General features: G+C 40.7%; 9 protein-coding genes across 9 annotated transcripts; 1 reads left to right on the top strand and 8 right to left on the bottom strand.

The window, feature by feature from the left end:
- Positions 1–3,262: 3,262 nt before the first annotated feature.
- Positions 3,263–4,216, bottom strand: LOC310830496 (olfactory receptor 14A16-like; the record flags this gene model as incomplete). The annotated part of the gene is made up of 1 exon (XM_083710276.1): positions 3,263–4,216. One exon carries the CDS (start codon positions 4,214–4,216, stop codon positions 3,263–3,265), a length of 954 nt encoding a protein of 317 aa, XP_083566402.1.
- A 3,379-nt stretch (positions 4,217–7,595) lies between these two features.
- Positions 7,596–8,549, bottom strand: LOC310830495 (olfactory receptor 14A16-like; the record flags this gene model as incomplete). The annotated part of the gene is made up of 1 exon (XM_083710275.1): positions 7,596–8,549. One exon carries the CDS (start codon positions 8,547–8,549, stop codon positions 7,596–7,598), a length of 954 nt encoding a protein of 317 aa, XP_083566401.1.
- Positions 8,550–10,132: 1,583 nt separating this feature from the next.
- Positions 10,133–20,202, bottom strand: LOC310830494 (uncharacterized protein; the record flags this gene model as incomplete). Its single annotated transcript, XM_083710274.1, has 5 exons — positions 10,133–10,191; positions 12,478–12,619; positions 14,273–15,192; positions 16,389–16,420; positions 19,283–20,202. The coding sequence occupies 5 exons, from the start codon at positions 20,200–20,202 to the stop codon at positions 10,133–10,135; spliced, it is 2,073 nt and encodes a 690-aa protein (XP_083566400.1).
- Positions 20,203–23,866: 3,664 nt separating this feature from the next.
- LOC310829679 (olfactory receptor 14J1-like) lies at positions 23,867–24,784 on the bottom strand (the record flags this gene model as incomplete). Its single annotated transcript, XM_083708403.1, has 1 exon — positions 23,867–24,784. The coding sequence occupies one exon, from the start codon at positions 24,782–24,784 to the stop codon at positions 23,867–23,869; it is 918 nt and encodes a 305-aa protein (XP_083564529.1).
- Positions 24,785–32,031: 7,247 nt separating this feature from the next.
- Positions 32,032–32,964, top strand: LOC310830493 (olfactory receptor 14A16-like; the record flags this gene model as incomplete). The annotated part of the gene is made up of 1 exon (XM_083710273.1): positions 32,032–32,964. The coding sequence occupies one exon, from the start codon at positions 32,032–32,034 to the stop codon at positions 32,962–32,964; it is 933 nt and encodes a 310-aa protein (XP_083566399.1).
- Positions 32,965–36,578: 3,614 nt separating this feature from the next.
- Positions 36,579–37,388, bottom strand: LOC310830492 (olfactory receptor 14A16-like; the record flags this gene model as incomplete). The annotated part of the gene is made up of 1 exon (XM_083710272.1): positions 36,579–37,388. One exon carries the CDS (start codon positions 37,386–37,388, stop codon positions 36,579–36,581), a length of 810 nt encoding a protein of 269 aa, XP_083566398.1.
- A 4,165-nt stretch (positions 37,389–41,553) lies between these two features.
- On the bottom strand, positions 41,554–42,471 carry LOC310830491 (olfactory receptor 14I1-like; the record flags this gene model as incomplete). Its single annotated transcript, XM_083710271.1, has 1 exon — positions 41,554–42,471. The coding sequence occupies one exon, from the start codon at positions 42,469–42,471 to the stop codon at positions 41,554–41,556; it is 918 nt and encodes a 305-aa protein (XP_083566397.1).
- Positions 42,472–46,885: 4,414 nt separating this feature from the next.
- LOC310830490 (olfactory receptor 14A16-like) lies at positions 46,886–47,857 on the bottom strand (the record flags this gene model as incomplete). The annotated part of the gene is made up of 1 exon (XM_083710270.1): positions 46,886–47,857. The coding sequence occupies one exon, from the start codon at positions 47,855–47,857 to the stop codon at positions 46,886–46,888; it is 972 nt and encodes a 323-aa protein (XP_083566396.1).
- A 5,988-nt stretch (positions 47,858–53,845) lies between these two features.
- LOC310830489 (olfactory receptor 14A16-like) lies at positions 53,846–59,691 on the bottom strand (the record flags this gene model as incomplete). The annotated part of the gene is made up of 2 exons (XM_083710269.1): positions 53,846–54,471; positions 59,373–59,691. 2 exons carry the CDS (start codon positions 59,689–59,691, stop codon positions 53,846–53,848), a joined length of 945 nt encoding a protein of 314 aa, XP_083566395.1.
- Between the last annotated feature and the right edge of the window lie 1,091 nt (positions 59,692–60,782).

Below are 60,782 nucleotides of genomic sequence, written 5' to 3'. Positions count from 1 at the left end.
GGCAGGAAGGTAAAAGACATTTTTGATTGATCTGGCACTCATTATGGTGTTTTAGTCATGGTGGCCACATGAAAAGCTGTCCCAGAAAAGCTGTCTACAGACAAATGCCAGCTCCCTTGACCTGAAAGTGTAGATGAGCCCCTTAAGCCCCATAGTAGAATTCAACTGGACTTAACTGTCCAGTGGCCCTTTATCTTTACCTACCTTTACTATTGGTAGTTACAACTTCTAGATAAATTTAGATCGGCAGATTCAAATTCACCCTGTGTCACAAAGTTTTCTTGCATTCCACCACCTCAGTTGCTCCATTCACACTTTTGCATGTCAGATCACATGACCTATTGATCACATTAATTTACTTCAAAGTTCTATCAGTTGAATGATTCCCAAGGTGGTGTCAGGCACCAGAGGATCCAACCCCCCACAGCAGGTTGCCAGGAATGGATAAGACAAGGAAAGTTCTACCAATGCTTTTTATTCAATATTCACAGAAAGAGGCTTAGAAATGCAGCCTCTTGGAGTAATAGTATTGCTCCGAGTAAAACCCCATCCCCTCTGTCTCTCCCATTTCCTCATAAGTCATCGCTATGGGTGCAGGAAAGCGCCTTTTGCCTTTGAGCTCTTTGCTCTCCTACTTTCAAGGTCTGCTGTGTTCTGGTAGGGGATGGGTTTGGAATGCTTTCTAAAGACACTGAGTCCATCAGCTGTCTCTCCCATAGTCTCTTCCTCCTCCTCCTCCTCCTTTCCCATTATTTCCCAACTTTTTCCCTCATCTGCCTCTGATCTATAACCTCCCTCAAGCCCTTTAGTAATTCTGATCTGTCTCCTTCTTCTCTAGAAGGGACAGCCTGGGGAGGCAGTCTCCACCATTCCTCCTCTGCCCAGTCCCTGACATCTGGCCTACAAAAGGCTGAACCCAGTCACCAGACCTTTCTTTTGTTCTCACCAGTGGAAGTTAAATTTGGTTTGTTCAGCTATATTTACATCACAGTGAGAGCAGAAAAAAAGAACCTCTTTTCCAATGCTAGGTGCTGGAGTGGGAGTGCAGAGTGAAAGGACCTTGAATTTAAAAGGCAATGTTTCTTTTTTTACAACTTTTTGTTTTTGAACAAATACAAATATAATGCCCATTAAACATAGCATAGTAAACATTATCTTAAACATTTCAAAAGAAAACATTATTAAAAGGAGTCAAATATAAACTGCACATTTCAAACAGCATAATTAGCAAGAAAACAAAATATTGTCATAACCTGTCTTCACAAGATTGCTGAATTGCTCCTTTTGACAAGAAACTGAGCCTTTAATGGAAGACAGTGCCAATTAAGATACCGCAGACACATTGTGTTTCAACTTTTAAATTTCTGCTGGAAACTTTTCTATTCTATCAGGTTAATGCTGGCAATGAAGGATGTATCATTTCATAATAGCTGACTTCTGATTTTAACATCTCTATGTGGTTTTTTATTGTATGATTTTTATGCATATTTTTGTGAACCACTCTGTTATTTTGAATGAATAGCAATATATAAATATGCAAATAAATAAACAGCTGAGATGTTTATTCTTATTCTCCCCTTGCTATCTAAAGTTCAGCATATAGGGGCATGCTGCATGAGGGTCTGTTTGCTTGTCATACCTGAGTCCTATACAGAGAGAACACTCAAGCGTTCTGTAAATATGGATGTGGGGTCCCACTTAAGCCAGCCCCAAACATTGCACATATCAACTAACTTTCCTCCCTTATATCCACTTGTAAACATCAGCTGAGAGGGAGCTGTAGATATGAAGGTTTCTTCCCTACAATGTTCATATTTACATGTTGTTGACAGGAGGGGCAATCCAGCACATGTGATGTACCGTATTTTTCGCTCTATAACATGCACCCGACCATAACACGCACGTAGTTTTTAGAGGAGGAAAATCCGTAGGCATGCCACCCGTAGGCATTCCCTCCATACCACGCACAGACATTTCCCCTTCCTTTCTAGGAGGAAAAAAGTGAGTGTTATGGTGCAAAAAATACGGTAAGTGGTGAGGATTTTCAGTGCAACTCCACTTCCCAACTAAATGCTGATAGACTGGGAGCAATATGGCAAATGAAAAAAATAAAAATGGAATCTGTCACATCCAGTTCATGAGGATGTTTGGGCCTAAAGCAGGGATGAGGAACATTTTTCAGCCAAGCACCACATTAAATCAATGGCAAACTTCAAGGGTCACATGCCACTGCTGGATGGGGCCAGAGACAAAACTGGGTATGGCAGTGAATGTGAATTTTACCCCTGTAAAGTAGGTCTGTTTCTACACACTCTCACACCCCTCTGTATACCCCCCCCCCAAAAAAAAGAGACATTATCAGAGCTCAAGGGCACATTCCAGCCAGGGAAAACACTCAAAAAGGGTGTGAAACAGGGTTGGAGAGGGGATTTGGTTGGTGAGGATGTGTGGCCCATGGACAGTCTCAAAAGGCAAGTAGAGAGGCCTGAAGAGCTGCATTTGGCCCCCACAATTGAGGACCTAAAGGTTCCCAGTAAAAAATCCTCCCATCTTCATTAGGGGTATTACTGCAGGTTGCACTATCTCTTGATTTACTTAGACTGTGGCAGGTTTCATCCAGTCACATGCTCCCATTCCTTTATAAAGGGGAAGTTGTGGCTGTATCAAAGCCATCTTCCACCTTACCTGCCATATATGCAAGTTTATAGCATCTAGACACAAATGATTGATTAAAAACAAGTGAAAATCTATGGTACCTGCAAGAAATAGGTATATAGGTAAGGCTAGTTGAATAAAACTACGTTTTTATAAGCTTATATCTCCAAGAAGTAAAAATTAATTCACATTAACAAATAGAAGATTTGTTGGATATTAAGGTAGAAGGTTTTCACATGTTCTTACTAGGGAATTCAGTACGATCATAGGTGTTACATAGGTTTTAGGTCCTCCAGGTTTCCATAGGAAATTGCAGTGATATACAAAACAACCTTGAAGAATCTTCAACACCCCAATTACTGTCAGCTCCAGCATGTACTGCTAGGACATAGGGAGAATGGATGTTGCGGAAAGCCACAGATATTCACCCCTGGAATAAATATCTATTTAGATGAAGTAAACATGCAATGTAACCCTACAATCCAAGGTACACCTTTCTGATATTAATTCCCATTCAATGCAGTGAAGTCCACTTCTGAGTAAAAACAACAACAACATAGGACTAGACAAAACTTATGCAAGCCATCTAGACAATTGAAACAGTTACCTAAATTGGAGAATCTTTTTTGTCTAACAATTGGTGGGAAATATTGGTCAGAAACTTCCAGAATGCCACTTTGAGTTCCTTGTTTCTTATGCTATAAATGAGTGGGTTCATTACTGGTGGCACCATGCAATAGAAAGAAGAAACCAAGAGGTCAAATGCTGATGGGGAACTGGAGGTTGGTCTGAAATAGACAAAGTTACCACTTACCAAGAACAGGGAGATAACAATAAGGTGAGGTAAACAAGTTGAGAAGACTTTTTGCTTCCCGTGACTGGATGGGATTTTCAGGACTACTCTGAAGATCTGAACATAAGAAAAAGCAATAAGAGCAAAGGAGATGGAAGCTAAACAAGCTCCAAAAGTCAGAACCCAAATCACAGTCATATCCGAGTCAGAGCAAGAGATCTTCAGTAGCTGTGGGATTTCACAGAAAAACTGATTGATGACATTAGAACAGAACTCAACTCTGAATGTTGCTCCGGTGTACATTGTTGCATAGAAAAGTCCACCAATCCATGCACTGGTTGCCATCTGAATGCAAGCTTTCTTGTTCATGATAGTCTCATAATGCAGTGGATTGCAGATGGCAACATAACGATCATATGCCATAACAACAAGGAGGAGATAATGAGACAACATGAAGAAAACAAGGAAGAATACTTGACAGGCACATCCAGAGTAAGAGATGGTTTGGGTCTTCATCAAGGAATTTGCAATGGACTTGGGAACTGTAACCGATATGGAGCCAATGTCTTGCAATGACAGGTTGGCCAGAAAGAAGTACATGGGTGTATGAAGCTGATGACTGTAGAAGATGACTGTGATGATCATAATATTTTCTGTGAGGGCCACCAAATATATTATGACAAAAAGGTTGATGTGAAATACCTGCACCTCCCGAATATCAGGGAATCCGTGTAGAAGGAATGCACTTACTCTTGACTGGTTCATCATTGTGTCTCAGACTTTGGTGCCTAGGAAAAGGAAACTACCACACTACTTCTTTCTCTTTCAGTTGTATCAGGAAACCTTTCTCTTTGTACTGAATGTGGTAAAGGGTGGAATGTATAGCAATGAGCTTTAACGACGTCTCACTTTTAATTATACCCAGGAGATTTAATTCTCATGAGCCTCCTGTATACAGCTCAGCAGATATGGATCAAATGTGTATTTGAGGGTTGAGATGCACCTATAATGACTATGATTCAAAGCTCTGCTTTGGCGTATGTAAGGGGCTTGCACCAGAGTGGGGTGTTCCTTTTTAAAAAAATGTTCCTAAAGCAGTTTTCTCTATGGCATAACCCTGTGTGGGTTGTGGGTTATTGGCTGTTGCTATTTAAATTAACACATCTAGGACTGCAATCCTTTACACAACTATGTGGGATGAAGTCCTATCGAACTCCGTGTGACTTAATTCTAAGAAGACATGTATAGGATTATGCTGTAAAATCCTCTTCTGCTCATGAAATTGCACCATTCACGTGTTTGCATGACAGTCCTCATGGTCTGTTTATCGCATATATGTATTTATTTACTTTGAAATTCTGTCAGTTGAATGATTTCCAAGATGGCTTACAACAGGCTGAACACCTGTACAGCCCAGTCACCAGGGACGTCTTTACCATTGGGCATAGTGGCACAGCGAGCCAGGGTGCCAAGCAGTCGAGGGTGCCAGAAGGAGAGTCAGGGGAGCAGAGAGCGGGGAGGTAAGCGAGATGGAGTGGGGGCTTGGTGCCTGCGCACCCCCAGTGCCCGTCAGAGGCAGGAAGGATCCCGATGCTTTCCCGCAGTCCAGAGCTCTCTCTGCTGGCTCCATGACACACCACCTCCTTGGCTGTGTGGTGTGTGCTTTGCATCCCAAGCTCTGCACATCATAAACGTGACTCTACCACTGTTCCCCCGTCCACTCTACCTCGAAAGATCCCCGCGCTCGAGGCTACATGGTGCAACTGCTGCCCCCTCCCTCCTTCCTCTGCTTCTCCACTGCCTTGCCCAGAGCTTGCCTCCTCCCGGTGCCCCCACCATCTCTGTACTTCTTCATACAAACCGTGTTTCCTTCCCCTGCCTGATACCCTCCCAGTCACGCTCTCTCCTTCCTTCCCAAGCAAGGATGGCGAGACTGCAGCTGAGCAAGCACGCTTATCTGCTGCTGTGATGCGGATGGCCCAGCTCACTTCGCAGCAGCGCGAGGGCGGGAGCAGCCTTTCCAAATGGGGGGGGGGGGGGAGAGGGATCTTTGCACCATGGCTCCAGATATGCATAAGACGGCCCTGCCAGTCACCAGGCTTTTCTTTTGTTCTTATATCAACAATGGCAGCTAAATTGTGTTCAGGTAGGTTGCATTTACCTCACAGTGGGGCACGGGGGGGGGGACCTCTTTTCCAAGGCTTTCTTTGTGCATGCTTCTTTCCTGCTGAGAGCAAGCCTGCACACAGAAACTGAGCAGGATTTAACCCCTGCTAGCCACATAGGGGAAAGTGTGTCCATTCCAAGAAAGCCTTTTAAAATCTCACAATACCTCTTGTGCTATTAATTTTAAAAGAAAAGCAAAACATACCACCTCTAATCATGTGATGTCAAAAGCACATTGTTAATTGAAAGATGGGTATCTCAGCATTTCCCAGAGGCCTGAACACTGAAGTGGATTTTTTAAATATTTATTTTTTTATTGCATTTCAGAACAGACACAAAAATATACAGAACAAAATCATAGTGCATTCAAAACTTTAAAACAGCATCTATCCCAACCCTCCCAGCATCTACTGACCCTCACTGGTCCTTCCCCAGAGAGAGAAATTTCATCAGCACATAGAAACATATCCATAGTTCTTGGTTATAGCAGGAACTGACAGATTAAAGAAAAGGAATTAAATGCATAATCAGAACCAAACAGATTTGTATTGGGTTGGAACAGATCTATTACCACCTTGCATATCACTGAAATGTTTTTACCTAACTTTGAAAAGACAGCAATGTTGAAGCATGACACAGCTAAGAGAGTCATTACAGAAATGTGGAGCCACTGCAGAGAAGGCTCTTCCCATGTACACCCGCAGTAAGGGCTGGAACCATCAGATTCAAAGCTGAAACCATAATCCACCCAATCATAAAATGCCTTATAACCTAAAAACCTCTGGATCCAGGAGTTGTTTATTCCTCCTCCTCCCTTGCATTTCTGTACTGCTTAAGAAGAAGAAAAACCTCAAACCAGTTTACAGCACATTAAAACATCAAATAAAACAATCCAGAATAGAAAATTACAGAAGAAAGACAAATATAAAATATACATTCAAGCAACATAATTAACAGGAAAGTAATACATGATCTTAAAAATTTCCTAATAAAATAATGGAAAGGATATCAACTACAGGTGCACATTAAAGTTCACAAAAATATTTTTTTATTTATGAAATTTCTATACTGCCCTTGATCTGAGGATCACAGAACAGTTTACAATATAAAAACATAGAAACAGAAATCCATAGCATAGCAAACATTAATTTAAGCATTTCAAAAGAAAACATTACTAAAGAAGTCAAATACAAAATGCTGGGATCGAGGCACATTAGAAAGCACCTGTTTCCCCCGATGGCCCTTTTCTCTCCAGTCTCCACCTTCTTCTAGCTATGACTCAACTCACAGTTCTTCTAAATATAGACTTCCTGCTATGAGCTGTGCTGGGATGTGGAATCATAACAAATGGGAAATAGCAGCCACATCAAAGCCATCTTCCTCCCTACCTCTCTCATATATGCAGGTTTATAGCATCTGGACACAAATGATGGATTAAAAACAAGTGAAAATATATGGCACATGCAAGGACAGGTATATAGGTAAGGTCAGTTGAATACAATTATGTTTTTATCAGCCTGTATCTCCACTGCAAGAAGTAAAAATTAATTCAAATATTAATAAATATAAACTTTCATAGGGTTTAAGTCAAAGGATTTTCACATGTTCATATTGGGCATTCAGCACTAACATCAGTGTTAAATAAGTTTTAGATCATCTAGATTTCAATGGGAAATGGAAGTTCTATACACAATAATCTCCAGTAATCTCCAGGAACCCAATTACCATCAGCTCTAGCATGTATGGCTAGTAGATAGGGAGAATGAATGTTGTAGTCCAACAGCACCCAGAAAGCCACATATATTTACCCCGGTCTAAAAACATATACAGATGAAGTAAACGTGTGATATATGGCTACAATCCAATGTATACTTTGCTGAGATTAGAATTCCTATTCAATGTAGCGATATCTACTTCTAAGTAAACAAACATAGGATTGAACTAAACTTAAGCACACCATCTAGGCAACTGAAACTGTTTCCTATAATTGAGAATGTTTTTTGTCTAAGAATTGGGGGGAAATATTTACCAGCAACTTCCAGAATGCCATTTTAAGATCCTTGTTTCTTATGCTATAGATGATTGGATTCATTAGTGGTGGCACCATGCAGTAGAACATAGAAACCAAGAGGTCAAATGCTGATGGAGACCTAGATGTTGGTCTTAAATAGACAAAGGTGCCACTTACCAAAAACAGGGTGATAACAATAAGGTGAGGCAAACAAGTTGAGAAGACCTTTTGCTTCCCTTGTTTGGATGGGATTTTCAGGACTGCTCTGAAGATGTGAATGTAAGAAAAAGCAATAAGAGCAAAGTAGGTGAAGGCTAAACAAGCTCCAAAAGTCAGAACCCAAATCGCAGTGTTATCCGAGTCAGAGCAAGAGTTCTTCAGCAGTTGTGGTATTTCACAGAAAAACTGATTGATGACATTAGAACAGAACTCAACTCTGAATGTTGTTCCAGTGTACATTGTTGTATAGAAAAGTCCACCAATCCATGCACTGGTTGCCATCTGAATGCAAGCTTTCTTGTTCATGACAGTCTCATAGTGCAGTGGATTGCAGATGGCAACATAGCGATCATATGCCATGACACCAAGGAAGACGTAATGGGACATCATGAAGAAAACAAGGAAGAATATTTGGCCGACACATCCAGAGTAAGAGATCATTTGGGTCTTCATCAACGAATTTGCAATGGACTTGGGAACAGTAACGGATATGGAGCCAATGTCTTGCAATGACAGGTTGGCCAGAAAGAAGTACATGGGTGTATGAAGCTGATGACTGTAGAAGATGACAGTGATGATGATAAGGTTTTCTATGAGGGCCACCAAATATATTATGACAAAAAGGCTGATGTGAATTACCTGCACCTCCCGAATATCAGGGAATCCATGTAGAATGAATCCACTTACTCTTGACTGGTTCATCATTGTGCCTCAGATTTTGGTTCCTAGGAAAATGAACCTACCATACTACTTCTTTCTCTTTCAGTTGTATCAGGAAATCTTTCTCTCTGTACTGTATGTGGTGACGGCTGGTATGTACAGCAATAAGCTTTATAGATGTCTCACTTCTAATTATACCCCGAAGGTTTAATTCTCATGAGCCTCCTACATACAGCTCAGCAAATGTGGATCAAATGTGTATTTGAGGGTTGAGATGCAGCTATAATGACTATGATCCAAAGTTCTGCTTTGGCGTATGTAAAGGGCTTGCACTAGAGTGGGGGGGTTCTTTAAAAAAATGTTCCTAAAGCAGTTTTCTCTATGGCATAACCCTGTGTCGGTTGTTGGCTGATGCCATTTAACACATCTAGGACTGCAATCCTTTACCTATTATGTGGGATGAAGTCCTATGGAACCCTGTATGAGTTAATTCTAAGAAGACATGTATAGGATTATGCTATAAAATCCTCTTCTGCTCATGAAATTGGTTTTCTTTGTTGCCTACCCCCTGCCAGAAAGTTCTAAATCAAAGCAAGTAATAACAGATCAGTAATGGCAAATGAATTCCACAACACTTACATGTTGTATATGATTTAAGGCTAGCATCCACAGAACAATGTAGATTGCCTTATGCTCCGTATTGAGGGTTGTAGACCAATTGTTGGATTAAAACTGTGTCCATCTTTTTAATAAAGCACAGAACGACTTCTAAGAGAAGACTCCACATTCTACTTGTTATATTTGCATTTTTGTAACAATTCTTTTTTATTATGAAAAACTTTTAATTAAAAAATCTCATTACATGGGAGTAATCAATCAAATTTTCCTTGGATTACCACTGATTCAGTGGTAAAGAGCAAGCCTCCTCAGGGCAAACAGCACTGAAAACTGAAAACTGCTCAGAAGTGGCATAAACATGCACCATTAATTTACATTATTTCAGACCTTTCTCTCTTTCTCTGTTTCAAATGCAGCAGGAAGAACATTGTCCCAGATATAAATGTGCAGGCTGAAAGAAACCACAGTATGTTGGCAATCACAAGGAGTAGAAGAATTGTTAACAAATTTACTTTCTGGCATTCACATCAAGCAATTTATGATCCAGTCCTGGGCGAAATTATCATTTTATCATTTAGCATTCAGCCTCTCAGCCTCATTTGTTTGGTTGAATTTTCCACAGATATTATGCAATGTCTGCTGTTTATCAAGCATACTTTCTGATTTTCTGATGCAGAAATTATATGCCAGGCATGAAAAATTTCAGGCCTAGGGTCAAATTTTTCTACCTGTCAGCACACTCAGTCCATATTCCCAACAATGGTCACAATCACACACCAGCCCTTCTTTGCATGCTCCTTTCACATTTTGTTTGGCTAGAATGCATGCATGAAATCAATGCTTTTGGCTTGCCCAGAGGGATAATAGAGAAGAATGTCCAAGTGCATGCAGAAACGAGCCTGTTGTGGAAAGCTAAAGCTCCCATTTTTTACTCTGACCCCTTTTGCCACAGGTGAGGTACACCATTCACTAGTGACTCCAGGAAATTTGCCCAGAAGGGAGTGCAGCCCTCAGGCTGAAAAAGCTTCCTCATCCCTGTTATACAACATCCACTCCTCTTCATTTGTTTCTGCAAGGAGGGAAGAACATTGGAGTACAGACATGAGTATGGGAGTTAAATCCCGAAGCTTTTTTTAATCCCTATCTTTGAACCTTGTGGTCTGTGATGCTGCTTCTGCTTATAAGGAAGCTGCAGATTTTTATGAATTCAATCAAACCACCCATACCCCCTTTGCTGCATCCACAACCTCATCACTTCTCAGTGGGTGAGTGTATGATTCGTCATAGAAAGAATGGCCCTTTTGCAGAGACTGCAATAGCCCTAAGGCCTCTTCTCCCTCATGTGCAAACATTTTTTAAAAGAAGAAGAAGAAGAAGAAGAAGAAGAAGAAGAAGAAGAAGAAGAAGAACTTCCTACACCAGCCCTTTCTAGGAATCAGTTCTGTGATCATCTTTTCTCAGAGACCAAGACATACTTAGTCATTTATCATCTGGTGACTGCTCAATGTCCTCATCAGGTTGCATGGTGGAGGGACCCATGGTTGTATTATTTGCTACAGGCAGCAAAATTTCTTGGGTCTGCCCTGAGAGCTACCTGAAACCCATAGTTACAACTTCCAGGTAAATTCAACTATGCAGATTCAAAATCCCCCTGTGTCACAAGGTCTTCTTGAATTCCTCCAGTTCAGTTGCACCATTCACGCTTTTGCATGACAGTCCACATGCTCTGTTTATCGCATATATGTATTTATTTACTTTGAAATTCTGTCAGTTGAATGATTTCCAAGATGGCTTACAACAGGCTGAACACCTGTACAGCCCAGTCACCAGGGACGTCTTTACCATTGGGCATAGTGGCACAGCGAGCCAGGGTGCCAAGCAGTCGAGGGTGGCAGGCAGAGAGTCAGGGGAGCAGAGAGCAGGGAGGTAAGCGAGATGGAGTGGGGGCTTGGTGCCTGCGTGCCCCCAGTGCCCCTCGGAGGCGGGAAGGATTCCGATGCTTTCCCGCAGTCCAGAGCTCTCTCTGCTGGCTCCATGACACACCACCTCCTTGGCTGTGTGGTGTGTGCTTTGCATCCCAAGCTCTGCGCATCATAAACGTGACTCTACCACTGTTCCCCCGTCCACTCTACCTCGAAAGATCTCCGCACTCGAGGCTATATGGTGCAACTGCTGCCCCCTCCCTCCTTCCTTTGCTTCTCCACTGCCTTGCCCAGAGCTTGCCTCCTCCCGGTGCCCCCACCATCTCTGTACTTCTTCATACAAACCGTGTTTCCTTTCCCTGCCTGATCCCCTCCCAGTCACGCTCTCTCCTTCCTCCCCAAGCAAGGATGGCGAGACTGCAGCTGTGCCAGCATGCTTCTCTGCTGCAGTGACGTGGACGGCCTAGCTCACTTTGCCTGTCCCTGCCTGGACGAGATCCTCGCCTGCCTCCCATGACGCCCCATCGTGCCTGGCTGCCCAGCCCCACACCATGATGCCGCAGCAGGAGCCAACATCTGGCCGCGCACAAGAAGCATGGGGCAGCAGCGTGAGGGAGGGAGACCCTTTCCTAAAAAATGTCAACAACTTTGGGGTCCCCCCCTTAAAAAAGGTCGAGAACTCTGGAAAACGGGTGGGGGGCAGAGGGATCTTTGCACCATGGCTCCAGATATGCGTAAGACGGCCCTGCCAGTCACCAGGCTTTTCTTTTGTTCTTATATCAACAATGGCAGCTAAATTGTGTTCAGTTAGGTTGCATTTACCTCACAGTGGGGCACGGGGGGGGGGGGGACCTCTTTTCCAAGGCTTTCTTTGTGCATGCTTCTTTCCTGCTGAGACCAAGCCTGCACACAGAAACTGAGCAGGATTTAACCCCTGCTACCCACATAGGGAAAAGTGTGTCCATTCCAAGAAAGCCTTTTAAAATCTCACAATACCTCTTGTGCTATTAATTTTAAAAGACAAGCAGAACAAACCACCTCTAATCATGTAATGTCATAACGACATTGTTAATTGAAAGATGGGTATCTCAGCCTTTCCCAAAGGCCTGAGCATTGAATTGGATTTCTTAAATATCTATTTTTTATTGAGTTTCAGAACAGACAGAAAAATATACAGAACAAAATCATAGTGCATTCAAAATTTTAAAACAGCATCAATCCCAACCTTCCCAGCATCTACTGACCCTCACTGGTCCTTCCCTAGAGAGAGAAATTTCAGTAGCACATAGAAACATATCCATAGTTCTTGGTTGTAGCAGGAACTGACAGATTAAAGAAAAGGAATTAAATGCATAATCAGAACCAAACAGATTTGTATTGGATTGGAACAGATCTATATCTATATACCTTGCATATCACTGAAATGTTTTTACCTAACTTTGAAAAGACAGCAATGTTGAAGCATGACACAGCTAAGAGAGTCATTACAGAAATGTGGAGCCACTGCAGAGAAGGCTCTTCCCATGTACACCCGACGTAGGGGCTGGAACCATCAGATTCAAAGCTCATTAGAAGCTGGAACCATAATCCACCCAATCATAAAATGCCTTATGACCTAAAACCTTCTGGATCCAGTAGTTGTTTATTCCTCCTCCTCCATTGCATTTCTGTACTGCTTAAGAAGAAGAAAAACCTCAAACCAGTTTACAACACATTAAAACATCAAATAAAACAATCCAGAATAGAAAATTACAGAAGAAAGACAAATATAAAATATACATTCAAAGCAACATAATTAACAGGAAAGTAATACATGATCTTAAAAATTTCCTAATAAAATAATGGAAAGGATATCAACTACAGATGCACTTTAAAGTTCACAAAAATATTTTTTCTATTTATGAAATTTCTATACTGCCCTTGATCTGAGGATCACAGAACAGTTTACAATATAAAAACATAGAAACAGAAATCCATAGCATAGCAAACATTAATTTAAGCATTTCAAAAGAAAACATTACTAAAGAAGTCAAATACAAAATGCTGGGATCGAGGCACATTAGAAAGCACCTGTTTCCCCCGATGGCCCTTTTCTCTCCAGTCTCCACCTTCTTCTAGCTATGACTCAACTCACAGTTCTTCTAAATATAGACTTCCTGCTATGAGCTGTGCTGGGATGTGGAATCATAACAAATGGGAAATAGCAGCCACATCAAAGCCATCTTCCTCCCTACCTCTCTCATATATGCAGGTTTATAGCATCTGGACACAAATGATGGATTAAAAACAAGTGAAAATATATGGCACATGCAAGGACAGGCATATAGGTAAGGTTAGTTGAATACAATTATGTTTTTATCAGCCTGTATCTCCACTGCAAGAAGTAAAAATTAATTCAAATATTAATAAATATAAACTTTCATAGGGTTTAAGTCAAAGGATTTTCACATGTTCATATTGGGCATTCAGCACTAACATCAGTGTTAAATAAGTTTTAGATCATCTAGATTTCAATGGGAAATGGCAGTTCTATACACAATAATCTCCAGTAATCTCCAGGAACCCAATTACCATCAGCTCTGGCGCTGTGGGTTAAAGCCTCAGCGCCTAGGACTTGCCGATCGAAAGGTCGGTGGTTCGAATCCCTGCGGCGGGGTGCGCTCCCGCTGCTCGGTCCCAGCGCCTGCCAACCTAGCAGTTCGAAAGCACCTCCGGGTGCAAGTAGATAAATAGGGACCGCTTTCTAGCGGGAAGGTAAACGGCGTTTCCGTGTGCGGCTCTCGCTCGCCAGAGCAGCGATGTCACGCTGGCCACGTGACCCGGAAGTGTCTCCGGACAGCGCTGGCCCCTGGCCTCTTGAGTGAGATGGGCGCACAACCCCAGAGTGTGTCAAGACTAGCCCGTCCGGGCAGGGGTACCTTTACCTTTTACCTAGCATGTATGGCTAGTAGATAGGGAGAATGAATGTTGTAGTCCAACAGCACCCAGAAAGCCACATATATTTACCCCTGGTCTAAAGACATATATAGATGAAGTAAACGTGTGATATATGGCTACAATCCAATGTATACTTTGCTGAGACTAGAATTCCTATTCAGTGTAGTGATATCTACTTCTAAGTAAACAAACATAGGATTGAACTAAACTTAAGCACACCATCTAGGCAACTGAAACTGTTTCCTATAATTGAGAATGTTTTTTGTCTAAGAATTGGGGGGAAATATTTACCAGCAACTTCCAGAATGCCATTTTAAGATCCTTGTTTCTTATGCTATAGATGATTGGATTCATTAGTGGTGGCACCATGCAGTAGAACATAGAAGCCAAGAGGTCAAATGCCGATGGAGACCTGGGAGTTGGTCTTAAATAGACAATGGTGCCACTTACCAAAAACAGGGTGATAACAATAAGCTGAGGCAAACAAGTTGAGAAGACCTTTTGCTTCCCATGTCTGGATGGGATTTTCAGGACTGCTCTAAAGATCTGAACGTAAGAAAAAGCAATAAGAGCAAAGTAGATGAAGGCTAAACAAACTCCAAAAGTCACAACCCAAATTACAGTGTTATCCGAGTCAGAGCAAGAGTTCTTCAGCAGTTGTGGTATTTCACAGAAAAACTGATTGATGACATTAGAACAGAACTCAACTCTGAATGTTGTTCCGGTGTACACTGTTGTATAGAAAAGTCCACCAATCCATGCACTGGTTGCCATCTGAATGCAAGCTTTCTTGTTCATGACAGTCTCATAATGCAGTGGATTGCAGATGGCAACATAGCGATCATATGCCATGACACCAAGGAAGACGTAATGGGACATCATGAAGAAAACAAGGAAGAATATTTGGCCGACACATTCAGAGTAAGAGATCGTTTGGGTCTTCATCAAGGAATTTGCAATGGACTTGGGAACTGTAACTGATATGGAGCCAATGTCTTGCAATGACAGGTTGGCGAGAAAAAAGTACATGGGTGTATGAAGCTGGTGGCTGTAGAAGATGACAGTGATGATGATAAGGTTTTCTATGAGGGCCACCAAATATATTATGACAAAAAGGCTGATGTGAAATAGCTGCACCTCCCGAATATCAGGGAATCCATGTAGAAGGAATCCATTTGCTCTTGACTGGTTCATCATTGTGTGTCTCAGACCTTTGTTTGGTGCCCAGGAAAGAAAGCTGCCATACTACTTCTTTCTCATTCTTTCTTATTCAGTTGTACCAGGAAATCTTTCTTGGCAAACATGCTTTGATCACTTGTGACTACTTGTCCAAAAAGGCTTGTGCTACATCATCCGTTGCTACATCATCCACCTTGCCAAGAAGCCTACCCTGGTGATGTGTTCTACCTGCACTCCTGTCTTTTGGTAAGAGAAGCCAAAATGAAAGAACCCTTTGGTGGTGCCTCTCTGACTGCCCTCCCTGTTATTGAGACTCATTCCAACCAATGTAATCTCTTTCACTGAAGGGCAGATATTGGAAACTAAGCTATTCAACAAAGGGGTGAAATGGTTAGCAATGAGCTTTATCAATGTCTCGTTACTAATTATACCCAGAAGGTTTAATTCTCATGAGCCCTCTACAGCTCAGCAGCTGTGAATCAGATGTGTATTTTGAGGGTTGAGATTCAGTTATGTTTATAATGACTATGATCCAAAGTTCTTCTTAGGGGCTTGCACCAGAGGAGGGGGGTTTAAAGTTCCTAAATCACTTTTCTTTAAGTGTGTGTGGTGGGTTTCTGGCAGTGGCTGCTTAAATTAAGAGGAGGAGGAGGAGGAGGGGGAGGAGGAGGAGGAGTAGTAGTAGTTTGGATTTGATATCCCGCTTTATCACTACCCAAAGGAGTCTCAAAGCGCTAACATTCTCCTTTCCCTTCCTTCCCCACAACAAACACTCTGTGAGGCAAGTGAGGCTGAGAGATTTCAAAGAAGTGTGACACATCTAAAACTGAAATCTTTTACACCAGTGGTTTTCATCCAGTGTGCTGTGGCACCCTTAGGTGCCTTGAAGGATGGTTAGGAGTGCTGCCCTGACCATGGCCTCCATCCCTTTTTTCTTCCCTCCCTCCTCTGATTCCTGCTCACATCTCTGCCTCCCATAGGCTTGCATGGCTGTTTGTTGCAGCGGCTCTGGCTACAAGCTCCCCATGCAAATGGTCCTCTGGGGTTGGCCAAGGGGTGCTGGTTGCCAGAAACTGAAGTGGTCTTGGAGTAAGCAAGCAAGTGTTTGAGGTAGTCCAGCCAGCCAGTCTGCTAGTCCTTGCTCTTGGGAATGAATGGACAAATGAGAGGCCGGGCAGGCAGCAAGCACACTGGTCTTTCTTGTGGAGCTTTCCCTCAACCTCCTCACCTCTCCATTCTCCTTGAGAATCATCCAGGCAGCTGTTGCCATGAGAAGGCATCAGAGAAGGGAGAGAACAAAAGATGGTTGGAGGCCAGAGTTGCCTGCAGTACCCCTGACCATCATTCAAGGCACCCCAGGGTGCCATGGCACACTGGTTGAAAACCACTGAACTGAATAACTCATGAATGTCAGTTGAAATGGACTCACACTGTGTCCAAAGCTGCTTGTTTGGCTACTCTCTGTCTCTCTTTCTTTAACAAATTCACAAAACAGGTATTAAATGCTAAACAAAACATTTTTTAAAAAACAACAACACAAAAACCTTAAAGTAGAAAGCACTCATTTTTGCTTCTTTGGTTACCAAAAGTGCTCAGAGTTCTATGGAGGATTGGCCTTCAAGAAAGCAGTTCTGAGCATACTCAGAGAGCCAGTGTGGTGTAGTGGTTAAGAGCAGTAGTCTCCTAATCTGGGGAACCGGGTTCGTGTCTCCGCTCCTCCACATGCAGCTGCTGGGTGACCTTGGGCCAGTCACACTTCTTTGAAGTCTCTCAGCCCCACTCACCTCACAGAGTGTTTGTTGTGGGGGAGGAAGGGAAAGGAGAATGTTAGCCACTTTGAGATTCCTTAAAGGGAGCGAAAGGCGGGGTATCAAATCCAAACTCTTCTTCTTCTTCTTCTTCTTCTTCTTCTTCTTCTTCTTCTTCTTCTTCTTCTTCTTCATAATGCAGATCTATGTTTCAATTTTCTACCAGGCTGCTAGGTTTACCCTGAGGCAGACTTACTATTGCTTCACTATGAATATGCCATGGCTGTAAGCTAATATTGATTGGTTAGATTGCCCGCACCTTCCCTAGGAAATAGAAATATATAAATACCTTATATTTATTTGCTTAAAAAAAGGCCATACGTAAAATGCCAAAACCATATAAAAACAAAGATGCACAAGACCATTTTTTTTTAGTATAATATCCATAAACCAATTTCTTAAAAAAGAAATTTTGTATTTGCTACAGTAGTTTAGATAAACACAGTGTCAATCCTTACTTTATCATGATCATTTAAGCAGAAGTTGGATGGACATCTGTCATGAATGCATTGAAGGAGGTTGGAGCAGATAACCCTTAGGGTCCCTTCCAACTCTATGATTTACCTATCTGCACTGGCCAAAGGCAGGCTGTTGGGGTGTTGGGTGCATGCGATGTGGAAGCTCAGACAAGCAGTAAAACTCACAACAGAAAACAGCCATTTAGCAGAGTGGTCTTCACTAGGCAAACACCAACATGTACTACTATACATACACTATTTACAGATGCTACAAGTTGTCTTCGCTCTCTGAGCCCAAAGAGGGTTCTTTCTTTCAAAGTCTTTGCTGTGTTAAAGTCCACAGCCAAATCTTTAGTTCAGTTGCTCACAAAGTCCTGCAACTGATAAGAATTCTGAAGTCTGGCAATTTTCCAACTTCAATGTGTCTGGACTTCAGTGGGGGGGGGGGGGACTGAAACTTCCTTTAAAATCTGTCTCAACCTTGACAAAAGAGGTAGTACTTGAGAGGGATATCTCATGGTTATACATTTAGCCCATACTTTCCTTATTCAGCGAACTGCTGATCACCTTGTGGAATGTTTGCTCAAATCAGCATATGTGGTGGAGATGTGGGAAGTGGTTCAGTTCTGGAAAGATTTGTTGAAATAAAATCAGTCCCTGGACAAAACACCTCTAATGTCCAGACCTGGCACTGCTTCTTAATCTTTGACAGGAAATAACACTAGCTTCAGACCCCTCAAAGGTTGTCTAGGAGCCAGGCTCATAATAACAATATACGAGAAGGTAAAACAAATTAGGGCAAGTAGCACTTGAGGAAAAAAGAGAGCAATAAAATAAAATTGGCACAAAGACTGAAGCATAATGATTCAATTGCAACTGATTGGAAAGATTTTATTAAGTATATGGCTAAGAATTAAAACAGAGGGCTCCTTTGACACTATAAAAACTTTTGGTTAGAATAATCTGTATATTACCCTGTGTGCAAATGTTTTCATGGATGAGAACTTATATTGTATTTGGCTGTTATTTCTGATGTATTGCCCAAACTTTATCATCTTGGTTAGGGTGGGATATTGTATGTTTGTGTGATGTTGTAATAAGCTGTAAGGATTTAATTAAAAATGATTGTTTTAAAATGAGAGTGCTCTAAACCAGGTTACATGACCTAGCTGAATAGGCTTAGGATATAGCCTAAGCACTCCCCCCACCTGGTCCTGCTTCTGCCATTCCCCCTGACTACCCTCAATTTGGACTTACTTTTCAAACAGTTTTCTATGCCGGCTGCCAGGCCATGAGACTGAGCCAAATAGGCTTAAAACATAGCCTAGCCCACCTCCCCCAGTCCTACCCCAACCATGTGTCTGGAACAGCCCTTTTTTTGAAATTTATGCTACCCACAGTTCAACCAGCTTCCACTCAGTTGGCTGAGCATTTTATACTGGTGTGTCTTCAACAGAGCTGGGGTCAGGGACTAAATGCTGAAAAACAATTGACCAAACCAGAGATAAACTACCGGTAAATCCCAATGCTTATCACTGAAGATCTTGCTGTAGGATTGCCCTTCTTAAGTTATTTTCTTATTTAGATATTTATTTGTTTTAATGCACTTTGAAGGATATTCATTGGTGCTGAAAACACAATCAAAATGGAATTATTAAAAAAGAAAAAGGAAAATTTAACCTCCACGTGACATTAGGGTGATCAGAGTATGAATCTTGGGGAAGAACATGAGATCCACCTTAGATTTAAAGTCAAGTACAGCTTATCCCCTTTCCATATAAAATAATATGTAAAGAAAATACAAACCAAACCATTGCTTAAAGAAAACAACAGAGAAAACATTTTTAAAAGATTACCTCAGGCTCAGACCTAAAAGTTTTGCCAGGGCAGCCTTGAGGTCCTTATTTCTCATGCTGTAAATTACTGGATTCAGCATGGGAGGAACCATGGAATATATTATAGTAAATATCAAATCCATTTGTGGGGCAGTGTTAGAGGTGGGCCTGAGGTAAGCAAAGCATACTGTAAGTAAAAATGTGGAGAAGACAATGAGGTGGGGTAGACAAGTTGAGAAGGCCTTTCTTCTTCCCTGGGCTGAAGGGATTTTCAGAACAGCACTGAAGATGTGTACATAAGTAACAATGATGAAAATGAAACAGCCAACCCCAACTGTAAAACTAAACATAAGAATTCCAATTTCAATTAGGTACAAGTCAGAACACGCAAGCTTAAGTAACTGTGGGATTTCACAGAAGAACTGACTGACAACATTGGAGCAGAATAGTATTGAAAATGTTCCACTGGTGTTTAAAACTGCATGCAGAAGGCCGCCAACCCACACACCAGCAACCATTTGGGTACAAGCTCTCCTGTTCATTACCATTTCGTATTGCAGGGGATCACAAATGGCAACATACCGATCATATGCCATGACTGTAAGGAGGAAAACATCACATCCAACAAAGAAGAGAAATGAAAGGACTTGAACAACACATCCAAAATATGAAATGTGCCTTGTGTTCATGAGGGAATTGGCCATGGATTTGGGAATAATAACTGAAACAGAGCCAAGGTCCTGCACTGCCAAATTCACCAGAAAGAAGTACATTGGGGTGTGCAGGTGGTGGTCAAAAGCTACTGCGAAGATTATGAGAAGATTCCCTGTCACAGTTGCTAAGAACATTCCAAGGAAGATAAAGAAGTGTAGAATCTGCAGTTCCCGAACTTCTGAGAATTCCAAGAGAAGAAACTCAGACACTGATGTTTGATTATCCATTTTTTACTTAATGTTAAGTAGCATGGCGACCCTGGAAGAAAACAACAACTCTGTATTTAATTCAGTTTGAAGTGGTTTAAAGAATAAATATCAAATCCTCTATGAAGACACAATTAGAATCTGTCACACTAAATGTAGATGTAGTCAAAGAGTACCAAGAGGACAAGTAGCTCTTGGTATCAGAATGAGGATTCTGAGAGATTCAACTTTGTACTCAGTTAAATTTTGCTTATATAAATCTGGTTAATGGCCTATAAAAGGTCCCTCAGTTGGTCACAAACTTTCAGGATAACATAAAATAAACACATATGTAGTTCTTCTTCAGTCTGGATTGTAGTCACCAACAGTTATAGTAAAGTCTTTTTATTAATGCAATTAATGTGTTTCCACTTGAATGGATGACCCTCTGGAAATGATCTGAATACTGCATGTTGTATGAAATAGAATTAATCCATGTAAGAGCCAAAATCTCATATTTGGTTCTTAGATTATAGTACTATTTACATTGCCAAATGAAAGTATCCCATTAGCAGTTCCTCTATAGGCAGCTCACATGCTCTGATTTAAGTGGAACAATCATTTCAAGAGCAAAATGTAGGGATTTGATGATTAGTTAGTTAGTTAGTTAGTTAGTTAGTTAAAGAAAGACATACATGTCCAGTCACTCAAAATAAAATGATATAAATAACTTACTATTTTTCTTCATGCCGGTTTTTCTCTCCAAATGATGATGTGTCTTCCTCTCTGTTGTCTTTAGATAATAATCTATCCATACAGGCACAGCTGAAATTTTATGTATGTTCTCTTACCCTGTACCATTGCCTCCCACCCTCCAAGGCAATCAAAAGTCTGTTTTCATTGGCAATACAAGATTGCCACTATGTTATTAGGTTTGTTGTGTTCACTGGCACATGCTCTCAAGAGTTCAACACAACTGGGCAAAGAACTCCCCCAAGAAAAATAGATTTTCTGCTATTTCTGAAAATATAATTAAAAGATAATGAATGTCTTTGAAAGTACATTTATTTATTTATCAATTCATTACATTTTTTATCCACCCATAAGTTATAACGGGGGTTCTCTGAGCAATGAACAATTTAAATGATTTAAAAATCACATAATCCAGTAACAGAATATTAAGTCCTTCTCTGATTGTTTTTAAACGATGAAGATTTAGCAGGTTTTAGTTTTTGAATTTGTGCTTTTAGATTAATCGTTGCATGTTATTGACCAGGATGATGTTCAATACACATTTAGCCCACATTTGAACTATCCATTTAAAACAGTATCATACCACTAAACTATCATCACACAGCTACAATTCCCAGATTTCGCTGGAAATACGTATTGTTAAACCACTATCAGAGATTAAATTCTGTGGAGGTAAGAGGGGTATCATAACGACCCTTAGGACCCCTAACAAACTACAGCTCCCCAGATTTTTCGGGTGAATCTATAACTGTTAAAAGTTGTATAATACTGCTTTAATTGCATGGTGCAGATGGGATCTTGCTTGGAGTAAGACCAATTGAGTTCAACAGGTCTTCTGAGTAGACAGAAAAAGTTTTTAATGCTTTAAATTTTCAAAGGCATTATGATTCTGCAGTAGTTTGACTTCATCCCATTTTCTCTCCAGACAGATGGATGCCAACACCAGCAACAACAAATGTGCAAAAAAGAAGCACATTGAAATTGTATATATTTTCTAAAGTACACTACTCAAATAGACATTTTATATGCACTTTCCTGAAATGATGTATTTTGTTCTCATCTACCATATATGTTTGTATATGCAATTTACGCAAAATAATAACTAAAAAAACTTACTTAATTCTGTTGAACATGGCCTAACTTGGGATGTCTTTGGCCCATAATTTTTCTTTACACTTGGGAAGCACATTCTCTAGTCTTAAGATTTGTGGCCTAACTGATTATGCCTACTCAGACATAGCCAAAATAAAAAGTGGGAACTTAATAATTTGCTCTTCTGTGAGGGTCTTTTAAAAAAATAGGGAGAATTGATGACAGTGATTAACTGCCAAGCCTATATTGTGTAGACATGTGCAGATTGATCTTGGTAAAGTTGCATCCACTCCAGCCCTGGTTGCCCTTTGATTGTGCAGCCATCAAAAGAGTGAAGACTTTGCGAGTTGTGGAGGGTTAGGGTGGGGCTGTGGCCCCTCCTTCAGCTGTGTTTTAATGGGCAGAGACAAAAGGGTTTAAAGGGTGTAGAATTTCAGTTTAAATGATAAGGCTCAGAGATGTATATTTTTTCTCTGAGTTAGTAGCAAGAAGGAGGAAGCAGGGGCCCGAAGAGCATCATGTGGGTTGACTGTGAAAGGCTGTAATAAAAAGAAAGAGAACATGGCAGATGCAAGCCTGCTGTGCCTGTGGGAGAAGCAAGTAATCCGCTTGGATTGTAATGCATTGAACGTCTCCATCTAGGCTCAGGTTGTAGACATGTATAAATAAACCATATATATTAAAGACACCTGAGTCTCCACCATGCCTCATTGTCCAAAAAGAAACACAGACCCTGAGTAACTGCCCAGAACTCCTTGCATCCCACAATGTTTGGGGATATTGGGGTTGTGTGCATCAATGGTGAAAAATAGGGGGGAATGTGTCCAGACCTTTTGCAACATACATAACCATTTCACAGTATTTTTTCATACATACATATAGTTTGCTCAGAGATTGGCCACCGTGGTTTCAAACAGAATTGGACACAAAAGTAGTTACTATAAAAGATGTGAAACCATTTGCTGAAATCTCCAGACTGATGGGAAATATATATATAGAAGGGGTGCATTATTGTACTTAATGAAAATATGGAGAGTAAAGAGCTGAACCAAAATTTGGAATTTTATTAACATCAGCAAATGATACAGGTTGAATAGGTGATATTTATAATTATTGAATTTGATACCCAAAGAGAACCATTTATGAGGAAATGGGCTAGAGAGTTACAAGAGGATCTTAGTATGGAGGAATGGATTTTGGTAAATTGCTGCTACAGATTACATCAGTAGAGTTGAAATAAAAATCCTATCTTGATCACTGAATTGGAACAAACAGCAGTCAGGTTTTCCGTGGATTTCTGTTCATTCCAATTTAGCACAGAAGAGCGGGTTTTCTGGAGGAAAGAGGCAGAGCAAATACTGCTTGGACCCAGAACGCTGCTCAGACCTTTGATTTCTAAGCAGGGGACAAGTAGAAGTGTGGAGAAGCCCTTAAATTGGGTATTACTCTTTTTTACGTTTGCTCCAACTGCTAAATTCTCTCTGTGAAAGGATATACAAAGATAGCTATCCTATGCACATGAAGTTCATTTGAAGGAAGCTGGTGTATGTTAAGCCAGTGTAATGTTACACTAGAACCAAACACCATTCAGCAGCAAGGCTGGGCTGCTACTCTGCCTAAGCCTGACAGAAGGAAAGCAAACCTTTCAAATAGTCTTCTATGCAGGGGGCTATACCATGTAACTGAGCTGAATGAGTTTAGGATTCAATCTAGACCCACTCCCCCACTATAACCCTAAAGGTCCATTGTAGATTTAATCCCAAGCATCGCTTATTTCTTTTCTCTATAAAATAATAGGACAAAAAAGTAAAAACCAAACCATTGCTTAAAGAAAGCAACAGAGAAATCATTTTTTAAAAGATTACCTCAGACCTAAAAGTTTTGCCAGGGCAGCCTTGAGGTCCTTATTTCTGATGCTGTAAATTACTGGATTCAGCATGGGTGGAACCATGGAATATAGTATAGTAAACACCAAATCCAGTTGTGTGGCAGTGTTAGAGGTGGGTCTGAGGTAAGCAAAGCCTGCTGTAAGGAAAAATGTGGATAAGACAATGAGGTGGGGTAGACAAGTTGAGAAGGCCTTTCTTCGTCCCTCAGCTGAAGGGATTTTCAGAACAGCACTGAAGATGTGTACATAAGTAACAATGATGAAAATGAAGCAGCCAAACCCAATAGTAGTACTAAGCATAACAATTCCAATTTCAATTAGGTACAAGTCAGAACACACAAGCTTAAGTAACTGTGGGATTTCACAGAAGAACTGATTGACAACATTGGAACAGAAGGGCATTGAAAACGTTCCACCGGTGTTTAAAACTGCATTTAGAAGACCACCAAACCACACACCAGCAACCATTTGGGTGCAAGCTCTCCTGTTCATTACCATTTCATATTGCAGGGGATCACAAATGGCAACATACCGATCATATGCCATGACTGTAAGGAGGTAAACATCACATCCAACAAAGAGGAAGAACAAGAGGACCTGAAAAACACATCCAAAATATGAAATGTGCCTTGTGTTCATGAGGGAATTGGCCATGGATTTGGGAATAATAACTGAAACAGAGCCAAGGTCCTGCATTGCCAAATTCACCAGAAAGAAGTACATTGGGGTGTGCAAGCGGTGGTCGAAAGCTACTGCCAAGATTATGAGAAGATTCCCTGTCACAGTTGCTAAGAACATTCCAAGAAAGAGAAAGAAGTGTAGCATCTGCAGTTCCTGAACTTCTGAGAATTCCAAGAGAAGAAACTCAGACACTGATGTTTGATTATCCATTTTTTACTTAGTGTTAAGTAGCATGGCAACCCTGGAAGAAAACAACAACTCTGTATTTAATTCAGTTTGAAGTGGTTTAAAGATTAAATATCAAACCATTTATGAACACAGAATTAGAACATGTCACACTAAATTTATAACTATCATATGTTCAACACTCAATCATCTAGCTTTTCTTTGTGGCTTATGGATATTTTGAGGGCCCATGTGAAGTGAGCCTTGGCCACTGAGTGATGGGCTTCATGAAGGAGAAGTTTACTGATTAGAGATAGTAGTAGGCTTTCACAAAGGAATTGGTTGCACATCCTGAATCACCCAACCCACAGGAGATTATTCCTTCAGTGTTGATGTTGGGTGGCGTTTCTGTGCACTGCTCTGGTTTGCCAGAAGCAGCTTAGTCATGCTGGCCATATGACCCGGAAGCTGTACGCCGGCTCCCTCAGCCAATAAAGCGAGATGAACGCCACAACCCCAGAGTCGGTCATGACTAGACCTAATGGTCAAGGGTCCCTTTACCTTTATGAGGTGCATCATTTCTGCAAAATCCCTCCAGAGTGCCATCTTAGGGTGTTCTATGACTGGTTGACACCCATCCGGGAATTCAGAAAGAATACATTCCCCCTGAATCTCTTTAACAGGGTACCCTGAAAATTTGACCCATGTATTGGAAGTGGTATTTTAAGCCACCACTCTACCAGACTAAGGAGCCGGCATAATGCCCTTTTCTGCCACCCGAGTTGGCCCCACCATGTTCTGCCTTTCTGCTTTTCAGCAACAATGGGGCCTCTGTACATCCCATTGTATTATACTGTTAGTGTAGCTTCCCAACATGCACTGTAGCACTATGGTTCACTAAAATGTTCACTTTATTTGGGCTGTTTAGGAGATGCTGTTTCATTATCTAAAGGGTACGGATATTCTTAGCCCAAAATAGAGCTTGAAATAAAATATGTGTTTGCTGATGTATTTTGCTATGTATTCCCAAACAGTTTTTAATGATACTCAGTTCCCAGAGAAGCACTGTAGGTCTCAGGTTGTTCTTGTTTCCCTTTCACACAATAAAGGGAATATTGGCATTAATTAAAGACTATTGCTATGTCTCCCTTCCCAGTCTTACTAAAGATGTAGAGGAGGATGTATTCAAAGAGTACCAAGAGGACAAGTAGCTTCCCTCTCCATTCATGCAAAATGGAATGGAGAATTCTGAGAGCTTAGACTTTCTACTCAGTTAAATTTTGCTTGTATAATTCTAGTTAATGTTCTATAAAGAGTCCCTCAGTTGGTCACAAACTTTCAGGATAACACAAAATAAACACATATGTAGTTCCTTAAGGTTGGATTGTTGTCACCAAAGGCTATAATAAAGTCTTTTAAATATTGCAGATTAATATGTTTCCACTTGGATGACATGTGACTACCCCTCTGGAAATAATCTGAATACTGTGTGTTGTAAGAAATAGAATTAATCAGTGTAAGAGCCAGTATCTCATATTTGGTTTTCAGATTATAATACTGTTTACCTTACCAAATGAAAGTATCCCATTAGCAGTTCCTCTATAGGCAAATCATATGCTCTGATTTAAGTGGGACAATCATTTCGAGAGAAGAAATGTAGGGATTTGATGACTAGTTAGTTAGTTAGTTTGTTAAAGAAAGACATAAATGTCCAGTCATTCAAGGTAAAATGATATTAATAACTTACTATTTTTCTTCATGTCAACTTTCCCTCCCAAATTATGATGTGTCTTCCTCTCTGTTGTGTTTAGATGTCCATCTATCCATATGGGCATAGCTGCAATTTTATTTATGTTCTCTCACCCCGCTCCATTGCCTCCCACCCTCCAAGGCAGTGAAAAGTCTGTTTTCATTGGCAATACAAAATTGCCACTATATTGTTATGTTTGTTGTGTTCCCTGGCACATGCTCCCAAGAGTTCAACACAACTGGGCAAAGAACTCCCCCAAGGAAAATAGATTTTCCGCTATTTCTGAAAATATAATTAATAGATAATGAATGTATGCGAGAGTACACAAACATTATTTATTTATTTATTTATTTATTTATTTATTTATTTATTTATCAGTTCATTACGTTTATCTGAACTATACATTTAAAACAGTATCAGACCACTAAGCAATAGCTACAATTTCCACATTTCCCTGGAAATAGGGCTTGTTTAACCACTTTTAGAGTTCAAACTTTGTGAAGGGAATATGGCTCTCCCAACAACACTCATCAGCCCTAACAAACTACAGAATTCTTTGACTGTTTAATGTGGTATAATAACACAATGTAAATTTTAGCCCTTTAATCCACATATATTCCCACTGTTCCAGCTGAGATGTTCCATGAGGTCCAGAGGCTTGTCACTCTCAGGACCTCGTCCTACACTCAAGTATGATCCTGGCAGAGACACATGCCTGACTGGCATGTTCTCTCTCCTGGTCTTTCGTTCGGGAGGTTCAGAAGCTTTCTTCTGCCTGAACATCACAGTGACTGATGCCAATAGTCATCGGCACACTTAGGGATCCTCAGAGTGTTTGCAGTTTGCGTAACAGACCTCAGCAACTTAGCATTTTGGTTAGTCTACTTTATTTACATATAAACACACACAGAGCACTGCAACATGGCTCCCTCTGTCTCTAGCATCAGACAGCAAAGAGAAAAAGAACAAAGGACAATAGCCCCACTTTATGGAACACAGTAACACAAACATCCTGTCTCCATCACTTCCCACTCTGTGGAGTCAAAACATACACCGTCATGTGATAAACAAAAATCCCATGACTGAAATCATGGAGCAGGAATTGTAACAGTCACATCAGATATGAGGGATGGGGCTCTGGAGCATGTGGAGGCCAACTGTGAATGGTCTGCTTAATACTTTGAGAGTAATCTCACTCAACTTCATAGAGACTTGAATACCACAACTGTGGCAGTTCCATTTGAGGTGTCTAATATCTTATGTGTCTGAGGCAGAGATGGGAAGTGTAACCTGGCTGTCCTACTAGATCTCTCAACAGCTTTTGATATTATTGAACATGGTGTTCTGCTGAACCAGCTCTGTGGGATGCTATCATGGACACTGTCACAGTGGCAACATTTCTACTTGCAAGGTAATGTCCAGAGATGTTATGGTGACCTGCAGGGCATTTTTTCTTCTTCTGGTGGTTTATGAAGCTAGAAATTCCATTAACTTGCATTGCAAAACCAAAATGGCCACAACATTTTGTTTTTCCACAAGCTACCATTATCACCCATTACTGAAGCCTTTGGTCCTTTCTGTAACAGTAGTAGCCCCAGATCTTACAACAAATAGTTGCAAAGGCAAATGCTCGAGACCAGTAAAGCAATGATATGAATAGTTTATAATCAGATTTCCTATGCATGTCACCTTAAGCCATAGCTCAGTGGGCATAGCTCAGCAGGTCTCAGGTTCCTCAGCATCTAGAAGTTGACTAGAAAAGATCCCCATCTTAAACCCTGTATATTGTCTATGAGTCATTGTATGCAATATTGATTGTTTTGAATGCTATGCCATTGCGTGCTGAGGTCCCCCAAAACACCCTTACCCCAATAACTCACACCACACACATAATTTTTGTTTAAGGTTTTTTGGCATAAATTTTGGCCACAACTTTATTATCATACAATTGGTGAGTGGTTGCTTAGGCATTGGTTATGACTAGCTGTCCCCCCCCCCCCCCGCCTTGGGGACAGCACTGGCTTCCGGATTCCAGCGAAAGCCAGTGTGGAGGAACAAGACCAGGGATAACTGGAGCTGCGACACAGACCCTCAGCTTCTCCCCGCATGCTCCTAGGGGTCTTACACGGCCCAAACCCAATTCCAGGGGTTTGGACGAAATGATGGTAAGCCCCTGAATTCCTTTAACGGAATTCCCGTGCACGCCAGCATTGGAGGGGCAGGCACAGCCAATCCATACCCCTCCACCAACCAATTTAAACCAATGCCTAACCGCCAACCTTACAAGTTGTGATGATTTGCTAAGTAGTAGGCAAAACCCGAAAGGCACTCACTAATCAGCCAGTCGGTAAATTCCTACTAAGCCCCCGCACCAAGGCGAACGACCCCATGACAGGCAAAGCAAGGTCAAAGCGCAAGCCCAACAAGGGAGGGCGGGCGGGAGATCCGATGTCCACAGCAAAAGAGAAAGTAGCCTGCTGTGGACCCTGCTTAAATAGTCTCAAATCCCACCCCTAAATTGGCAACATCCATTTTTGCCCAGCAACACCAGCCTTCAACATCAGGCTCCTTAATCTCCACTTGGCCCATTCACAACAGAGTGCTTTGACCGTCCCCATCCACAACACGTGCTCTCCTTTAGTGAGAACACGCTTTTTCAGAAACTCCTACAGATAAAGTTTCTCTTAATTATGTTAGGAGAACATAGATTGTAAAATTAATTTTTCTACACACCTGCAGTCATGGCTTGAAGTGGCTTGCTAAGGCCATGTCCTGAGGGAAATTAAGATCATATTAATAAACCACTTCCTGATGGTTGTGTTAAACTCTTACTGCCAGTAAAGATATGATTTTCCTGCCTCAGCAAGAGCAGGGGAACACTAATAATGCATCTTAGCACACTGGGAAACACTTAGTTCTGGGAGCAGAAAGTGTATGAGAAGCGAATAGAAATCTATGGAATAAATGTAAGTCATTTATCTACTTAATACTTTAGAAAATGGCAGATATATACTGCACTTTTTTCAAATTCAATATATAAAAATTGTCATTCTCTGCATTGGGATACATTTTAGGTATTGCAGAAATACAGAGGACTTGTACAGCAGAAACAGATTAGATTTAGATTAGATTTATTAAATTTATACATTGTGTCTTTTGATGCTATTTACAGGTTACTACTGGACTGCTAGAGCAGCTAGCTTTTTAACATTCTGTCATTATAACCTTAATAATTCTGTTAATCATAAATCAAGGCAATTAGTGAATATCCTGTCTGACAAGGGATACAATGTAATGGAATTTCAGGATATTCTGGTGAAAAATGTCTGTGTAATAGATGTTTTTTATCCAATTGTAAACATCCTGCTTTTGGTGCCATGTTTGTGCTCAATCAAAACACACTGTACACTTCAACAATACTGCAGGGTTTGTTACACAAATGATGGGTGTTCATAAACTTTTGAGATCTCGAACTTCTTGCCTTAATGAAGCATTTAATGAAAGGTACATGTTATCCAGTATATGTCTCAAAGTTATTCAGGGATGTCTTCAGTCAAAAGAGGTAGGGAATTATGCTGGGATGATCAAAGGAAAAAGTAGGTGCACAGGGACTAAATTGTAAGGGAGCATAATATGCAAGACTGTAAAACAGAGCTGAGGAACCTGTGAAACTCTGGGTGTTTCTAGATTACGATGCTCATAATTCCTGACCACGCTGGTTGGCAATGATGGGAGTCCATCCAACAAGATCAGGAGGGTCACAAATTCCTCATCCCTGCTGTAGAACATGCTTACTGCTTACATAGTGCATAGGCTATGTAGGAAACTTAGTTTGCAGGTTTCTGCTTTGTAGCACATTGTAAATTTGTACGTGGCTTACCTCTATACTTAAACTGAAGTCTGTGTACCTATAATCTGCTCTCATTTACATTGCTTATTTTTACTTCACCATTCAGCCAATATGGCAGTGCAGCTAACAAGTGGTAAAGCCTGAATGGTTTGAATGGCCCAGCAACAGCCTTGTGAACAAAGTCTTGCCTTGCTGTTCTTACTATTTTGTTCTGTTACAATGTAGGAAATGCCTGTTTGTGAGGGGCAGAATACGTGTGTGTGTGTGTGTGTGTGTGTGTGTGTGTGTGAAGTGTATGCATAGAGTTGTTGAGTTTTTAATTAATAACTGTTGTGATGATAAACCAGAAAAGTAAAGCTTTCGGTTGACAATTTTAATCCAAGCACTCTCATGACTATCTTGTGATACTAAGGGTAGTAGGCTGGTGGGGTTTAAATTTATTGAAAGCCAATAATTAAATGTCCTACACCAAATCTGTAATTCAGCAGAGAGGAGATTAGCCTCTAAGCTCAATGGAGCATTTGGAACACAGAATGGAACAGGAAAAAATTGCTTTAGGAACTTAGACTGAACAGCTTGTGTAGATCCAAGGTGAGCGCCTGGGCAAATCTGAGCCCCATATAATAAATGTGCTATGGGTTTAGCTTTAAACACTTCAAATGCTAATGGTATGTGATTGCCAACTTTTGTACAGAAAACGTGTGTCAGAATTTTGGTGCTTTGATACTTTTTCCCCCTTTGCATATTTCTGATGTGCTCCCCATGACCCTGTTGACTGAAAAATAAGGCCAAGGTATTTAAAACTTTTAACTTGTTTGATCAACTGATTATCCATATACCATCTATGGGCCCTATAGTTTCTTGAAAACACCATGGCATTCCTTTTCTTGTAATTCACAGCCCACTGTTCTCTTTGGCAGTATCCTGTGAATGCCCTCATCAATCTTTTTAGACCCACTTTTGTTTGAGATAGAAAGACTGCATCATCTGCATATAATAATATAGAGATGGCTTTTGTGGCCAATTTAGGGACATGATACTTTGGGGATGTTAAACTCAGGACAATATTTATATATAAATTAAACAGTGTGGGAGCTAGGATGCAACCATGATTAACTTCCTTTGTGGCTGCTACAGATACTATGGACTGTCCATTTGTAGAGCAACACATTTTCAGCACAGTGTTTTTTAAGGAAACGCCCAAAATTGCTGAGGGTTTTTTTAGGAAGTTGCTTAACACAAAACGCCTTTGAAATACCAGTAATGGGACATATGGCAGCCTGTCTCATCAAATTTGAATGAAATGAGTGTTATGTGGGGCTGTTTTTACCCCAAATGAGGTTTGGGGACTGTTAAGGTGCCCATATTCAAATGCTGAAAGAAGTTTAACTTATAATAAAAGCTCAAGGTTCTGAGTGTTTAGAAAACCAAAGTAAACCCATATTAAATGAGTAGCAGAACACTGATGTTAAGGAAGCAGTGGTGAGTCACTATCTCTTACAATAACACATCATTAAAGTTTTCATGTATTGAAAGGTTCACTTCTAAAACGTGTGGCTTATTTCCCTTATCTTTTTTCCTTCCCCCAACTCTCTTCTGAATTAAGTAAATCTTGCTTAGTAAGTTATAACAGTTATCTTTCTATTTTGTTCCAGAGGTTGCAAGGATCTTAGTCATTTGTTTTTAGAAAAAATGGATAATCAATCTTCCATTTCTGGATTTCTCCTTCTTGAATTCTCAGCCGTCCGGGAGCAGCAGATTCTACACTTCTCTCTGTTCCTGATATTGTACCTAGCAATTGTCTCAGGGAATCTCCTCATCATCTCTGCAGTAGTCTTTGACCACCACCTGCACACCCCTATGTACTTCTTCCTAATGAATTTGGCCATCCAGGATCTTGGCTCCGTTTCTGCCATCATACCCAAATCAATGGCTAATTCTTTCCACAATACTACATACATTTCTTATTCTGGATGTGTGGCTCAAGTGTTCTGTTTTGTTTCCTTTGTGGGATCGGATTTCTTTCTCCTCACAGTCATGGCATATGATCGCTATGTTGCCATTTGCAACCCACTACAATACGAAATGGTGATGAACAAGGCAGCCTGCACACAAATGGTTGCTGGTGTTTGGATCACTGGTCTTTTCTATGGCACATTGCACACTGGGGGGACCTTTGCAGTACAGTTTTGCTCCGATATTGTCAATCAATTCTACTGCGAAATCCCAGAGTTACTAAAGGTTTCCTGCTCTGACTCATATCTAGCTGAAGTTGTCATTCTTGTGATCAGTGCAGTTATAGAGTTAGGCTGTTTTTTCTTCATTGTTGCAACGTATGCACTAATCTTCACTGCAGTGCTGAGAATCCCCTCCACCCAGGGAAGGCAAAAAGCCTTCTCCACCTGTCTTCCACACCTCACTGTATTTTCTGTATTTATATTTACTGGGTGGTTTGCCTACCTAAGAACACCTTCTGATACACCATCTGGTCTGGATTTGGCATTAACTGTGATATATACCTTTGTTCCACCCATGTTGAACCCAGTGATCTATAGCATGAGAAACAAAGATATCCAGATTGCCCTAGCAAAGCTGTCAGCTTCACTGTCCTCTTTCTGCATGTAACTGTGGATTTTGTGTTTGCTTAAATACCTTCATTTGTGTGGAAGGCAGTTTAAAAAATAATTAAGCTGGAGATATGGATGAAATAGATGCAAAACCTGGCTCTTTTGTTTGAGGAACTGGTGACTCTTTTTGCTTTTTAAATCTAATTCCAACATTGTACACACATAAATCATGAAACAGGGTATGACTAACAAAAATGGGTTATGACAGGAATACTAAACCTATTATTTTATGCTACAAAATAAGAATTCATTGTCATTAGCCAGTAAAATGAATTCTTCAACAAAGCAACTTGGAAAACATAGAATAATAGTAGTGCCTGCTTATCGACTGCATATTGCAATATATGTTGTACGTATTTCCCGTCCGTGTGTTGTTTCATTTGTATATTTATTAAAATGACACCGTACAGTGTAAAAATTATCTTTCGCCCCTCTTCCCTCACCACCTTCACTTTTGGCAAATCGGATCCTCCTATTCGAGGGTCTGCATTGCGCACAGGTTCAGGGCAATCGTCACCTCTTAGCAATCGTCACAACTTTATAAGGTTTGGTGGTTAGGCATTGGCTTAGTGAGATGTGGGGGAGGGGTGGTGCAGCCATCACCTGCCCCTCCAGGTACAAGGGTATTCCATTAGAGGAATCTGTGGGTCTGGATCTCGTCCAAAGTCAGCTTGAGGGGCTAGGGCCATGCCAGGACCCAACGGGAACCCCGGGGTGAGCTTCAGTTGGTCGCCATTGACGTAGCTCTCTTGGTTGGTGGTTTACCCTTTCAGACTTCCTGCAAGGTGGGCAGGAGTCAGTTATAGTTATTGCCAGTACCATTCACATTTTTGTAATCAATAAAGTTGTGGCCTAAATTTTGCCCATTAACCTTTAAACTAAAATTCTGTGTCATTGTGTTTTTATTATTCCTGGGGGGTGTGCCTGGGTCTTTACGCACAACAGATTTTCCATTATGTCTGTTTGTCACACTATATTATAGCAGTGATCAATATTCATTAATTGCAAGGTTTTCCAAGTTCTATTACTGCTCTAGCTGCTGTTAATAAATGCCTCTGCTATATCAGTCTCTACAGCCACAGTAGGCAATGTAACTCTACAACAGTTTCACTATGCCACCAAGGGAACACTCTTCCAAGACAGAGGGATGTCAACAACATCTGCAAATGAGATCAATCAAGCATGGTAGACACAGCCTTCTTAGTGGTGACCCCATGGTTTTTGAATTCTGTTCTAAGAGGAATTATGACCCTCTTTCCTCAGGGCATTACCACAACAGACTGATATCAGATCCTGATATTCTATTATTCTTTAATGAAGAAATTGTAGCTTTCTTTCATATATATATATATGGTGTGCTTTCAAACTGCTAGGTTGGCAGAACCTGGGACAGAGCAATGGGAGCTCACCCCGTCACATGGATTCAAAGCACCAACCTTCTGATCAGCAAGCCCAAGAGGCTCAGTGGTTTAGACCACAGTACTACCCGCGTAACTACTACCATAGCACTATGTTGACAGGGGCTCTCTGCCTTAATACAGGGATGGCCCTCCAGATGTTGGATTCCCAACTCCCATAAATCCTAACCAACATGGCCAATAGTTAGGGATGCTGGGAGTTGTAGTTCAGCAACATCAGGAGGGCTATGCCCAGTCATGCAGATACTAAAAGGTGCAGAGAAAAAGCTGGCCACCGTTGAAGCCCAATTTAAATATGTGTGTGTATATATGTGTTTGATTATGACTTACCTCCAAAGGTTTAGAAACGTAGCAGGTATCAGATTTAAATGAAATGCATGCAATAGGAGCACATCAGCAAAGCGTGCATCCCAGCACTCAGTAAGCCACTGTGACCAGATTGCAAATCTTTTCATAGGTAAAAATCACTTACATCTGTTCCAGTTTGGACACCACATTAGCAGTAGTTTCAGATGTACTTTACAATTTGTATGAGGATGTGGACAGGATCCTTAAAGTATTTAGGGCAATCACCTGCAAACTTAGTCCTCACCCATCAGAGGACAGCTAGCCAAGCGCATAAGAAAAGTGTGTGCCAAGGAGCTATGGTACCTTCAGTGGGTGAATAGTTCTACCAGAAAACTGTTGAAGAAGATTGTTGTTGAAAGGACCCTATCTGAACTCACCATACTGGATAATTTCTGGCTACTCAACAATTTATCTTAGGGGCAAGCATGCAATGGTGTCTCCCTGCCAAAGGTCTGTGGAGGATCAAGATAAATTTCAATCTGATTTCTGGCCTGACTTTGGTACTGAAATGTATTTGGTGGTTCCCAACTTTTTTTTGCCCTTGAACTATTTGAATATTGCTTGATAGGCTACTTAATGATTTTTCTGCCTGTTGTAGCAATTATAATGTGCTGTGCTAGATGCTGTATGATTTTTTAATTTTAATTTTACCAATGCTGCATAGACCACCTGAATGAAGCTCAAAGGCCACAGTTTGGTTACTGCTCTAGACAATCTACACTAGGAACTAGACCCAGGGAGTCCTGTCTCTGCTGAGCCTGTCAACAGCTTTCAGTACTACCCATCACAATATGGTTTTTATGGACCTGCCTGGGAAAGACTCTACTTGTTTGCAGCAGTTTCAGTCCTTCATGGAAACACACAGTTCTGAAAGATGGTACTGAGAATGATTGCTCATCTTGCCTCCCATGCTGTTCAACATCTAGATGAAACTTAGCAAGATCTGAAGATTATGAGTTCAGTAGAGGTGTAGGAAGGTGTGTGTGGTGGCAGCGGTCTGTCCCGGATGTCACCACTGAGGGGGGTGACATTCGGTGCACTGCCTCCCCGTAACTCCCAAGCCTACCCTGAGCCATCGAGGGAAGCGGGGATCTGTGCCACTTTGCCGGCAGCCTTCCCCCTTTGTTTTGACAGCTCGGGGGAGGCTTGGGAGTTGTGGGCGTGTGGCGTGTGGTGTGCCATTGCCCCACACTCCCGGGCTGCTGGAGGAGGCAGGCTCACAGGCAGGGAGAGGAGGGGAAGGAGGCAGGTGAGCAAACAAGCGGAGCAGGGAGGGAAGGAGAGAAGCAAAAGCTCCCTCAACTCAGGACCCAAACCCTGGAACACACAGGAGCAGAGGTGGCATGTGAGAACAAAGTTGGGGGGGAGTTTTAAGTGCTTATGCTCACAATGTTAAGTAAATAAACCAGAAAGTGGCACTTGGAACACTTGTATCTTATTTTTCCTTCTTTTAATAATATCAATGTGTGTGGGGGGGTGACAAAAAAATTCTGCAGCGGGTACCACCTGACCTCGCTACACCTCTGCTGCCTCCACCCCCACTGAGTTTTAGAAATACAACTTCAGGGAATTTACGTCATGGAGGCTTAGGGGAATGATGCTGGAAGGTGGAAGTAGAATACTCATCCCTGCTGTGCTCTTCTTTATTTACTTAGCATAAGTACATAATGTGTGAAGATGGGTATTTATGTCATACAGGAGGAAGATGGACTAACTAAACTTCCTAAATTCCCCATATAAAAGAGTCTCGATAGCCAAGTTCCACCTCCATATCAGCAATATCAATGGTTGAGATATTTTTAAACTGTTTTTTCACATAAATAAAGGTAACTAAATGAACACAAAATCAACAGCTACACAAAAAAAAGCACACTGAAGCTAACAGCTTTGCTAAGGCACCCTTTATATCTTTGTTTCTCATGCTATAGATCACTGGGTTCAGATAGGGTGGAACAAAGCTATATATCACAGTTAATATATAATTCAGAATAGATGGTTTGTCAGAAGGAGGTCTCAGGTAGGCAAACCACCCCGTGAACATAAACACAGAAAATACAGTGAGGTGTGGAAGGCAGGTGGAGAAGGCTTTTTTCCTTCCCTGAGCTGAGGGGATTCTTAGCACTGCAGTGAAGATTAGCACATATGTTACAATTATGAAGACAAAGCCACCTAACTCAGTAACTAAAGTAATTGCAAGAATGGCAACTTCAGTTAGGTATGAATTAGAGCATGAAATTTTTACTAACTGTGGGATATCACAGTAGAACTGACTGACAACATTTGAGCAAAAAGAGGCGGAAAATGTGCCTCCAGTGTGCAGGAGACCAAAGCAGAGACCAATGAACCAAACACCAGCAACCATTTGTGCACAGACTTGCCTGTTCATCACTATAACATATTGTAATGGATTGCATATGGCTACATACCGATCACATGCCATGACTGTTAGGAGAAAGACATCAGATATTTCAAAGAAGACAAAAGAGAAAAATTGAACCACACATCCAGAATAAGAAATGTGTCTGGTATTGTTGAGAAAATTGGCCATTGATTTGGGAATAATGGCAGAAACAGAGCACAGGTCCTGGATGGCCACCATTGCTACAGACAACAGGAGAGTATGGGGTGATATTGACAACACGTAGAAGGCACACATCTTGAATTCCCGACTTTGTGCTCTGCTTGCTCTAATATCAGGTATATCTCTCCCCTCCCTTATTTTTCTTTCCTTTAGTATGAGTATTGTGGTACATTGTTATGCTCATTTTCTCTAGCCTTTTAGGAAGCTTGGGACTTTCTCACTCTGTAAGACTAAGAGGTGTGTATGTACTGAATGATGGTTTTCTGCCATATTTGTAGCCTTCTGTCTAAACCATATACTCTGTCTCTTTCGTTTCTATGTAATAAACCAGTGTTTTTCTACTTCCTGGTGTGACAAATTGTTTACCGGTCAAATGTATGCATGCATTTTTACCAGATGGGGTTGTTGATTCCATGCAAAAGGATCCACTCTTCTCATGATTGTATGTTGGGTCTGTACACACAGTGGAACACTGTCACCTAAATTGTTGTCAAAATTGCTCAGTGGGCACAGGAGATTTAGAAGTATGCCACCATCACCCGCTGGCAGAGGAAGAGGAGTGCAGGGGGAGCGCAGTGCAATCCTGGCAGGGTGCCATCGTGTCTGTCCCCCCACCCGTGCTTGGTGCCAAGCCCCCGCAGGCGGCGTGCTCCACCCCCAGGATGCGCACCAGCCCTGCCCTACCTGCTTTCCACCCCCCAGTCCCAGAGCATGAAGCTCCGCCACTGCCATCACCCCTGCCCCAGTGTCCTCCTTTAAAATGTATTAAGAGGAATAGATACTACATACTTTGTATGTAGGTCACAATGGAGACTTGCTTCCACTTCCTCCTATGTGTGTTCACTATAGACATACATTACCTGCCTTATAGTAAATCAGACCATTGGTTCATCTAGCCCAATATGATTTGTTCCCATTGACAGTGTCCCCATATGGTGCCACCCCCCCCCCCAGTAATCACTGGAATACTGCTTGAATGGTGGCTTGAATATGTCTTATAAAATCACAAAAAAGACATTAAATAAATCATTACTTTGTAGAGCTTATTCTTCCGGTTTGTGTGTGAGAGAGATTTATTTTGCTATTTTTAAAAAATGAGCAAGCAACAATAATCAACATTTTGAAAGTATTTCTTTTTGAAATACTGATAACTGTCTATAAACTGTTTTAACTCATCTCCAGGGAAATTAGAAGAGGAACACATGAGGTTTTTTTCTGCTTCATTTATTTGTATGTTTTCTGAGATGGAATTATTTCACCATAGTTCAGTGAACCCCATTCTTAATTTACCTTCTCATCTGTTGATGAGGATTGTCATTAATTAACCAAAAGCACATTACCTTTAAAAAGAAGCTATAACCCTTTTTTATTTTTCCAAAAAGAAGACAAAGAGAAATATGCCCCATAAATTAGCGTTCTTGGGATTATTGTGCTTTCCAAATAATATAATGAAGCCTAATTAGCCCGACTTTTTTGAGGTGGTTGTAGGCTCAGTTTAAAAAAATAATGATCTCTCTAGAGATAATCTTGTATCTGTACAACTATTTAAACTAATTAAGCTATACTGTGAAATGTAAAATAATGAGAAGCATATTTTGTCTTTAAATTAGTTTAATTTACAATAAAGAGGAATAAATGTATCAAACAGTATTCCAGTTAAATTAATATGTTGTATCTCTTACAGCATTAATTGTGGCCTTTACAAACTGAAGGGAACAAGCAAAAATGTTTGGTAGATGCCACAGTAATTCTAAGTGAAGTGATTTTAGAATTATACAGTCAACACACTGTGCAAATCAAATTAATTCAGCATGCATGTTGGCACGAACACTTGAATTGTTCCTCTTCATTCCCTGACATGAGGTGCTTATTAAAAACAAACAATTATACAAACTAGACTAATAACACAGTGGAACATAAGATGGCACTCACATCCCACTATACAGTAAGGAAGAAACTAAACTTGCTTACTGTAAAGTTTGATTTTCCTCTCTGTACACTTTGCCAATTGGGAAATAAGGTATTGAACCCATCTTTACCATGTCTCCTTCCATTCACCATTTTAAAATCAAAGGCCAAACCAAACATATGCCATGTGGTCTGTGTAAAAAGTTACAATTATTGGAAATAATCATAATTGATGACTGGATGATTGCATAAATAGAAACTCAGTGTTCTGACCCTATGGTGTACCTTGTTGTGGAAGCAGAAAACTGAATCAAAGGGTCCAAGACCTGGGAGAAGGGAGAAGTGTAGGTTTGACCCAGATCTACACTCTGTGTTAGACTCTGTACAGCTCCTAATAGCTGTCAGCTGCTGGCCATTTCAGACAATATAATCACACTGAAAGACTGAATGGATATATTGGGGCAGGGATCATATCTAATGGTCCCACCCTGACTGAACGTGTTTTCCAGTCCTGCAGCACTTCACCCATATTAGAAGCTCATGGAATAAATAGCCTGCCTAGGTGTGAAAAACCTGAGACTACCTTAAATTTATGTGAACTTAGAGTCTTCTTGTAAGTTAACATATCATCAAAGTAGAACTCTGTGGAAAGAGTGGACTGTGTTGACTTCTCTGGCAGTTGAGGAACAGTTCTATAAATGCTGAGTCTTGTTTTCAGCCTTTTTGCGCTTAGAGGCCCCCAAGCCCTTCCTCCTTAAATAACTTCACACTGACACATAAATTTTAGTTTAAGCTATTGGGCAAAATTTTAGGCCACAGATTTATTAATTACAGCAAAGTGATTGGTATTGGCTTAGGCATCGGCAACAGACTATAACTGACTCCTGCCTCTCTGGCTGGTAGTCTGAAAGGGTAAACACCAAACGAGGGAGCCACATCAATGAAGATCAACCGAAGCTCACCTGGGGTTCCTGTGGTCCTGGCAATGCCCTAGCCCCTCAAGCGGACTTTGGATGAGATCCAGGACCCCCAGATACCTTTACCAGAATACCTATTTCTGGAGGGGCAGGTGATGGCCGCACCTGCCCTCCCACACACTTCAATAAGCCAATGCCTAACCACCAAACCTTACAAAGTTGTGACGATTGCTAAGGGGATAGGGGAAAACCAAGTGGCTACAGACAATCTGCCAAATGGAAAAAAATCCTACCCAGCCCATGTTCCAAAACAGGTGACCCAATCCAAAGCAAGGCCAGAGCAGCATGATGTAAAATTAGGGGGGGGAGGGTGTTCAGCAGCGCAAAGCAAGTGCCCCCAATCACATCGCGCTGCCGCTTTTATAGGCCCCGGGAATCACACTGCTCACCCTGATTGGCCAAAACAGCCTGGCGCGATCCCAGGGCCTAACGGTTAAGGCTTGGGACACACTTAGCTACAACCCACCCTGCGGGGGTGTCCTGGGGCCCAAGCGCAACCAGGACCTTCATTAAGGAGGATCCCATTTATTGCACAATTTCACATTGTGTAATCTTATATACAAGTAATTGTATGTGATACACACACATTTTAAAAAGCTGGACATGATGGCTTCCATTTTTAGTTTTAAAATATATTTTCCATAAGAAAGCTTCCCATAAAAATGAAAGTAGTAGGTTTTTAAAAATGAATAATCTGTTCAACATTCTAAAACCCACAATTCCTGCCAGAATTCAAATGATGTGGAAGCTAATGGATACTGAAACACTAAGGGCTCATACACAGTTCTGTTTGTGTTGCAATTTCTAGGCACAGGCTGGAGTGTTGTTGGGTTTTTTTGTCCTGCCACTTTCCCTGGGAAAACCTGCTGTTTACTGCTGAATCAGAACAGGCATCAATCAGGTTTCCCCCTTGATTGACATTTGCTCTGATTCAGCGGTAAAAGAAGCAAACTGCAACTCCTAGATTTCATAATAAAAAATATTACATTTTTAATTCTGTTTGTGAAGAGAGTCTTGAAATTGCAATGGCCATATCTGGTGAAATCTTGGGGATCCCAGATAATATGTCCAGCAGTAAAGTCTTTAGTGCCATGCATAACTTCTTGTCCAACCCATGACTAGAAAACCAAGACAAATTAATTCAATAATAAAAGACATATGTCACACACACTTTGCAAAATACACATCATGTATGCAGATCACTGGCCACTTCAAGATGACCTGTTTATTGAACATTCATCCTGAATTGTTTGCACAAAGTTTGTTGGGAGATCAGGTAATGTTGCCTACTGAGCATGCACCAAGCAAGTTGTATCCCATATTTTACAGAATATTTGTAAGCGAAACTGCATCATTTATTTTCTATTTATAAGCATCCAAAGTGCTCTCTTGATATCTTTATTCCTGATGCTATAAATAATGGGATTCATGAAAGGTGGAATGATTGAATATATCACTGCAAGCATCAGACCCATGTCTGAGGAGGACCTAGATGCTTGTCCCAAGTAAGCAATGCTTCCAGTGAAGAAAAATAAGAAAAGGACAATGAGATGGGGAAGGCAAGTGGAGATGGCTTTTTCTCTTCCTTGTACAGAGGGGATCCTCAGCACTGCTTTTAAAATCTGCAGATAGGAAATAATTATGAATCCAAAACATCCTATACCCAACACTGAACAAAATATGACAGCTCCTCCTTCAAAAATGTATGAGTTGGAGCATGAGAGCTGGAGAAGCTGTGGGATTTCACAGAAAAACTGGTTTATGACATTAGAGCAAAAAATGATTCCAAATGTGCAGCTAGTGTGCAAAACAGCATAGAAAAGGCCAATGAGCCACACACTAACTACCATTTGAATGCAGGATACTTTGTTCATAAGTAGCTCATATTGCAGTGGGTTGCAGATGGCAATGTATCGATCATAGGCCATGACTGTCAGGAGGAAGAACTCGGAGGACGCAAAAAAAACAAAGAAGAAGACCTGAGCCACGCATTCAGAATACAAAATGTGCCTGGTGCCCAGTATGGTGTTAGCTATAGCTTTGGGAATGGTGACTGAGATGTAACCAAGGTCGACAGCAGATAAATTCGCCAGGAAAAAGTACATTGGAGTATGAAGATATTGGTTGAGTGCTACAACATTGATCACCAGCAGATTTCCAGTCAGAGCTGTCAGATAGATTATGAAAAATGTCACAAAGCATACAATCTGCAGTTCTCGAATTTCAGAGAATTCCAAGAGAAGAAAACCTTTCACAATGCTTTGGTTGAACATTTCCTTACTGTTATTCAATAATGCACCCCTATCAGAGAAGGGAAGACATAAATGGGATGGTGGTGTCTTGAAATGTATCTCAATAGAGGTTCTACATGCATGTTTTAAAAATTGAACATTGATTAATTCTGCCTAAATGCAATATTTGACCATGCTTATGAGGACAGTAAATGAGTCAAATGGGTCATGTTGACTTTATGAAGATACACATAATAACTGCAGTAACCCAAAAAAGGAATATATATTTAGGAACTGGTGACATGTAAACACATTTATAGTCACTGTTTGACTTACCAAAAAGCGGAACATTAATAATCAAATTATGTGGTTGACATCCTTAAAGTATTTTGAAAAACAAAAATTAGCAAGGCAAGGGGTAATATCCGACAGAAGATTTAATGCTGATTAGATTGATCTCCTGGAGACTGAGTGACATTGCCAGACAAGAGGACATAGCCCAGGTAAAACCAGGGATGTTCCTAGGGGACCAGATTTATCGGACCATACCAGCCCCCTACCTTGCAGAAATCCACTATGTGGAATACCGCAGACTTCTTACAGCGGCTAGATTAAATGTCCTTGACTCTGCGATATTGTGGGGAAGGTACAGGGGAGTACCATATGCCCAGAGAACCTGTCATTGTGCCATGGGTGTGGCTGAGTCCACTGAACACATTCTCTTGACTTGCCCTTCTTATGCAGAGCTTAGACAAAATTTTATAGACCCACTCCTATGTCAATTTAGCTTCCTACCCGAAGAAAACCAGGTTTTACACTTGCTGAATAATGTCACTAGAGCTATACCTTCCTTGGTGGCCAAATTTCTTTTTTTTTAGCTTTTAAGCGTCGCAAGTCTATAATTGACTGTATTGATATGGGGCTATCTGTTTAGCCCATTTTAGTGTTGGCTAAGTTTCAAAATCTTCCTGGATGTTTTAACTGTGTATTGACAAATGTTTTTTTTCCCCTGACTGACGGTCGAATAAAAGGTTGTTGTTGATGATGATGATGATTAGATTGTGTTTGTGCAAAACTGCTGCAGTGGCAACCCAACACCCAGAATGGACTGTTCATTTACTTTTCATTTAATTGCATATGACAATAGAGCCTACACCAGGGACAGACAATGTGGTGCTCTCCAACTATTTCTTGGACTCCAGGTCTCAACATTGCTACTCATTGGCTATGCTGGCTAAGTCTGATGAAAAATAGAGTCCAACAACATAAGGAGGAAACCATACTGGTGATTCCTGCTCTACACGGTTATGATCACAAGTAACGTTACAAATGTTCTAATCAGTATTGCTAACCTGGAGGGCAAGACTTGCTGTCTTCTCTACAGACAAGTTCTTAGTACTTTTACAAACAAACAAACAAACAAACAAACAAAAACCCATTAAGGCTGCAACCCTATACCCACTTACCTGGGAGTAAGTCCTGTTGAAATCCATGGGATGAACTTCTGAGCAGAAGTGCACAGGATTGAACAGTAACTAAATCCATGCTAGGCTTCTTATGTTTGACTTTATCCATACAAAGCATACTTTAACACAGAACTGATACTCATCTTTAAAAAACACAAAAAAAACAGCAGCAAACAAGGATGTAGATAAACATTTGAGGAAAAAATGGTGGTGTGGGACAATAAAAGCAGAATATTTAATACCAATTACACAGTCATTAGATGTCATCTCTAACAGGAGATTGTTTATAAAGATTCAAGAAGGCATTTCGGCCAGTATTGTTATTATTCCTTTTTAGGAAGGGACTTCCATCCAAAGTCATAGACAGATGTCTGCGTAATTCCACTGTAAGAAATTTAAGTCCAACACCTGACAAAAAAAAAGAACATGATGATGGATGAAAGAATGATTTTAAGAAAAAGAACAACAACATTGTCTATACAATTATAAATAATCCCCAGTGTTCTTTGGCTGTAACTGTTTCTTTATACATTTCTCTATGAGCTAGCTATGTTATTCCAAAACAGGCATTTCCCAGGCCTAATCCCAAAATATCAGCTTTTTGTGCACACCTTTGTCTCACATTGTCAGATGATTTGTCAGTTATCACCATAGTAAATCTGTCCACCGATCACTCTTTCTCACAGTCTGTTGAAGGTCTATCGCTCACATGTTGTGTTTTTCCTGTGACCTTCCAGCTGTCTGTGTCTGTATAATCTGCAAAATCCTAGTTATTTAGCTATTCAATCCTCTAGTTCCTCTGAAATGAAAATCTGCAATTATTTGCCAGAAGAGCATGTATCTGGCTCAGTGGTAAAATGACATCCGAAGGACGCTTTTGTAGAAAGCTTTATATGTAGCTTTTCTAAGTTGGAGTCTGGGGATAGGCTGACATGAGTCCAATCAAATATAACAGCAGTTTCTTTGAGGGAAATATAAATATATTTAAATGGCTAGAGAATTAAAGTTAGGGATAGAATTATTGATCTCAAAAAATAAAAATAAAATTGTGTAGGGATTACAGACCTGGCTCCCATTTTTAGTCTTATGGTTCCACCCCTCAAACTAGAACTAAATGCAAATGTTCCTGAGAAAGTAAAGAGTACATTCCCCTCCCTCACTGAACAGCTAGCAAGAGCCCCCTATTTCCAGAGACTTTGTGCAGGGCTTCTAGATCACAGGGTGATATTTCTACACATATTTGAGACCTGACAACTTCTTCTTCCTCCTTACTAGAAATTAAACATTGACAATAATATCTAACTCAGATGGGAGAAATTACAAGGCAACTGCTACTAAGTAGATTAGGGCAGGGAAGGAAATAGTGGGCCAGGTGAGTTACATTAAGTCATGGGTAGGCAAACTAAGGCCGGGGGCCGGATCCGGCCCAATCGCCTTCCAAATCCGGCCCACGGACGGTCTAGGAATTAGCGTGTTCATATGTGAGTAGAATGTGTCCTTTTATTTAAAATGCATCTCTGGGTTATTTGTGGGGCATAGGAATTCATTCATCCCCCCCTCCTCCAAAATATAGTCCTGCCCCCCACAAGGTCTGAGGGACTGTGGATCGGCCCCCTGCTGAAAAAGTTTGCTGACCCCAGTGTTAAGTCATTTGTTTTTTAATGTAATTTTTGAATAAAAAAATATTTTTTTAACCTCATAATCTTGTCAAGGTGAGATACTGTTAGTTGCTGGTTGCTCTGCAGCGCCTTCTGGTGTCACATTTTAATAATGCATCACAAACATTAAAAGGGAAACGTCATGTGGCCATATGATTATCAAACCATTCCTTAACCCTTCCTTAACGTTAACAGCCATGAGTGTAGATCTGTCCTAGATCTGCTTGGTTGAGAGAGTTATGATACAGCAGATTTTTGGCTCAGACAGATGTTTCTCCACTCAGCCAGGCCACACCAGAGTAAGTCCAGCATAATTTACACTGGTTTATTTCCCCAACACAAGTGACTGTAAGTGATGGAAGATAATGTAACTACTGTGTGGGTTTTTGCATAGTCATTGTGACCTTGACTTAATCTTGCATCAGTCACTTGGAGCGGGTAGTAAGATGAACCACATCAATACAGTGGCGGAGGAACCCTCTCCGGCACCCGGGGCAATACACTGAGGCGGCACCCGATGGCGTACACGCAACATCCGTACGGCTCCCCATATGGACGGCATACGAGAGCGGCAGCCCATACGGTCGCCATGCAAAAGGCAGCCTGTATGAATGCCCATATGGATGGTGCACGCGAGTGGCACCCATACTGACTGCACATGCCCTCGGCTGCTCTACAGCTGGGGGGAGGCAGGGGCCATCTTGTCACACACACCCCAGAGTGGTACCCGGGGTGGACCGCCCTCTCCACCCCCAACTTCATACATCAATAGAATATTTCTTTCTCAGGAACATTGCACCCAGAATCCTAAGTGAAATGCAATATTAAAATGAGCGGTAGAAATGGGAATTTGGGAGAAAGTTTAAGAAACAGCTCACAACATTACTCTCATTTTGTTTTTTATTTGCTATAGATTTTATAAATTGTTACTGATAGTTTTAAATGTTATGGTTCAATTTTAAGGGGATACAATGTGGTTTCAATTGGATTAATATTAGTCATATTTTTATCTCCATTGCTGTATTTTCTTAAATACAGCAATGGAGCCATAAATGGCTCCATACACAGCCATAAATAAACAATCACATCCTTAAAGGATGGTCTAAAAATCAGTCAATCATTAAAAGTATTCTTGGGCTTATGCTACTTTGTCAAGTGGGTGGCACTAAATAAACACTTCAATAATATGAATTGTTCACCTTGTGTGAAAAAGGTCCACAGCGCAGGCCAGCCCATTGCAGTATTCCAACTTATACTGCCACTCTGTAGAATAATTGAGGTTGTAGTCCACGACATTTTCTCTGCATACACAGGATGACATACCACCCACATTTACACAAGAAAACTAAAGAATGAGTTCTTAGAGTGTCTCAAACCCAACAGTTTTAACAGGGAAAGTTTTATCTCCTTGTTTCTCATGCTGTAGATTACTGGATTCATCAGTGGCGGAAACATGGAATATATAACGGTAAGTGCCAAGTCCAGATGTGAGGGGGTATTAGAGGTTGGCTTGAGATAAGCAAAGCAGCCAGTGAACACAAATATGGAGAAAACAATGAGGTGTGGAAGGCATGTTGAGAAGGCCTTTTGCCTCCCTTCAATAGAAGGGATTTTCAACACTGCAGAGAAGATGTGCACATAGGTGATGATGATGAAGATAAAACAACCTAACCCAATGACAGCACTTACCACAACAATTCCAATTTCAAGTAGGTACAAATCAGAGCAGGTGAGTTTAAGTAACTGTGGGATTTCACAGAAAAACTGATTGACAATATTGGAGCAAAAGGTGGGTGCAAAGGTGCCTCCTGTGTGTAACACTCCATAGAAAAAACTGCTGATCCACACACTAGTAACCATTTGGATGCAGGTCTGCTTATTCATCAACACTTCATATTGCAATGGGTTGCAGATGGCAATGTACCTATCATATGCCATGACTGTGAGAAGGGAGAAATCAGATGCTAAGAAAAAGAGAAAGAAGAGGACCTGAGCAACACACCCAGAATAGGAAATGTGCCTGGTGTTCATGAGGGAATTGGACATGAATTTAGGGATGATGACTGAAACCTGCCCCAGGTCCTGCATAGCCAAGTTCATGAGGAAGAAGTACATGGGGGTGTGCAGGTGGGGGTCAAAGACTACTGCAGAGATGATGAGAAGGTTCCCTGTGACAGTTGCCAAGTACAATACTAGGAACAGAAGAAAGTGTAGAATCTGTAGTTCCCGAACCTCAGAGAATTCCAGAAGGAGAAATTCTGTGATTGATGTTTGATTAATTCTGCTTTGCTCTTTAAGATGCATGTTGACTGTTGAAGGAAGCAGAAGGAGAGTTGTTAAAATGAGAGCCTAATGTAACTATTGAAGCTACAGTACTTGGACTTAATTTCAAATTACTACTACTACCACTGCATCATCATTATTTCAGAATATAGCACTTTCCAAAGAACAGCTATGCTAGTTCCAGTGTACAATCTAAAATATACACAGGAAAGCAAGAGAAAAAGTGACTTTTGAATCATGGTTAGGCAGGGGAATAATACAATATTGTTTCAATTAATTATATTTGTATTAGGTAATTCAATACACCATTATTATTATTATTATTATTATTATTATTATTACTATTACATTTATATATCACCTTTATCTTCCAAGGAGGTCAAGGTGGGGTACATAGTCCTCCTCCTCTCCATTTGATCCTCACAACAGCCCTGTGGGTAAGCTAAGATATGGTGACTGGCCCATAGTCACCTAGTGAGCTTCATGCTGTGTGGGGATTCATCCTTACTCTCCCAGGTAATGGTCCAACACTCTAACCATTATGCCACACTGGCTCTCAATTATTGAGCATTCATCCTGATATGTTTCCTCAATTTTGCAAGGAGGTTTTATAATATCCCTTGTTTATTTAATATTCATTCTGATTTTCTTTTTCAGAGGTTACTCAACACCATGACAGGCAATTGTTATTTCAAACTTTCCAATGCATTTCCTCATTACTTTCTCTACTACAAAAGTCTTGTTGTGCTTGTTTGAACTTAGAAGTGGCTTTTGTTTTGCCACAGCCCGAAATCTAATTTAATTGTGCCACCTGAATTTCTGGCATGTGCCAAAAACCAAAAGAACTGCCCGGCTGGATAAAGTCAAAGGCAAATCTAGTCTAGCATCATATTCTCACAGTGGCCAACCAGAAACCTATGGGAATCCTACAGTAGGGCCTGAATGGAGCTGCACTCTTCTCACTTGTGATTCCCAGCAAATGGTATTTTTGAGGCATACTGACTCCGACAGTCAGAGGGTATAAGTTTATGTGTGGTGCAAAGAAAATGAATAGCCCTAGAAAAAGCCTAGCCCTATGCCCTGTGAATTTAGAAGTCATCCAAGGTGGCCATAACATTGTATGGGAGTGGAAGACATTTCAAAGGAGAGTGAGAGATGAAAGGAGAGAGGGTTAAACATTCTAAGGCTCAAAAACTCAGTTATTCAGCAATATCAAAACACCAAGTAACATTTAACATACACTTTCTTCACTTAGTTAGTCCATAATTTCAGAAAATGATATTCTCTGTGTGATTCACACTCATTGTTATGCATCCACAAGAAATTTGAAAAATCTTACCAAAGTCTGTAGGCTTCCTTTACAATCATGCCCCTTAAAATTTCTCAAGTGTCTTTGTTAAGGTAATTTTTGCAGATTAAGACCAAATTTAATTTTAATACAGCTCATGTTGGTTGTGGATCTATATTACAGGTTCAGGAGGGGGGAATTTCATACCTAACAGACACTACCTGAACTGATATAGAAAATGAAACGTGACCATACAAAACAAATTTACATTTCTATGAATTTTGCAACACTGTTCTCCAGCCAGCAAAAAACAAGCCATAAAAATTATGTATAGTATGGTAAAGGGCAACCAAAAATACATCACTGATTAATGGAAATGTACAGAAATACATTATATTTTGGAAAATTTCTTGTAAAAGGCATGTATTAGGCATAGTTGTGTTAAAATGAATATTTTAGGAGGAAATTGCCTGGAAATATGTATGGATTTTCATCTAGGCTGTTTATTGGGGGAGAGAAACTGATGTGAAACTCCTGCAAACTGAATTTAAGATTTCAGGGAGGGGGAAATAAAATTGAGAGCTCCACCATCTTTACTAGAGATTACACAACAGATTGTGTTCCTCTGTGATGGGATTATGTCTTTATGTGAAAACAATTTACAGTACTCTGATCTGTGTGAGATTCATTGACATAGAGAGTATTGAGAAAAAGAGTCAATGTAAGTGGAAGAAGAGAGAGAGAGAGAGAGAGAGAGAGAGAGATGCACATGGAAGAAACAAATGAATGTACAGTGGTACCTCGGGTTACAGACACTTCAGGTTACAGACACTTCAGGTTACAGACCCCGCTAACCCAGAAATAGTACCTCAGGATAAGAACTTTGCTTCAGGATGAGAACAGAAATTGCGTGGCAGCAGCGCAGCGGCAGTAGGAGGCCCCATTAGCTAAAGTGGTACCTCAGATTAAGAACAGTTTCAGGTTAAGAACAGACCTCCAGAACAAATTAAGTTCTTAACCCGAGGTACCACTGTAAGAGGAAGGGCAAGGGTATATATTCAAAGTGAGTGAGTGTTCATAGTGAGAGCAACTAAGCAACTCTAAGACGACAAGGGAAAAAAATTAAGGATATAGCAGCTTACTATTTTTTCTTTCCAGATTTCTCTCAGCTTCAAATTGTTGTTCTCCTCCAACTAAGTCAGATGACAGTGTATTTCTCCAGCCATACAGTACATGCCATTTTATAAAAGTCATTCTATACACAGCTCTATGGTGATAATAAGAAGCTGTCAATTATGATGTATTAATTTATCTTTTGTGTTGCAGGAGATTTACTGTCATGGGAATCCAGCACTTCTCAGTAGTTGGAGTTTATGGAAACAAAAATAGCTTGTTCTTTTTGATAATATGCTTTTTAAAGACTGTGGAAAATTGGGTTCCTGAATTTTTTATTTATTTATTTATAAAATTTCTGTACTACCCTTTAGCCAAGATTCACAGGGTGGTTTACAATATAAAGAAACAAAAATGCACATAATTGACCACATGGCGTGGCACACACACACTGTTTGAATGGCAATGCCCATTAATTTGGGGTTGCTGGGTCCCTCAAATATTTTTTTTTGGGGGGGGTGGCAAAGACCCCTCAGTCCCTATACATTGGCTCCTATGGTAGAATCAGTCCATATTTTCATCTGAGGAATGTTGGAGGGTACACCACACAGTTTACAATTGGTTTCAGAATAAGTATTATAACATGGGATCAGGAAAGGAAGGAAGGAAGGAAGGAAGGAAGGAAGGAAGGAAGGAAGGTCGGTCCAGCACGCTGGCACTTCTTTCAACTTTCAGAAGTCAGGATCTGGTCTTTGTTCCCATGGAACTTGCACAATGGCAATATGCATGACCTACCTTGTGCCACACAATGTTTGGGGGCATTGGAGGAGAACCTTTGCCACAACACCTTGATATTTTTTTCCTCATAAAGAAACCACAGATATCAAACCTTTCCTGCTCTGCAGGAAAACCTCTTTAGAGGTTTTCCCTATCATAACCACAATCTACCATTAGGGCTTTGTAGGTCAAAACTAGCACTTTGAATTCAGTTTGTGGTTTCTTTTGGGGGGAGGGGGTTATAGCAAATAAAGCTGCTTCTGGATAGGTGAAGTAGTGATGAATGGATTGCTGCTCTTCAAAATGTAGGGCACCACATTCTGTACTTGGTGAAGTTTCTCAAAGCACCATATAAAATGTGCTACCATTCTCCCCTCTTTGGATTTGCCCCAGAAGGCCATTAGGATAAGTCCTATCTCACCTACTCCTTTCTATTTTATTCCAAAGAAGTAGGAAGTGACAAGACTGTCCAACGCAACAGACTCTTGTGGAGAATGGGTTTGTTTCACCTCACATACTAGTGGCATCTTCCCTCACCATTTTAATACTGATGCTGAGGAAGAGTTATTTGAAAGGGGGTTGTACTCCCTTGGAGGAGTGCACCTGGATCCATCTTGGTCATTGGAAGACCAATGACTTCCATGGCTAGGAGTGCCCTTATACCAACTTTAGGTGTTAAGTCAGCTGTGGTAACTTCTGGACTGGGATAGCTTGACCACTGGTGTCCATGCCTTCATATTGGATTACTGCAATGTGCTCTATGTGAGGTTGTCCATGAGGTCGACTCAGAAGCTTCAGTATAATTTCTGAACTTGACAGCTCACTGAAGCAGAAATAGACAGCTGCTAAAAGAATTGTGCTTGCTGCAAATTATCTACCAGGCTAAGGTCCTGGTACAGATATGGTGAGACAAAGCTTATTCAGCTGTGGGACACAATGTCCCATTCCTGATGGGTCACTGTGCTCTTTAGAAGAGGGTATCCTGAAGATACCAGCTCATTAGGATATCCATTTCCTATACAATATAGGAAATAGGTCTCTACTGTGATGACACCTACCTTTTGGAAGTTCTTCCTTTTATATATTAGGTGTCACTTCTCTTGTTCTTCAGGACCTGTTCATCCTTCAACAAGCCTTTGGAATTATTATTATTTATGAAATTTGTATACCGCTCGTCATCCAAAGCTCTCAGGGTGGTTTACAGGATAAAAATACAAGATAGAAACACAAAATACATAATAAAAACAAGAAGGAAAACAAAACACACCAATACCCTCCCACAAACACATATAAAAGTATATAGGATGTTAATCAGCCAAAGACTTGGTTGAAGAGGAACGTGTTCCTGCATTGCATTTCAAATTGTTTTTATATATGGAATCATTTTGTCAATGGAGTGGCTGGTTATGCTAAGCCTGTCCGTTCCCAGATAGGGAGCTTCTTGAATGAAAACGCAACTAAGGAATATTCAAAGCAAGCCAAAATTGTCTCTTTTCTTTATTTCTGCTGCACATCAGGCGACAACCCAAAGGTACCGCCCCAAACAAGGAAAGTACAAAGTCTTTTATACATTTCTGTAATTAGCATTTAATTAACAAATTATGACAAAGCCTGGTACATCCTAACACAGGGGTCTGCAACCTTTAAGACAAAAAGAGCCACTTGGACCCATTTCCGAAGAAGAAAAAAAACTGGGAGCCGCAAAACCATTGCGACATTTAAAACAAATATATCTCCAGAGCCGCGATCTGACAGCGGGTGGGAAGGTGACGTCGGGACAGTGCGTGACTAACGCACGCACCGCCCCCATGCGACATCACAGCCAGTACAGCGCCCGTCACAGTGGGGAGTGTCAGGGTGCACAATGCGCCTCCTCCCCTCGCTAGTATCCGCCCCGGAGCCGCGGCAAAGGTGTAAAAGAGCCACATGCGGCTCCGGAGCCGCGGGTTGCAGACCCCTGTCCTAACACATGGAAACATAGTATTTGTTATAACTGTTCAGCCATTGCCAACTTTACACAAACACAAGGTTCATATTTGCGTACAAGGCAAGTTGACAGGGCAAGTCAGCAACCACCAGCCAATACAGTAAACAGAGCTGGCAAACTTTGGTACATTTAAAATCAATCAATCAATCAACAGCAAAACTTCCCATCATTCTATTGCAGGCTTGGGTCCCCAAATTTTGCAGTGCAAAGGCATTTCCTTCACAAGTCTTTGATGCACTTTATTCCTGCATTTTATATATGTGTTTTGTTTTATGGTGAAGTAGATTTGAAATGCTTCGTAGGAAACAATTTAAAAAATAATAAATAAATGCATACAGACTTACATACAAATGTGATGCTTTTTTTGCTTTGCAATCAGTTTAATTTAAACTTCAATTTTGCATACATAATTCAATGTCTATGTAAAGATTGATTGGTGCAGCTGAGCTAGTGTAGCAGAATGAGCCTGTTTTCATGTAACAAAGGGAATTTTGATTCTGCATTGGTGTGCATCAAGGAATCAGAGCAGGGAGTGACTTGAAAGGTTATCTTGCTCAGTACTACACATCCCTGATGGATGAGCATTTAGTCTATACATAAAAATGTCTAAGACTCTTGTTCATCACATTCTGAAAAACATCTGTATGACTTTTGAACAGTTGATACTATTAGGAACATTCATAACGCTTAATAATAAAAAGTGCTCTTCTAATTTGAATATGTTAGTTCAGTTTTGCCTTGTAAAGCAGACCTGAGCTGAATATATGTAACTCATGCAAACTTTCCTCATCAGACTTACAGTTTCCTATCATTAGAGTTATATACAGAATTTACATTTACATAATTAGCTGGGAAAGGTATTCATAGAGGAGTGCCTTAAACCCAACAGCTTTGACAGAGCATTTTTAATTTCCTTATTTCTCATGCTGTAGATTACTGGATTCATCAGTGGTGGAACCATGGAATATATCACTGTAAAAGCCAAATTCAGGTATGGTGGGCTATTAAATATGGGCTTAAGGTAAGCAAAGTATCCAGTGAATACAAATAGGGAGCAAACACTTAGATGTGGAAGGCAAGTTGAAAAGGCCTTTTGCCTCCCTGCACTAGAGGGGATTTTCAACACTGAGCTGAATATGTACACATAAGTTACAACGATGAAGATGAAGCAGCCTAACGCAATGACTAAACTGAATGCAAGAACTCCAATTTCAAGTAGGTACAAATCAGAGCAAGTCAGTTTAAGTAACTCTGGGACTTCACAGAAAAACTGATTGACCAGATTGGAACAAAAAGGGGGTGCAAACGTGCCCCCAGTATGTAACACTCCGTAGAAAAAGCTGATGATCCATACACTAATGATCATTTGGGTACAGGCCTGCCTATTCATCAACATCTCATACTGTAACGGTTTGCAAATGGCAATGTACCGATCATATGCCATGACTGTAAGGAGAAAGAAATCTGATGCTATGAAGAAGAGAAAAAAGAGTACTTGAGCAACACATCCCAGATTTGAAATGTACCTTGTATTTAAGATGGTATTGGCCATGGATTTCGGCATAATGACTGAAACTGAGCCAAGGTCTTGTAAGGCCAAGTTCATCAGAAAGAAGTACATGGGGGTGTGCAGGTGATGGTCAAAGGCTACTGCAGAGATGATGAGAAGATTTCCTGTAAGTGCTGCCAGATAAAAAGCAAGGAACACAACAAAGTATAAAATCTGTAGCTCTCGGAGCTCTGAGAATTCTAGAAGAAGAAATCCTGACAGAGAGGACTGATTAACTATGATTTGCTCCATCACAATCATGTTGCTGTGGAAGAAAGCAAAACAAAGTGATTAAAGGGAATTTGAAAAAAGAAAAGTATGTCAAGAAAGAGTCCTGCACTGTCTGCAAAAGAAGATGGCATTGTTCCTGACTTGATTTACAGTGCCCCTTCTAACTAGTCAACCTATTGCAGTGATAATTTGTGACAACATAGATCAGAACAGATTGTATCATATGATTTTCCTAAAGATAATTTAAAACATCAGGATTTTCTCTTAGGCACTGCATGAGCAGTGCAAGAAGCGGGGTTAAAAGACTGGAAGAACATTGGAGCAATTCACATTAGAGGAATCACAACCATGCCAACAATATTAACAAGCAACAAATATTAGGCTTTGGTCAGAGTTATTGATAGGCAAAACTTGGCATTTTGTGGTACACTGCTATCAATTTTTTTTTTGAAGTTAGTAGAGTATCTAGAATAAAAATACAAAATGAGAACATAAAATTATATGAACATAGGGATGTTTGGACTTGTGACCAGCACAAAGGAAAAAAGTAGCTTGTGACTGGCACGAATGAAAAGTACAGAAACACAAAAACAGACAAAACACATGTTAATGTACTTTGTGTTGTACTAGTCATGAAAAGAGAAAGAGGGTTGCACAAAGGGAGAGTTACAAAGTGACTATATGTGGAAGAGAGAATATGGCAGAGAAATAGAGAGGAGGAGAAGGGGCAGAGAGTTGAAGGGATTTATTATTTTCATTGCAAATGCAATTGAGAAAATGAGTATAAGCAGCTTACTATTATTCTTCATAGATTTCTCTCCACTTCAGATTATGTTTCATTCCATTGAAATGAAATGACTGCATATCTATGCAGCCATACATGCAATTTTATAAGAATCTTCCTACGCTTGGATCTACTGTGACAATAAACATTTGTCAACATGGGGAGGAGATTTCTGAATAACTCTTCTGTCTTTCTGGAGATTTGCTCCCACAGGAATTAAACACATATTAGAAATAAAGCTTGTTTGCAAAATGCATTTGTGGTTCGAGGACCCGACCCCCGCAATGTGGAAAGAATACACAAGGACACGTGATGTAAGGTTAATAGGCAAGGAAAGGCCACAACTTTATTGATTACAGCAGTGAAGAGGTATTGGCTTAGGCATTGGATTTCTTGAACAAGTGGGTTTATTCACCAGTAGGTGGAGCCTGTTGATGCCGATCCAACTATAGGCTCACCCCTAATGTCACCGGGGGTCGTGCCATGGCCTCCCGCCAAGCAGGCATCGGACAGAATACACGACCGCCAGATTCCTTTAACGGAATACCCCTAAAAATTGAAGGCATAGGCGATGGCCACACCTAGCTCTTCGACACAGCACCACACATTATCCAATGCCTAACCTACCCACCAATACCACAAAAAGTTGTGACGATTGCTACGAGGTAGGCGAAAAAACCAAAAAGGCCTAATGCCAAATGGAAAAACTCCTACCAGGCCCCCTAGACAACCAGGGCGACCAACCTAAGGTCCATAGCAAGGCCAGTGACCTAAGCCCTAACTAAAGGGAGTGGAGGGTGGGTGACTCGCGGCGAGAGGACGAAGAATGAGGCCAGGCGAAGGCTGGCGCCGCAGCAAAAAGCTGCTGAACACGCCCCCCCCCAGGCACCTGGTTGGATGCCTGCTGAGGGGCGTGGGCGCCAGCCAGGTGAGGTGAAGGCAGGGGGCTAATGCCCCCTGCTAGGGGCGGAGCTCGGGCTCCCGCCCACAACCACTCCCCTCTCTTGCAGGGAGGAGAGTCTGTATTAGGCATAATTGTGGGAAAATACAATTTTTAGGAGAAATATTCATATATCAATCATGTACCAGCTCCATCTGCTATGCAGGCTTAGACTCTAGCTGCCTATAGACTGTTTCGCCAGAGTGGTGCATGCTATAGTTATCTCCCGCTTGAGCTACTGCAATGTGCTCTACATGGGGTTACCTTTGAAGGTGACCTGGAAAAATACAATTAATGTAGAATGCAACAGCTAGACTGGTTATTGGGAATGGCCACTGAAACCATATAACACTGGTCCTGAAAGACCTACATTAGCTCCCAGTACGAAATGCAAAGTGTTGGTGCTGACCTTTCAAGCCCCAAATGGCCTCGGCCCAGTATACCTGGCCCAGTCACTCCCATCATTCAGCCTGGACACTGAGGTCCAGCACCGAGGGCGTTCTGGCAGTTCCTTCACTGCGAGAACTGGGGTTGCAGGGAACCAGGCAGAGGGCCTTCTCGGTAGTGGCGCTTGCCCTGTGGAATGCCCTCCCATCAGATGTCAAGGAAATAAACAATTATCTGACCTATAGAAGACATCTGAAGGCAGCCCTGTTTAGGGAAGTTTTTAATGTTTGATGTTTTTTCGTGTTTTTAATATTCTGTTGAGAGCCACCCAGAATGGTTGGGGCAACCCAGTCAGATGGCCAGGGTATAAATAATTAATTATTGTTATTTCTGTTTGTCTGGAAGTTCCTGATGCTTTTGCAATGCACCTAGATGGATTTTCTTCACATTTTATAATCTTTTTTGTAAAAAGAACTTTCTGTGCCTATAATAGGTTAAAGTGAGAATGAAACTATCAAAGCAAGTCTCACCTGCATGTCAACTCCACAGGAGTAGTTCTGCAAGGCATTTTGAGTAGAGACATAAATGTGCCTTGTTTTTAGGTGTATATTGTAAGCCCTTGTATAAAATAAAGAACTCACACCTAGAAAGATTTGTTTATTCAAGGATGATATGCATAACTTTAGACAGTACATTGCAAAGTCAGCAGCTGCAGGCTGCAACCAATCACTGATACATCCATTCTCTCTCTTTTAGAGATGAAAGTGATCCTAACCCTCTAGAATGTTTTTATTATTATTATTATTATTATTATTATTATTATTATTATTTAGATTGGAACCATTTCTAGTCTATATAAAAAGTTATTTTCCCATATGTGAAGATCACAGCAGGGTTTGAAGTGTAAGAAAACAGCAGAATATATGTACAAACATGTTAGAGAGAATTAAATTAGATAAGACAGAACCTTAAAATGCAATCGTATGTAATCTGAATCATAAACATAGATGTTGGGTAAGCGGGAAGTCACTAGTTTTGTTGAATTAGAATATAATTGCTGAGCAACAAATGTAACTTTGGATATGGAAAAAAGAACAAAATACTGTTACAAAAAAGAGGACGACTGTTGCCTTCCATTGCAATGGAAAAGAAAGATGTTATAACAAGAGCTATACATAGTTCACCAGGGGCTGATTCTTGTATCAAAGGTGCAAGCAGGAGAAACACACTGAACCATTAACATGAGCCAGGCAAAAGTCAAGGAAAACACATACACCCCAACATTCCTCTGATGAAAATAGGGACGTTTTTATCTGAGGACTTTTGGAGGGTATGCAACGACAGTCAGGTACAGTGGTGTAAGTGTGAGTTAAAATGTTTCCCATTGCTTTACCTTTCTATGGAAAATTCATTGATTCAACTTACGTATTATAGTCAATGTACCATAACTGAAATACAATAATTCAGATTAAGCAGAACAACAACCATAACAATTCTATACCACCCTTCATCCACGGATCACAGGGAAGTTTGCAATATAAAAACACAAAAATACATAATACAATAACAGACAAAAACAATAACCCCATCCACTTTAAAAGGCCATAAATTGTTTAATTAGCAAAGCCCAAAGTCATTTATGATGGTAGCCAGAGACCAAAGCATGTGGAGAGCTGCAGAGCAAATAAGGAAATTTTAACCACTACACCAATTCTCACAATTTGCAATATAAGCAATGTACCCCTTCTAGAACAATTGAGAACACTAAGCTAAATCTATTTAGCTGCTTCAAAGTTTCCTCATAGAATTTCCAGTTTCCTATCATTAGTATTATACCGCATACAGAATTTTCCTTCACAAAATAAGACTGGAAATGTTTTTCATAGAGGAGTGACGCAAACGCAATAGCTTTGATAGTGCATTTTTAATCTCCCTATTTCTCATGCTATAGATTACTGGATTCATCAAGGGTGGGACCATGGAATACATCACTGTAAATGCCAAATCCAGATGTAATGAGGCAGGCTTGAAGAAAGCAAAGTATGAAGTAAATACAAACAGGCAGTATACAATGAGATGGGGAAGGCAAGTTGAGAAAGCCTTTTGCCTTCCTTCAGTTGAGGGGATTTTCAGCACCGCAGTGAAAATGTACACATAGGTTATAATGTTGAAGATAAAGCAGCCAATCCCAAAGGCAGCACTTATAGCAATAGCTCCTATTTCCACTAGATACAAATCCGTGCAGGCCAGCTTAAGTACTTGTGGGATTTCACAAAAAAATTGATTGACTACATTGGAACAAAAGGGGGATGCAAAGGTTCCTCCCGTGTGTAACACTCCATAGAAAAAGCTGCCAATCCATACACTGCTAATCATTTGAATATACGCTTGCCTATTCATCAGCATCCCATAATGCAATGGTTTGCAAATGGCAACATACCGATCATATGCCATCACTGTGAGAAGAAAGAAGTCAGATCCCACAAAGAAGACAAAGAAGAATAGTTGTGCAACACACCCAGAGTAGGAAATGTACCTGGTGTTCATGAGGGAATTGAGCATGGACTTGGGAACAATGACTGAAACTTGTCCCAGGTCCTGCATGGCCAAGTTCATCAGGAAGAAGTACATGGGTGTATGCAGGTGGTGGTCAAAGGCTACTGCAGAGATGATGAGAAGATTCCCTGTGACAGTTGCCAAGTACAATACTAGGAATATAATGAAATGTAGAATTTGTAGTTCCCGAACATCTGAGAATTCTAGGAGGAGAAATTCTGAGAAAGATGATTGATTATCCATGCTCTGCTTCTTCACATTCATGTTGCTATGGAAGGAAGCAGAAACCAGCTGTTAAAAGGGGAGCCCATTTTATTTAGGATTGTTATAATTGTTATTATTTTTCATCCACTTTACTGTTGCCAACTGTAGACCACTGTGTTAGAAAATTATAGCAAATTCATGTAATCCAAGTTACACTTTGCTTCCTAGTGTGAAAGTATCTGAAAATATCCAGAAAATAGATGCAACACATGCTGAGGTACTTTGTGTTATGCAAGATTTGTGAACAAAGGTAGATAGTTGCTGGAGAGAGTTACTATCTATGTAGGAGAGGATATGACAGTTAGGGAGAAAGAAGAAAGGACGGATGACAAATACATTACTTTCATTGTAAGTGCAATTGAAAAATATAGAATGGTATCTTACTTTTTTCTTCTTCATAGGGTTCTCTCCAGTATGCTTCTCCAGTGAAATTAAATGGATATGCATATTTCTCCACCCATGCCTGCAATTTTATAGCAATCCTCCAGCAGTTGGATTTATGATGACAATAAACATGAATCAACATGGGGAAGACACTTATTAATAATTCTCCTGTCTTTCTAGAGATTTACTCTCACAGGAATTCAACACACCTCAGCATTAGGGCTGTATAGAAACAATACTGCATTTTGTTTAGTTTTGCTAATTTGTTTGTTTTGGTTATCATAATAATAACAAAACTATGAAGGGAACTAATCATTCCACAACAGCTATATCAGATATACCCATCTGTATGAAATTCTTCTGACATGGATAGCTCTAACTATCAATGTTAATAATGAATGTAATGAGTCCAGGCAGCTGGCTTGATAACACAGTACACCAGAGTAATTAACTTGAAGATTTATTGCAAACAAAGCCATTATCTTCAGGGCCCTCTCGCCTAGCGTCCTTTGGTACACCCAAGTTGACCCTTCTGAGGAATGCTTCCAGTGTCTGCAGAATATACTGAACCTATGAACCTTGTGTTTCTTGGTTTCTTTTCTGTCTAAAACCCTTCCCATTCATCAGCTTCTTGGGCTCACTGTGTCAACCAACTCCTCTTCTGGTGAAGAAAAGCTCTCTCTCTT

Source organism: Podarcis gaigeae (assembly GCF_964106915.1).
Source record: "Podarcis gaigeae genome assembly, chromosome: 13".
Classification (NCBI taxonomy): domain Eukaryota; kingdom Metazoa; phylum Chordata; class Lepidosauria; order Squamata; family Lacertidae; genus Podarcis; species Podarcis gaigeae.
The sequence above is the reverse complement of the archived record's forward strand: the minus strand, read 5'-3'. Positions and strand labels throughout refer to the sequence as shown.